This window comes from Eupeodes corollae, chromosome 3, assembly GCF_945859685.1.
Source record: "Eupeodes corollae chromosome 3, idEupCoro1.1, whole genome shotgun sequence".
NCBI classification, from domain to species: Eukaryota; Metazoa; Arthropoda; class Insecta; order Diptera; family Syrphidae; genus Eupeodes; species Eupeodes corollae.
This window is the reverse complement of record NC_079149.1, coordinates 78,433,925-78,502,377: the sequence shown is the minus strand read 5'-3', so window position 1 is coordinate 78,502,377 and position 68,453 is coordinate 78,433,925. Positions and strand designations below refer to the sequence as shown.

Below are 68,453 nucleotides of genomic sequence, written 5' to 3'. Positions count from 1 at the left end.
GATTTGAAAGAAAAGTTAGAAAAGTAGTATTATGAACATTTTTAAATAAGCTATTGACTTAAATGTTGAATTGATAATATAGTATTTGTTTGGCAGAGGTGGAAAATTGGTGGAGGTTCTTTTCTTAATAAATGGTTGTTGGTTATCCAGGTATGTCCAAGTCTCAATCTAGTAAAACACTTGTTCATTTTTGAGGATGTGGTTGTTGGATAAATGGCAGGTTCGCCTTCTTTGTTAACTTCCGAGTAGTGGTGAATATGGTGAGTACAATATTCTTCCGCTTACGCTGCCAGTATGCATCTATCATTCTTTGGAGGTCCTTTTTGGGTAGTCGGTGTGGCTCGACCGCTTTGTTGGGGCATACAGAAATAGCTTTAGCTTCTATGTCTGCGGTTTCATTTCCCGAAATTTTGACATGCCCTGGGATCCAGACTAATCTTAATTTTTGACCCTGCGATTGGTGTTCGGTGTTTTATGTTTTTTTATGGCAGATAATGTGAAAAGGCTGTCAGTGAGGAATGATGTTTTTTTGTTTGTTGTTTTGGCGATCATTGTTGCCCTTGACCATCAATGCATTGCGAATCAATTTGTAACCTCGGAACTGGAGTGGCACTTTAACCCCCCTGCCTCCCCACATATGAATGGATGCTGTGAGAGACTCATAAAATCAATTAAGATAGCCCTATACGCGGTAAGCAATGTTAACCGTTACAAACCTAATGATGAGCTTTTCCGTAGCTTTTTAATGGAAGTCGAGGACGTGATAAATTCCCGCAAGCTTACATACTTATCCATTGATAGTGAACAGTCGGAAGCCCTAACTCCAAACCATTTTCTTCGACAATTACCTGGAGGGATGGTTCCACGTACTAATGTCTCAGCTCCACGCAAGACACTTTTGGAAGCGCTGGATCGTCGAATACTTACCCACCCTAACTAGAGCAGAAAAACGGAATCAACCGGCCAAACCGCTTACAGTTGGAGACTTAGTTTTGGTGATTGACGAAAGAAGTCCACGCAACCAGTGGCAAAAGGGAAGAGTTGTTGAAGTATTCCCAGGTAAGGACAACCAAGTCCGCAGTGCTTCAGTACAAACTATGACCAGCATATACGAAAGACCAGCAATAAAACTGGCTAAGTTAGAAGTGTGCAATGAAGAGGGTACATTTAGCAAATGTACCGAGGGGGAGAATGTAAGAAAATAACCCACACAAAGCCACTTAAAACTCTTTGCCTGGCTGCTGCCATTCTTTGCCAATCTGAATAAGCCATTTTTGTATTTTATGTTGGCACAACATGCCGGGACCAAGAAACAGCCATATTGTCTTTCGATATTTTTCGGACGAGAAGACAACACCGGCACATACATTCAGACGGATAAAGAAATTGATTAATATTTTAAGTTGTAAAATTAAACGAAAATTTAAGCCAACTAAAATAAAATAAAGTTTGTTTGAGCTTAAAATTGCTAAGGGTTCAGCAGAGAAAATTGAAAAATAAGCTGGAAGTTTCTCGGTAAAGCAAGATACTCCGTGTTTGTCAACGACAGCGTATCCTACCTTCACTTGACTTGGAACCATCGGTGTAGAGTGCGTTCCATGTGTTTGTAGGATAAGTCTGCATAAGGTTTAGGAAAAGTTGCATATACTTTTCTTTAGAGGTATAGTCTTTCGGATATATAGATAGATGGGTGTAGATGGTATCCAATGTGAGTTTCCATAATTATGTCACTGATGTCATTATAGGCAATTAAAAAAGGACCACCGAAAAAGGAGATCCTTGTGTTATACCATTGTTCAAGGTATACAGACCGGAATAAAAATTATTTACATATTTTAGTTCTGAAAAATCGGTTTGTTAGAAATGATTTAACAAAACTGTACATTTTTGGACCAATATTCCAACTGATTATGTGATAGCCTAACTTAAAATATTTTTTAATAGTTTTGGCTGAGAAGGTTTCGAGCAATGTTTCAGCTTTTCTTCCAGTCCTTATAAGAATTTAGTAAAATTGTATGAAACTTAGAAATTTTGAAGAAAGTGATTATCGATTTTAAAAATGTATGATTTAATATTTTTTAAGTTAATTTTAAAAAGTGGTATCTCAGAAACCTAAAGTAATTGAATGATTTTGGAGTCGGTAGCCTTCTAAAAAATATAATTTCATTGTCTAAAACTTTGCAGATCAGTGGAATTAAAGCAAGATGTAATGTGGCCTAAAAAAGTCGTTCTAATTGCTTAAAAACGTTCCATGCTTCAATACAAATACTTACTTGAAAGCGTAATTACTCTATTTTCAAGATATAACTTTTTACTTGCGACACATAAAAACTACCTAAATGGAAAGTTTTGCATTCTTAAAAAATATCCAACTTGAGATTTTAATCAAACATGTTATTACGATGATATAGAAAAAAGTGGGTCCCCAAATTCCGTCTGTCTGTCTGTTAATCCTCTCCTCTACAGCCTAAATCATTGGGTCGATTATTATAAAAATAACATGGACTCAAATGCGTTCAAAGGCTTTTTCAAATTCAATTGAAACGATTGACACGTGGTTTTTGCAGGACATTGCAGATGCTACGAATTCGTCGATGTGTAGGAGTGAATCTATAGTACTGCGTCTGTTTTTGAAAGCAACTTGGTTAAGATTAATGAGATTTTCGGTTTCAATAAACCAAAGAAGCCGTTTAGAGAAAATTTTTTCTAGGAGTTTGCTTGTGCAAGATAAGAGTGAAATTGGTCTATAGCTATTGGTATCAGATGGTTGATTTTTCGGTTTCGGTATTGGAATGTTAGTGGAGATATTCCAAGATTGTGGAAGGATTCCTTGATCGTAAATATTATTAAATAACTCCAAAATACGTTTTTCGACAATAAAAGGTGCATTTTTTAACATCGGGTAAGAAATACGGTCGAATCCAGGTATTTTACACCTTTAACCAAGCTTAAATTACATTCTAATACAAGAAAGTTAAAAGATTGTTCAAGTAATTTCGGTGGTGGAAGTAATTTGGAGGTCGTAAAGTTGTAGCTTAGAGCTAAACGTTTCGCATTATAAAATTGGGTCGAAAAATTATTATCGTTAGAATAGGTGGACCAGCGATTTGCAAAGTGTTCGGCTATTGCTTTTGAATCTGTTAGAGTTACTGAATCTGTTTGGATTATTTTTATTGAGTGGGGTGTGTAGTTGCCTGTAAACGTTCTTACATCTGACCAGATTTTTTTTTATCGATGTATGTGGGTTCAGTTTTGAAGTAAATTGTTTAAAACTTTCGATTTTTGATCCTTTGTCTTGTCTTCGAAATAAGGCTTTAGCTTTACGATAGTTGATAAGATTAGTATTTTTAAGGTACCTCTTTAAAATTGTCCATAGGTGTTGTTTATTCTTACGCAAGGAAGCGATTTCGGCATTCCACCAAGGGACTATATTTTTCACGTGTTTGTTTTTTGATTGTGGGATGGCAACATTTGCTGCGAGCCGTAAACATTTGGTGATTTAAGTTTTTAGATATTGGCTTTGCATTTGAAAATTCTTCGGCTTTAATTTGGAAAAGGTCCCAGTCAGCGCGGTCTGTTAAGAATTTTGGGGAAGGAAGGGAGTTGCTATTTAAATTTAATTTGAGAATAACTGTGGTAATTAATGGGAAATGGTCACTACCGTGTAGAAAGTTGAGTCTGTGCCATGTGGTGTTAGGTGTTAGTTATGGGGATGCAAGAGCTTCAAATCTACATGTGTAAAGGTGTTATGGGTTGAGAAGTTTGTAGGACTGCCATCGTTTAGGAGGGATAGGTTTGAAAATTTTGCCTCTTTTATTTGCTAGTGGGGAGCCCCAAAGAGGGCTCCATTGAAATCGCCTGTTATTAATAAGGGAGCGTTGAGCGAGGAGATAATGTCAACTAAATTTGCGGTTGAGAATTGTTGTGAAGGGTGAATGTAAATTGAGAGAATGGTGAGTTTAATTGAGATTACATGTAACACATGTTTCACTTCGAGTACACCTGTTTTTGGTGTGGCACAGAAGTTGGCATTTCTTACAGCGCATCGGATTTGGGAAAAATTCTTCCACTTTAAGGTTGTACCATTCTACATTGACAGATGTGGGAGGGCGGAAGAGATCAAATGTAAAGTACTACACCGGTCTAAATTTTTGTCGTCTTTTTTTATAATTTGTTTAAATTTATGGATTCCACCTTGGTCCTTCATCTCATCTATGATTTCATTTTCTGGAAGGTTATTTAAGCATGGGGCAAATACAGTACATTTAGATGAATTCAACTGATTATGGAGCGAAATTGAAACGGCACAAAGATTGGCAAGTGATTTTTTTGAGAGGAAAATGTTGGCCAAGTGTTGAGATTTAACTAAAATTAGTAGGTTTCCATCAGGAAGTTGAGTTTTAGACTCATAAGCTGTATTTATGCCATCTATAGCTTTTTTATAAAAAAACACTGATAGAGGTAAGGGGTTTTTGTGGGTCTGAGGAAGATATGATTATGAATTTGGGATTTTTAAGGTAAAGGGCGGAAGGAAATTCGAAATTGGGAGTTATTGATAGATAGATAGATATATTTATTTGTTATAAGCTTAGCTTTTAGAAATTGATTGGCAATATGTAAATATTACAGTATTTCATAAGGTAAGTGCAATATAATTTTAATTCATCTAACAGAACAATAAGGTAAGATATGAAGCAACAATTATAAATAAAATAAAAAAATAATTACTTTTATTACTTAAACTGAAACCTGGATTTATCATTCGTTAAGGATAAAAGCTATTAAGTTAAGCGAGTTTCTAACATATTTATATATATTCAGTGCAACGTTTTGATCTTCAACTTTCATTATACTATTCATGTCAGTTAAGTTCATAGGGGATAGGAAGTGGTTTCTCACTGCATTAAAAATTGGGAAAAGGAAATGTTTAATTGTATCATCTTCATATGTATTATACAATGTGCAAATGTTCATTGGGTCAAATATATGTCTATCACCGTGTAAAACTATTCTGTGGAAATATCTGTTCGCGCGCCTAATTTGCGCTAAGACTTTATGCACGTATGGTTTGCAGGATGAATTCAGGTACGGAGACGGTTTATATTCTGGTTCTTGTATGTTCGCTAAATAAGGAGCATAATAGCAGCAAGAAGTTGAGTTAGATTCCTTCCTGAAATCTTCATTTATAATGCTTCTCTTCTTGTCTTCAAGAGGCATTCAACAGTTTTTCCCAGAAATGCAAAGCTCTTTTCGCTATCTCGTAATCTAATGGAAGTGTACCAGTTTCTAAGCGAACCACATTGCTTTGTGTGTTTTTAGCTAGACCAAGCAACTTCTTTAAAACTGTAGTTTGAATAACTTCAATTTTGTCTCCAGCTTCCAGACCCCATATCTCCGCACAGTATAGTAAAGTCGATTTAATTGTTGAATTATAAACTTTGATTCTTCCTTCCCAGTTTTCCATGTAAGGGCTCCTCATAGCTTTTTCGGTTACTGCTGCTGCTGCTCTTGCCTTGGTTTTGAAGACATTCATGGTTTCATTCCAAGATCCAGTTCGACTCAAGGTTATTCCCAGATATTCAAAGCTATCTACAACTTCAATTGAGTCTTCTTTATATGCAAATCTTGTTGTGGCTGCAAGGGAAAAAAATGAAGGATTAGCATATTTTTCATGCTGTTCTATTTGGGAAATGATAATCAAAATATACACTAATACTAGTGTCGTTCTCCACTTCCATTCTTCGGACGATTCAGTTTCCAAAACAGAAGAGTTCTGCTCTTCTTGATCAGTCAGTCCAACGGAATGGTTTCAGAAGACTTCTGGGCTCTTCCGAAGGTTTTCTGGACGACCAAGGGAAAGTCACCTGCAAAATAAAAGAATTTTTATGTGGCAAAACCATTAAGCAAAAATACAAAATACTTAGCTTCGGCTTGGGAGGTTCCTTCTTTCCGTGCTGGAGCTGTCCGTCTGGGTGGTTTGTTTTTTTTTGCATCCTTCTTCCTGGTTTCTATGTTTTTATGTTTTTTGTTATGTTTTTTGTCCGGTATTTACTCGGGAATAAACATTAATATAACGCGCGAATATGATAAACGTGTTGCAATTTGTAAATAAATAATTTATAATTTTGGTTCTGTCAAAGTTAAATGAATAAGTTGACAGATGACAGCTCACTTCGTATCCCACTGTAGCAAGGGATATTTTTGCTTATCCAAGACACGACCCAGGATAGAAGTAGGGGGGTTGTTATTTACTGGCCAGATTTGAATATTTACGAGAAACACCGTTGCGCTTCTCAGCCGATAGTGCGGGCCAATAGTAATAAAGAATCGTTACATAATAATGATGAGGTGATGGGCTAGGTGGAAAGGTTAATAGATCGCACGGTAGATCGACAGTTTTTACCATATTCATCGGTGCGATCAGTAATAGGCCAAAGCTAGCAAATCACTAGTCAAGTGAAAGGTAGTGAGGGCGGTCATTGTGCTGCATGGAACTTATTAACGAATAGTTTGTGCCGGTTCAACAATTAAAAAATCGAAATTGTGTTCGTTGTTACAAAAACCGAAGAATAGCATATTTGTTTTATTTGTCTTACTAAAAGCGCGTAAAGGTGAGTGCGTAAAGAATGCAAAATTAGTGAAAGTTAGTGATTTTTTTGTTTTTGATAAAATTAGGGTGAATTTTTGGGTTGACGCTATCAACGTAGAACCGAAAGACGAAACACGGTCGGCCGCATAAATTGGTGCCTAACTGTTGGAGGAGGGCCAAAAAAAGCCCCGAAGTTAAATCTGACCCGTGTAGCACCCGGGTCCACAAGTAACCCTATCTTATTAAGAAATCATATTGGTAGTGTAGTGAATAATTGGGCAGCTCAAATAAGCCTTTTCGAGCACTTTGAGCGCCCCGAATATTCACCCGCGCTGCGGATTTTTGCCTCCGCCGAAAAAGAATTTAGTATACGCACGCAGACAAAAGATTCATTATTGCTCAAGAAAACAGAAGTGCTGTCCGATAGTCCGTAGTGAAGCCCTGGCGTTTTACATATCACCGGCAGGCAGGACGCACCAGAGCACGCATGGAAGAACGACGTTTTTGTTTGATCATCTCCATTACCATGGCTACTTATTTAAATAATTATAATTAATTCATTTATTTATTCAAAACTTTACTTATTTATTACCTTTTTTTATTATATTCTTCAATTATTTACTTAATATTCAATCCTTATTCCTTTCTTTTTTGTTGTTATATTGTTTTTTTTTTTTTTTGTTTGATAGTAATTCTCACTGTGGTTTTGTTTTCTTAAACTCAGTTCAGAATTTTTTTTTGTCTCAATTGAATTCTTAATTCAACTTGCCATAGGGAGTGTTTGTTAACGTGGGGTAGGTTTCAACAATTCAAAGCAGCGCGACGGCGACGACGTCGACGACAGCGCGCGCTTAACGCAACATTTTGCTCATCCCCTCGTATACACCCGCATAAGAGCTCTGTGTAGGTAGGAACGGCGGATCGTAAGTCAAGCCCTGGATTGGGCAATAGTAAGACCCCCACTTTATTGAACCGACTCTTAGGTAGAGGTTGAGATATATATTTCATTCTTTTTTTAATTAGAGTAAATTTATTAGCATTAAAATTATTTCTAGTTAAGTTTGTTTTCTTTGTTAGTACAATTTTCTTAGAGTCAACTATTCTGTTTTTTTTGAAGAAATAAATTGAATGTAAATCCCAAATCAATCCTAGAATGTCTATTCAGCTTCGATTCTGTCCTTTTTTTGCTTATGTCTGAGATCTTTGTTATCATGAAGTGGTGAGTCAATTGGAAGGAGGTGCGGTAAGGTAAGCGGGTTTTCGAAAAGGGGTAGTATGTGCGTCCACCACTGACTTGTCTCCAGATTTGGGGAATCCGAGATTCCGGCCGAATGGATTCCAGGCTGGGAGGGAACAGGCCAAACCGTGACGTCATCAACGGCGTCTGAGGAAAGCGAACCAGTGGTGGTGGTGTATCACTATTTTTGAAATCTAGTATACTATAAAGGCATGATCTATGTTTTTGAAAAGAGGTGAGGTCCAGCTACGGTGGCAAGACCCCCCCATCCGACGAGTATAGCTGAGCAACGCAAGCATGCCGCAGCTACCGAAGCGGACATTCCTTCCCTTCCCCGATTCCGCCCAAGTCCTTCTCCTGAAGATTCCTTCCTCGCCCGTCCCTCTCCTACCCATACCCTCCCTGTTGCCTCGTTTCAATCTTTCCGGGCATGATGATATTTTTATTTTTGCAAAGTTTACTATCTTCGATTTTTCAGTATTTAATGTCATATCTTTTGATGTAAAATATTTTTTAAGTGATTTCAGAGTTTTTCTTAAATGAAGCTCAGATTGAGCGAAGACAGCAATATCGTCGGCATATGCTATCAGGATAACATTTGTTGTTTCCGAAATGTCTATTCCTGTAAGGCCCTCGATTCTTAAGAATTCTTCCAAATCATTTATATATAAGTTAAATAGGAGGGCTATTGATGGATCACCCTGTAGAACACCCTTTGTGACATTCGCTTCTTCTGTTAGGCCACTTGTTGTCTTAATAGCAATTTTGGTTTTCACATATATATTTTGAAATGCATGTATACTTGATCCAATGGATCTAAGGTGGGTCCATAGCTTATCGTGATTCACACTATCGAATGCCTCTTTAAGGTCAACAAAAACTACAAAGTTTTGGGAGTTTTTGTAGTATGTGAATTAGTTTTAGTTTTTTTTTTGGCGGGTCAGAATGCTGATTAAACTCAGCGAACCGATTGTCCGAGAGAACACTTGGCCCTGAGGCCATTTCACTCTTCTATACCACTAATTAAGTAATTGGCACTCACTTACTTGATCGAAAAAAAAATGTATGAAAGGAAGGAAGTAGGGAGAGCGCGGAAGGAAAAAAATCACTTACAACTTCGGCAGAGCAGAAATAACACAATCGAATTCGATATTGACGGCTCGAAGTATAGTCGGTGACTGAGCTGCGAATTGACTTTGGATTTTCTTTAGAGCCCTGTAAGCTTGTTCTTTCGTTTCTCAGCGGAAGGCAACAATGCGTGGTGGCCAATGGATACTCGTCCACATTTCTCAATGTTTAGAGTGGATGCCATAGGGATCTATCCTTGGACCAATCCTCTTCTCACTTTAAATAATTGACTTACCACAAGTTGCTAAACATTGTTTGATTCATATTTATGCTAACGATGTGCAGCTCCCGATAAGTCGACATTTTGGGGCTAAAAACGATGCCGTAGCTTTAATGAACGAGGATCTGCTCCGCATTTCACAGTTTTCAAAAAAAGAACGATCTCCGCCTTAACACTCTCTCTCTCGCAAAAACTTTGACCTATCGGGTCGGGTGTTGAAACTTGACGACGAAACCATTGAATATGTTAGCACTGCTAGAAACTTAGGAGTAGTATTCAATCGCACTCTCACTTGGGATGACCACCTTAATAGTGCCATTGGTAAAGTCTATAGAAGTCTCCGCCTTCTTCAAGTCACTCGAAATTTCATCCCTACCAAAACTAAACTGCTACTTACTAAGGCTCTTTTACTTATACGTTATGATCACATATCCATTTTTGCGGTGCGGATTCCTGGTTGTAGCTTAATAAACTTTCGCTCTCTGAGTTACCTGCATGAAATTATCCAAACAAAACAACCTGATTATCTATACGGTAAGCTGAATTTCCCTCACTCAACAAGGTCCTTTTTTTAATATTACCCCAATATAATTTTCTAAATACTGAGCATCAATTTTTTATTCACATTGTACGCCTTTCGAACTCTGCCCATCGCTATGAGAAGAACAAGAAGCATAAGTAGATTTAAATTTTTACTTTTCAACTATTTGGCAAATAATTCATGTTAAATTTCCTTTCTTTTATATAAATATGTAAATAGATGTGAAATTTCCTTTCCTTTATATAAATATGTTAATAGAAGCCTTAGGTATATAATTTTTATTCAAATTCTGAAATAAACGTAAAGGCTTGCAACACTTTATAAGACTCATGTCCTACCTTGTAAGCGATTTTCGAAATAAATAAAATACAAATGCCAATCTAATTGGAAATTGAATCTGTGGGTATAATAGGGATTCGCAGTAATATACATTTTCAACTCGAAAGTTGCCATTTAGAATTATGGCTTCGATAACATTTTTCATTATTTTTTTAATTACTAATCGTCTGCCATTGAAGGAACCGTGGTGGGTTCAAATTACGAAACAAAATAACCGAAGATCCAATCTAGTAAATCTGAGTTTAAAAACTTAGTTGGATAGTTTACAGTTCGGGTAGCATCACAAACTGTATCAATAGATTTGTATGACACCAAATCTCTTGGTAACAAATGTTGTATCTTGAGGTTTAATTCGTTGACATCCACATTTTTTGCTGCTAAAATTGCTCTTTCTACCGGCCACTCATGATGTGTATATTGTCTGTTTATATGGGGAAATATCTGGTCAATGAGAGCTTCTTGTGAATATATAATCGTGCAGAAATCGACCGATACTTGTATGCATCCAGTTTCATCTGTAGTAACTTTTCCGTCATCTATATCTAACAGTTATTTTGAGAACGTTTCAGCGAATGGATCTTGAAGCATTTGAACACGAAATCACCTGAAAAGAGTAACAGAGTGCCGCCAAATAGTCTGTCGTTGTTTTTTATTTATTTCAATGTCCTGTTCTATCCTTCAAGCGAATGTTTTGTGTGCCATAATGCATTCATCCCAGATGATAATTTTACACTGTGGCCATGGATGATTGTTTTTTTTTATATTGCACACCGCGTCTGGGTTATTTTGAATATTTAGTGGCAGCTTCCTGTTTTACCTCCATCCAATTAAGTTGCCGTATTTTCAGAAGATGAAACAGCCAATGCGATACCATTATTTGATCGTATTTTAGCAAAATAAGGAATGTTTTGCCAGTTCCACCGGCTGCGTCCAAAAATAAGAATCCATCTTGTCCTGCCGAATTTGCGAGTACGATGTTGTCATAAATGGTTCTTTGTTCTTCATTCACGAGTGGGACATTGCCTTGTGGGATATTGTATTGTAGTACACGATTCAATTCAGAGTCTATTAAATAAGATGCATTTCGATTTGGTGAATGCATACCGAAATGACTGAGTAATAAGTTGGCAATGATAATGCAAAGATCCTCAATAGCAACCAATGCTTCATTGTGCAATGTGCATAGCATCACTGAAAACTATCGTAAGATCGTCAATTAAACCATAGCACTTAGGAATATAAAAAATAGATAAAAACCTATTCTCAGGCCTACCGAGTGTATATGAAAAATTTCATTGAGATTTGTTAAGCCGCTTCAGAGGAGTATGGCAATTAACACTATGTTGCCCTCAGCAACGTCTAATATACTGTAATACTGTAGCCCCTGAATGAGTTGGACCTTCATGCCTGTGCCATCTAAAATTTGTGTTCACGGGTACTGCCTCTCTTGGAATTCTGATAAATAAAATATGAGTTTTATTGCCTTTGAGGACTTAAATTCCTGGGAATTAAGCTTTTTATTAATTTATTCGATTTCATTCTTTCATTAAGTTTGCTTTTCCTTTATTTTATTTACTTATTATTTCATACAATAATTTTTTTTCTAATATTAATTCCTCTTGTCTCTTGTATGTCTTGTGTCTTTTGAGATGTCGCTTAAAATGGGAGATTCAGGTTAATTATAAAATGGCTTCTTTTCCGGTCATGTTTGTGTGTGCTGCCACCAATGGGTGAACCCTGAAAACTCAAGCCAACAGTTTTGAGGATTTTCATGGTCTACAATCACTACGACACCTCCTTCTTGAATCTGTTTTATCGGTGAATACCATTTCGTTCGTCTCGTCAAATTGGGAAGGTATTCGTTGGCCCAGCGCTTCCAAAACCGGTTCGCAAACTGTTCACCAATCAACTAATTTTTTTCGCAATGGTATGCCGTCATCACAAAGTTCTCCTGACATTTTGTTACCATTAGAAGATCCTAGTAGAAAATGGTTAGGCGTTAATGCCTCTTCATTTTCGTTTGCTTGAGGAACGTATGTAAGGGGCCTGGCATTCACAACTCTCTCTACCTCAGCTAACATAGTCGAAAGTAATTCATCAGTAGGTTTTCTCCTCGGTATATTGCAAATTAATGTTTTCTTTACTGACCTAACCAGCCTCTCCCAACTTCCCCCATGTTGGTAATGCAGGTTTATGTAGTAAAGTTGTCCCCCACATGCTCAACATTATTCTGCTGTATAGCCTCTCTGAGCTCATTACTCGCTCCACGGAAATTCGTCCCGTTATCACTAAAGATTTCCAAAGGACACCCTCTTCGATGATAATATTACTCGCACAGAGGATTGGTTGAGAGGTGTATATGCAGTAAAGTTGTCCCCCACATGCTCAACATTAATCTGCTGTATAGCCTCTCAGAGCTCCCGTCCCGTTATCACTAAAGATTTCCAAAGGATACCCTCTTCGATGATAATAGTACTCGCACAGAGGATTGATTGAGAGTTGTAAGTCACAAGGCCCTAGTTCTCAACGGACTGTTTGTATCTTTCGTTCACAACAAAAATATTTTAAGTCAATATCTTCATTTATTTCACGAGACATCGAGAATCAAAGATCAATCTTTACCAATTTTGCGTACTATTTTTCATAAATTTTAATTTTCATGGAAAAACTGACAGTTGGATCCAAACAGGTGAGAGTTTTTCTCACTATCTATTCAAGATCCATTCAAGGTTTAGGAAATAAATATTTATAATGTGAATATTTATCTCAATACAACAATTATATATCCGCTTCATAAAAAAGGAGACTTCGAAGATCCAGCTAATTATAGAGGTATATCGTTTTTGAACACAACCACCAAACTATTCTCATCCGTTCTCTATGAAAGGCTTACTCATTGGGTGGAAAAGAATCATATTTTGCATGAGTTCCAAGCTGGCTTCAGGAGAGGCTATTCGACTGTTGACCAAATATTTTCGTTGTTAAGCTTATATGCTAGAGATATCATCAAAAATGATAAATGTATTGAAAGCTATGTACCATAACAATACTGCTCGTATCTGGGATGGAAAATGTCTTTCCGAAGATTTCGAAACAACAGTAGGAGTAAAGCAAGGGTGCGTTCTTAGCACACTACTGTTTATCTTATACATAAATGATATCACAGATGCTGTTAAAGGTGGAATTAAGCTCCGTCAGACGAAAATTCCAGGGTTATTATTTGCAGATGACATCGTTTTCCTCGCAGTGACAGTTGAAGGCATGCAGCTTATGATCAACAGATTAGGAAGTTATTGTAAGAGTTGGAATCTACCTGTCAACATGGTAAAATCTAAAATGATGATCTTAAGAAGTGGCGGAGGAAGTTATTCACGGCAGGAGAAGTGGGCGTTTAACAGACAGCAAATAGAAATCGTAAAGGAGTATAAATATCTGGGAGTGTTGATTTCATCGAATTCCAATATGAAAAACATCTTTAAGGTAAACTAGCAGATGCAAAACGTGTTATCTGCTCTGTTTGGAGCAGCTGCATAAATAAGAAGAGTGCACATACATACATCAAAGCAAGTGATATTTCGTGCAACTGCAGCAACCATTTTTCTATATGGAGCACAAGAATTAGGTTACCGACCGTTTGAAACAGTGGAGAAATTTCTACGTTACTTTATTAAAAGGTTTGTTAGAATACCCGCTTGTTCCCAAACTATATGATTCATTTGGAGACTGGTATTCTGCCTATGTTTTTGGATACTCTTAAGCTTCATTTCAACTACATAATACGAGTATTAGCAATGCATGAGCAGAGAACACCAAAAATAGTACTTATGCACTTATTGTCGATTGAAGGAGGATGTGTCCAATAGTGGAAGAAACTGGTATCCGAATGTGGAGTAAACCTGGTATTTACAGTTGAAGAGCAAGTGGAATCGCTAAACCCAAAATTTGATGAATTGGTAAAGAAGAAAGGCAACCGAATGTACCATAAATTTATCGAAGAAGCGCAGAATTCGCAGTACAGGTTGTATTATTGCAAATTGGACCACTATTTAAATGAAAGAACATACTTTTTAGCTAACCATTTTACGGAATTAATAAGTACAATCTTTCGATTAAGGGGTGAATTATTGAACGTCAATTTCATACCACACCGACCAGAGTTACCAATTATATGTACCTTATGCAACCGTTATGAAAGAGAAGATGTGTTTCATTTTATGGCAGTCTGTCCCGTTTTAAAGAAATTTCGAGTGCAGTATTTTGGAGTGCAGTCATGTGAATTAGAGAAAGTGCTACAAATTTTAAATGGATCATGTGGCTGGGAAGCACTTTTTAATTTCACTAGAAAAGCATTAAAATATCGAACTTGCACTGTAAACGAACATTTTTGAAACAAGAAAGAAAAATATGTATATAATCAAAATTTAAATAAGAATTTAAAGTATGTATGTCAGTCTGGTCTGGTAGACGACTTTGATGACAAACAAATAGACTTTTTATTAAAATAAGCAAAAAATGTTTGAACTTATTATTATTTTTATAAACTTAAACTTAACTAATCTCAATAAAATTTCCTTCATACGAATTGATCCCATTAGTATCATCATTTTTGTTTAAAACTTAGTCTAAAAAATTAAATGAATATTATTTAACAAAAAGTGTTCGTTCTTTAATTTGCTGAAAGTTTTGTTTGGCGACAACTAGAAGTGCTCTTTTTATGACTACTGATTTTAAATTAATATATGGCCTCGGCTAAAATTCAAAATCTGGCCTTTTTTGACTTTAGAAAAGTTATTTTTCACCAGCTGGTCTTATTACACTGAAACAAAGTGGAATAAAGCCAATTTATTCGTATCTCAATTTCAAAAGTATGGTTTGCCATAAAAGCAAAGAAACTTTACTTGTATACGTTCAACCTCGCACCTACCCCAAGTCCTATAGTGTTCATACATACCTCAATGTAAAAATAAGTTGCTTTTTATCAAAGTTTTTATAATATATGACGATTGTTATGTTTCTGAAAAAGTTTTAATTTAAAAAAATTATCACTTTCATTTCTAGTTGGAAATCTTTTGTCCGATATTGTATATTAATTTAATTAATTAAAGCATTTGTTTATGTTGTTGAAAAAAAATTACTAATATAATGTCAGTGATACATTATATTAGTTAAACACCATAACTTAATTCTGATTCCGGATGAGTATAAATCATTATGTGAAGGCAAAAAAAAGGTATTGAAAAAACAAAGTTTTTGCAACAAGAGGTTTATTTTGATATATCGAGCCCTTCCCGCCAATTTATCGTAAGCGACAAAATAAATTTTATTGTAAAGCCTAGTACTCTGCTGATGCGAAACGAAATTTCCCATACAAAAATGACATGACGAAATCATAAACGAAAAATTTCGCTGTGCTTTTCGTTTTTCAGTACGCTGCTGAACAACGAAATGTGTCATTTTAGTGGATAGCTGTACTAGATTTTTTAGTACAATTCTCCACTCTTTTCGTTCTCAATTTAATTGCCCGGTATATTAATTGCTTGCGAAATTTTGACGTTTAATTTATTTATTGGAAAAAATTGTTTACAAATCAAAATTGAAAATTGTTTACTCGTGACTTTCGGTGTTTTTGTTTTTTGTTTTCCACAGCTGACAGAACTCTACACAAATATTTTTCCGTTGTGGTTTTCGTTTTAATTTCGCTCTACACTTGGAGACCACCGAAAAATTTCGTTTCGCATCAGCAGCGTACTAGGCTTAAACGACAAATCAGTATTGGAAATTATTATAGTTATGCTTAAAGCCTAGTACATACTTCCTCGTGAAGTGAACGTTCGCCAGTGGAGAAAGTAAACTTTTTACATTGCTCACTGGTACACACTTGTGATTACACGATGTGAACATGCGGAAACCAAATGTCAAAGCTTCACCAACAGTTCCCGTACATTTTGCACGTGAATTGCCCGTGAACGAAAACTCTCCACTTTGTTCTCCACTCAGCTTCACGAGCAAGTTCACGGGTGAACCAAAAACTGAAATGTGTATGGGTTCACGAGATGGTTCACAAGTATGTACTAGGCTTAAGTTAGCAAATGACAATAGCCTTCATCAAGCAAAAAAGTTAACAGTTCCTCTTTAAGCCTAGTACATACTTGTGAACCATCTCGTGAACCCATACAAATTTCAGTTTTTGGTTCACCCGTGAACTTGCTCGTGAAGCTGAGTGGAGAACAAAGTGGAGAGTTTTCGTTCACGGGCAATTCACGTGCAAAATGTACGGGAACTGTTGGTGAAGCTGAAGTCAAATTTTCACAACGTGTACTCACAAGTGTGTACCAGTGAGCAATGACAAAAGTTCACTTTCTCCACTGGCGAACGTTCACTTCACGAGGAAGTATGTACTAGGCTTTAAAACAGAACTATGTGCTGAGCGAGTATGACGTTTATTATTATAATTGATAATTTGTATTACTTCAAATTTCCGAAATTATTATAAATAGCAATAAAACGCATACAACATAATAAAACGCGAAATAAATAGTTATTTTCGCGCAAAATTTTAAACAACCTATTGTTAAGGGTTTAACAATTTGCTAAATATTTGGCAATTTACTAAGGGAGTCCAAAATTTTAAATCTTTCTTTCTGTTAACTAATAAATTGCCTAAGAACTGACTGTTCATGAAAATAAACAATTCCCATCTGTTGACTGTACCATTCCATCCAATGCTCTTTTAAAAATAATCCTACAGATGTAGCAAATTGCTAAAAGTTAAAGTAGTCATTCACTGTAAACTGAAATTATATTTTTTTATTAGTTCATTAATTCAAATAAACAGATTCGACTCTGCCCAGGTTAAATTATTATTGTTGCTGGTGGGACGCCAGATTTCGAATAAAATATTTTAAATAAGACATATGAGATTTGAAGTGATTCCTCGCCTTTATGTTGTAAGATTATATTGCTCAAATGTAGATGTCGCTTATTTTAGTACTTTGATTCTCCGCTTGTCTATTCGTTTTCACCTCGAGACAATTTTACTGTAAACTCGAACTAAGGAGACGATAGAACAGAACAGACGAGAGAAAATTGCAAAATTGATCGAAAGTGGCGTGCGAACCGTCGCTTGTGCAAATTAGCGTCTTCATTTTCACTTAATTAATACAAAACAACTAAAAACTGTGCATTTACTGCTTACTTAATACCAATTTATTAACATTTATAACAAAGTAATTAAGTGAAAAGTGATTTTCTGCAAGAAAAATGTAAAAGTTGGGTCAATTTATACAACTACTCCACCATTTTGTTTTCAATTTCCCACCCTTAATAATTATTTTTTTTATGTGCAGACTGTAATTGCAGATTGCACTCTTTTTGTGTTTCTGTCTGTTGTAAAGAAGAAAGATAAATAAAGCGAAGCATTGAAAGCGATTTAGATATCTTCAGTGTTTATTAAAGAATATTTTAAACGTTTGCACAATAATTAAAAAATGAAGTACGTTTTTTGTACGATTATAAAATAGAACAAGTGTGTGGATTTTATTTTCATATTCCTTGTGTAATTGTTGTGTACCTCGTATTGTAATGAAGAAAAATGTATCTATTGTGAATCAATCATATTAGTGTTTGCTGTCGCCGTTTGTCACGTACACCTTTTAAAATAGAGTTTTAACTTGCAACAAATTTTGCTGGAACTAATGGTAAGTTTGTACAATGTACTTTTGTGCATTGAAACTAAAACATCTATACAAAATATAAAAATACTATAAACCTACATGCTAACAATACTTTAATGTCATAAGTGTTAATTTAAAATCAAGTTTACTATTTCCCAAACAAATTCTGAAGGGGAAATGCGCTGCAAGTAGACCAAATGGCAGAACGAAAAAAAAAAAACGATAAACGAGTTTTCCCCTATTTTTGTGGACGGTATGAAGAAGGAAGAGCATCTGCTCCTTTTTTGGGTACTTAAGCACTTGATTGAAATTGTTAAATTTCCTTTTTTCCTGTAATATATTTACGATTACGGTTCTTTTTGATGATGATATGTAATTATTCTTTTGCGCCAGTACTGACTTGAATGTATTAGTAAATGGATTGCATTTAGGAATAGTTCACAATAAACAATTAAAATTGCGCGACAATTTATGGGGGAAAATGTAGGAAAATAGATAAATGATGGATAATTAGATTTGTGAAACAAAATTTGTCTACTTATTTTTTTCTAGTTAACACACTTAGAACAAATGATATATTAATCGCCAACATTTCAAATACAATATAAACTGATTATTGTAGTAGGTAACAAATATTGAGTTTTAAAGACACTCGGTAATAAAATCTCAAATTTGTACGCCATACACACCGCATTCGTTTAATTTTGTTTGTAAAGAAAAAACAAAAGTTTTGGATAGGAACACCAATCTCCCAATTACAAATATCATCAGATTTTCAAAACCTCTACTACATGGCTTAATTTGAAGCACTTATAGTACATGTCTACAAATGTACCATATTATTTATGTACATATATGTATTTACCTTACTTTTTTTCTCATTATGTTTTCATTAATCAAATTAAAAAACAATACTAATGCATACTTACCTAATGCATTTATAGTGAGTAGTATTTCCGAATTTTCTTGTGTAAAATTCTTCGGATTTTAAAATGCGTTGTCAATCATTTAGGTAGGTAATTTAACTACCTACATAGGTATGTATCTATGTTTCAAAACATACAGAAAACAGGATGTTTGTACCGGCATGGTTATGGTATAAAGTTGAAAGTTTGGTATTGCATTGACACTACGCTTTGTTATAGTTCTGATAAATTTATTTACAACAATAGAAGATCAATACTTTGGTAAACTTACGGATAAGAATTCATCATTTGTTACTTTGGTAAATTTACGGATAAGAATGTTTACATTTTTGGCTTCTTAATCGAATTATGCATGTCGAAAAAGCTTTGTCCGAAGAACATACCTACTATAAACAATTTAATATTTTGTACATAGGTACATATGTGAAAACACCATAACGAAAATAATATATTATATTAACGTACCTATTTGTATTTTTTTCGTGGACTTGTCGGTGCAATAATGCACATCTTCGTTTTATTGTGACTTAAAGTTCATTGCGTTTTGTCTTTCTAAATGAAATGCTTTGGTGTATGAATGTCAACAAAAATAAATAAACAACGCAAGTTCAAGCTACCTACATAAAAATTACAATTTTCTAAACTTTTGGGAGCAAATTTATAGTGATTTTAAGCGGGTACTTTTACCTTAATTGATCTTTCTCATTTTATTTTTTTATAAATAAAATTATTTTTATTTTAGAATAAAAAAAACATTCAAAATTTGTTGATTTTACGCGTTTATAATAACAGAGTAATTCATCTTATGTTTATTGCATTTATCAATTAAAAAAGTACAATACAATTATCACATGACATCCATACGCACATCTACTTTGCGAAAAAATACTACCTACAGAAACCCTAGAAAGTTTCTTTTCTTTAACAATTTGACGTCATCAAATCGTTTCTATAATCCCTTTTTGAAGTGTCAAAAAGTTTTGAAAGTTAACAGTTTGTTTACAATCAATTGTTTTTTGGGACAACAAATTTTTGTTTTTCCATATAAAATAAAATCTTTGTTATTAAACAAAAAAATAATAATTATTTGATTTATGTATGTCAATTATTTAACAACATATGCGTCCAAGAGGGGACGGGTTGATAAGAAATAAACGTCTATATTTTTAAGCCAACTACCTAACTGTAAAAATTTAAAAATATACGTGCGTAAAGAAAAATTGGTTCGCTTCGTTTTTCATTTCACAATTATGTAAAATTAAGAAAACAAAATATTTAATTTGGATAGGTATGTAGGTAGTTTAATTCAATAACATATGTATATACATACATATATAGTCAGTCACAAAAGTCAACATCTATGAAAAATTGTATATCAATGGTTTTAGCCAAAATTCAAATATATTTGAATATTGTTGGGAGGCTTGTTTTTATTGATGGTACTATGGATCGCTTTCAATATCTGGAAACAGCTTCATCTACCACCGCAGTCTCCAGATCTCAATAGAGCACATCTGTGATGAACTGGAACAGAGGGTTTCCAAATTTAGGATAACAGTTCAAAATTCACTGAGGGCTCTTGCAAATGCTTGGCCTTCAATAACCCCTGACGTCACCAAAAATTTAGTTCAGTCTATGCCTCGAAGACTTAAAGCTGTCCGGGACTCACAAGGTGGTCCAACAAAATATTAAATTGAATTTATTTAATTTTTAGTTAATTTAATTTTGTTCATAAGTAGACTTTCCTGTATCATTTTTTTATTTTTCTCGTTTTTTCTTTCATTTTGTCTAATAAAATGACTAATTTTGTTAAATAATTGTTTTTAAACAATAAATAGGTACTCCTTTTTAAATTAATACAATTAATGATTTTTTAACTTAAAGCGGCAATTTAGCACTTTTTAGCACTATAACTTTTGTGACTGAGTGTAGTTCTAACTAATTCCAACAATTTTTTACAATGACACTTGTACAATTTGTTGATATAACAATAATAATTGACCACAGTACAAAAATATCACTGAAAGAAAAATACAACTACAAAAGGAGGCAATAGCTTGTATAAAAATTAAATATACCTATAGTTTGAAAAATAATAAGATTGGTCAGCAGAACTTAGCAACTATGGTCTGCAGTACTTAACCACACTGGAATATTATATTTGTTTTTGAGGACTTTTATTATCAGATTTTGATTCTGAATTTCAGAGTTAATTGAGTTAAAAAAGATTTCAAATTGTTTTAGTGGGAGGAAGACTTGAAAAAAGTGTCTTTTTTGTACTTAGAAGTAAAAATAAACATAAACTTCCTTGACTTACAAATACCTATACAAGAAGCTACAAAATTGGTAATCGATTATAGAAACAACCCTTCTATTAAGTAAATTTAGTTATTTATATATTTCAAACTATAATTTATGTGTTGACGTGCTAAAAAAAATAATGTTAAATTGAGTTGATTTCTTTTTTTTTTTTAATTCATTAATTCTTAAAACTATTCTAAAGCTAGACAAAAATGTATAAATGAACCCAATTAACCATAACTTACAACTAACTTACTGGTCCCATAAGGACACTCTTAGTTAAAGTTAATTACTCTTATTGCTAACCGATTGACAGTTGATAGAATTTGTCAATTGAAGTAAATATCGATTTTACAAAAATAAATCGATAAAATATGCTATTGTGAATGCCACTTGTTTTTAAATCGTAAATCACAGGTTTTTGTTTATTTAACTTGAAAAAGGGGAACGTGCAAAGAAAATCAATAATATTAATTGATTGTTGGGGTCAACACTAGCATTTTAGATTCTTGTCACTTTTCTAGAGGAATAGCTATTGCTTTGGAACAAAATATTTTGGGGCGTTCAACGTTCTCTTTCATGAACTGGACTTATCTGCACAACTTTTTGTTTGGTACTATAAAACGAATAAATCTCATTATTTAATGCATTTGAGCCATATTTATTGTTCTCACTTTCTCTTATAACTGCAATTCCCGTGTGGCTAATTATAGCCAAGCAGCCAAAGATCCAAATGTATCCGTGTAATTTTAAATTTATCGTGTCACTTTTCTTAATCGATGAAAAACCAAACCAATATTAATTGAGACTTAAAAAGGCAAGTACCGGGAAACGATGTGTTAAGGAAAATACACCAACTTGTAATCAAGATTTCATCTAAAGAAAGTTTCCCGATTAATGGAACTTAAGAACGTCTGAAGCCATTTACGAATTGATTGGAACTTACCATTATGGTTGTAGGACTGGGAAATCTACCACCGACCAAATCACCACCTTACGCCAAATCATGAAGCAGACTCAAGAATACAATATCACATCTTCATCTATTTCAAAGCAGCCAATGTCAATTTCAACATGGATGAGCTTTTCTTTGAAAAGTCGAGTTTTGATATCCTATATAAGATGCTCACTGCTCCGTCAAAATTAGAAGACAATCAAGAGACAGCTTCAAATCCATGAGAGAATTACGACAAGACGACTCGCTGTCATTTAGCTGTTTCAATATTGTTTTTGAGAAAGTGGTGCTTTACTGCACGGTAAATACAAATGGCATTATGTTTCAAAAATATAAACAGTATCTTGGATATACAGATTATGAGAACAACAAAACGAGTAGTAACGGGAGCATTAACATTAGCGAGTCTGAAGCGAACAAAATGGGTATTGTCATTAATGAAGAATAAACGAAGTACCTAAATGCTGTCAACGAAAATTGGTTAACGTTTAAAATTGGAGACTGTATGCTAGAGATCGATTAAGCTGGCGGAATCTATTACTTAAGGCAACAAAACAAAATAGCCGACGACAAACCAGGTTAAATCCTCGACAATTATATTTAACGGTTATTTTTCACCGAATTTTGTGTTTTCCTTATCGAAAGACCATTTTAGAGTATAAATTTTACATATGAAAATGTAACACAGTTTCTCGCAAGGATTGCAAATATTTGAGGATCTTTACTTGATATTTTTCTATTTATGGGTACTTGAATTTTAGAGTTTCTTCTACAGGGTCCGGCAAAAAGATCTCCTATATTTTAAAAGGCAATGACAAATAAATAAACAATTTAACAGACATTTTTTTTAAATTCTTTAAATTGGAACCAGACTTCTTTGTTGTTCCTAGTAAACTGATTTAAGTTTGGTTGGAGGAAGATCTCAATCATGTGACAGTAGCGATCCGCATTCACTGTAACATAAGGGTCACACCATTATGATTACTATCTATCTACACCCGGAATACCATTTTATCTATAAATAGCTTTACATATAAACGTCTAAAAATACGGGAGGTTTTTTTTTTGCCAGACCCTGTGTAGGTATATTAATTAAAAATTTAAAAACATTTGTTTTTTGCTTGTTTAATAACAAATACATACAGTAAGAGCTTTATGATCGGACATGTTTCATAGGCGGGCGATATCTGATGATCTTGAATTGAAATTCCCTACATTTTATATTGCCTAAAGAACACTCCCTTACGCGCACTTAGACCTCAATTTGGTAAATTACACCGCAATTTGATAAAGCTAATTCTTTTAACCGGACAATCAGCAAGCCTTTCTCGATGCATAGTTTGTGAAAAATAATGATAAAAGAACAAACATTGCACAGGGAACTATAAAATTGCATTTGTGCAGTGTATGGTGTTACAAACATCATGACAAAACATCAGCAGCAGCTGTGAAAATCACGAAATTCTAGAGGTACCTATAATATGAAATAACAGTCATACAAGAGGTGTTATTCTTCTTTAACTCTGACCTAAGCATTGAGCAAAGGATTGAGTTCGAACTAAATAAAAACTCCAAAAATAAAATTTGAATTCCATAAATTTGGTCAATTTATTCTGAGTTCTATAGTGCCTTTCTAGATAACTTTTATTTAACAAGAATCCATAAATTACGTTTAATTTGATACAAAGAGATTGATAAACAAATGTACAATTCTGTACTCTTAAGTTTTTCGATTTTTTGAACACAACTTAAATATAAATTTCCAATGTGAACTCTTGAGCTTGTGATAAATTATTGTAAATTAATTTATATTTTATGATAAAATAAATATAAGCAAGCTGTTTTTATACAAAAAAGCTATGTATTGGTATGTTATGACCATATTGACACAAAGGACGAAAACTAACCTTAGGAACGGAAAATGTAAAGATACAAATCATACAATCATGCAAGGACTTAACAAAGTTGAACTGTCGAAAAAACATTTCATTATTTTTTAAATTCATCCTTTTCCATTTTTGCACTTTTTAGATTTTTGTAAAAGTATACACAGTTGGAAATTGGCAGATATTTTCTAAATTTTGCATCTGCGCAGATGATTAATCGTATTTATTATATATGACCTTGAATAAATTGTAAGCAATTGTTTAAAACAACTACATCTAGCTGAAGTGCAACTGATATTTTCTGAATAAATCCAAGGCAATTGAAATTTGTATTAAAACCATAGAAATATAAATAACAAACAAACCACTTGCTTTTATAATAATCTGCTCCCTAAAATTTGAAGATTTTCACGATTTTACTTCTTTGTTGCTGCAAGCACCAATACTGACAAGACACCTATATCTCCTGAAGTTAACATTTAAAATATTAAACACCTCATTTTCTAATGGACATTCGTCGAATATTGTTAAATTATTTACTCGAAGATGTATGCATATGCGAAAGTTTCAAATGTTACACGAAACTCCGCAAAGGTCATTGTTCCAAGTCCCAAGGGAATTCAGACATGATATTTCTATATTTTTATCGTATCTTAGATACTAGTTTGAAAATAAGTTATATTTATATCATGGAGGCATGTTTGTGTTAATTTTACATAACCTAGCTTTGAAAAAAGCAACACAAATGAGTTGTGCGATAAAAGAATTGGACATCTGCGATCATCTATAGGAACATACAATTCGTTCTAGGATACTTCGGGTTTCAAAAAAAATGTTCTTTGTTTCAAGAAAGAGCAGAGAAGCAGAGAACTCGTCTTAACTAGACACCAAATAGTAAACGGCCCATGCTTACCTATTCCTACCCCTGTTCATTCACTACCTGGAGAAATATATGGCACAGAAAAAACGGCTGCAACAGTTCGTGCCGTATGCCACTTATAAGAAAAAAAGAAAAATAATACTGAAATAAGGTCGATGAAATTTGTTCATGACTGAACCGAAAACAGGATTCAGAAGGGTCGAATCTAGACTCAATTCAACGGAAGTAAGCCCATGAACAAGCTAGGTATACGCTTGCATGTATTCACAAGCCCGTATCATGTACCTAAAAAAAAAATAAAGTTTGGTAACGGCGAAAATTTGGTTGCCGACATTGAAATATGCATGGACACCTTAACACAGGACATTATTGCCTGCCAGTCGGCTTGGCGTGCATTAAGAAATAATAGGGGAACTATACCGTGAAACCACCTTTCATTCAGACTTCCATATGTGATACATAATTACGCTTTTACTTGTACATAAGAGTGTAATGTGTGTGATTCTGTATTAGTAAGGATTGCCAGGAGTTCTTTTCGTACATAAATGAATAGTTCTACATCTGCCATAAGGGATGAAAAAATGGGGTTCGATGTATGCTTCTAGTTTTGCTGAGTTCATTCTAAGTAATTTAATCGCAGGATACACACTTCGTGGAATCTGTCAATTATTTTTGGTTTTGTGTGATCTGTTTTCGTGTTTTTGTTTGTAATTCGTAGACGCAAGCTCAAATGGCCGTTCAAAACATTGTGATAATCAACTGTGATATTCTGTTATAAAATATAATTAAAGTTTTTAATTGTGCATTGTGCAATATTACAAAAAAGAAATAAACTATCGCCGTTTCTCTTTTATTTAATGTAATATCGTCGGTCGTGTTGAATTAAATTTGAATGAGCATAAATGTTTTTACAAAACGCATATACACATTTTTGTGATTTAATAAACTCTTGTTTTTATCGAAAGTGGAATACAAATAAATATCTGCAATTGCATTAAAACTAATTGGAATACAAATATAACGCTTGGATTTGAGATATGTTGCATGGCACATAAGTTTCATGGTATGTAAAACTTTAACTTCATACTTTGTATTATCAGTTGAAAGTCAAAGAACCTAGGTGAAAAGTGTTTCAAAAATACTTGACATAAAATACATTAAATGCACCTTGTATAAATATTCCAGTCTTAGCTGCCTATATGTATATATTATTTAAAAAATAGTTTTCTATTTTACATTACATTACATACTACTAAGCACATAAATGTACAGAGTAGAGACACAGCACCTTGAGCGACTAAGACTATATAAGGTGATAACAACAGAAGACATTAATATAAGACAAAATGACAGAGGAGAAAGAACAACAAACAGAAAGAACACATGACGCGGTACGTTTCGAGATGGTCCCCCATCTATCTACTAACCGCGCTCACTGATGTTTGATTTCGGTGATCGATGGGAACCGAAGCTTTATCAGTGACTAGGCCGTTGCCCTTTTCTATTTTACTGACCGTAGATTAAGTACATCATGTAATTGAAATGTTATTTACTGTCTGTTACTATTTGTTGTGCAAAGAGCTGTTTTGTTTTGAAAAGTATGTTGTATTATTTTGAGTTATGGTAGCTTTTGTCCTTGGGGAAAAAGTGTCGTATTAAGCATATTTACAAGAACTGTTTTTATTTCAAGAACTGAACCCTGGGTTTAAGAATCGAGATGGTTGACATTATCTGAAGCTGAGCAAATTAAAAAATCATCACTAGAGTTGAAGACAAACTTATATTATCTTGCGCCTATGTTATTGCTTGGAATGTGTGAAGAGTTTAAGCTTTAAGAAAAATGATGTGATTATAATAGTCTTTTCAAACCTTACAAACCTTGCGCTGTATAAGCTCTTTAACGGTATTTTTCACGTCAACTGATATTGTTTTACTAACCTTGTATTACGGAAGAAATGACACCAAAAGGAAAACAAACTTCCTTGAAAATTGGAAAATTGGGCAGCAACGAAACCATCAGAAAAAATGGCATCACCCTCGAAGTAATGACTGAAATGGCTATTCAGCCGTGTACAAAGAGTTATACATCAGTGAAAAAATAGAAATGAAAGACCTTCCTGGAATAAGGTGGAACTTCATATTTTTGTTTTGTCAGTTAACCGCGGGCGGAAGCAGATTTAAAGTTAAAGGTTTAGATTTAAGAATGTATGTATGACAAAAGGAAATGAAGAATTTTCTTATAAGCATACTGAAGCTACTGTAAAGCATGGAGGTTGGTTGATCATGTCCTGAGGATGTGTTGCAAGTTCTGGTGATCGGAACTAAAATTTTGAGGAAGGTAAAATTAATCAAATGGCTAATATCAATATTTTGAAATAAAATTTGTGGTCCAGTGTGAGTAAAGTCGGAATACAAGACAATTTCATCTTCTACCATTACAGTTACCCAAGGCACAGATCTTGTACAGCAAGGTCGTTTTTATTGTATAACTGGCCTTAGGTGCTTAAAACACAGAAAAAGTCACCTGACCTCAATGCAATTGAGCACATAATATATGAACTGGTTCGTCGAGTTGCTCAAAAGAACTTTAAATACATTAGAAACTTAAGACGGCCCTTCAAGAGGAATGGCAAAAAATAAGTCCTAAAGTGTACTCGTATTAAAAACTTGTCTCTTCAATACCTCGATGTCTTGAGAAGGCGATCAAATGTGTGAGATGTTTAATTATAGAGTTGTTTTTGTTTTTAATATTATTTTGCTATTTAATGGCTTAAACTGTAATTTTGACTTTTTTAAAGTAAAAATGTGTTTAAATGTCATATAAAATGTTTGTAATGTTATAAACTCTACATTCATATACTTGGATAAAATGGATTGCGAACATTTATATTTCATGTGTCTAATTAGTCGTGGGAGCCACTGTAAGCATATGATATTATATTAATTCAACGTGTAATAAAATAAAAATTAAATAGTTGCCAAATCCTAGTATATAAGATAAAATAATATGGCCTTAAAAGTGTTAAGTCAATGAAACATTGTGTAAATTCATAAACGCATCACTGCAGATATGATTTGTGATCATTCCTATAACACGTTCATAAATGCAAATAATTGGCATCACTTAAAATGTCAAATGTTAATTTCTACAAAGTTCTACAAACTGATGCGCAAATATAAACAAAAAAGCATCAAGAATTTTCTTGATAAGTTTTTGATGCCCACGCGATTTAAAGCAAAAATTGGCGGAAAAAGAAATTAAATTTTTTTTAACAAATTCTAAATTGTTTATAAGTAAATTTATTTGATGAATTTCACAGCGCACAGATTAAACTATTAATAGAAACCAGATTTAGGTATGAAGGTGAATTTATTGGCGGCGGAAAATCAAAGTATTGTGGAGAAAAGTTCTTATTTACTTACTTAAGGTGGCGCTACAGTCCAGTGTGACCTAGGGCCTCACCCAACAAACTCCTTCTCCTTCTAGCTCGGTCCCTGGCTAGATGTCTCCTGAATCGCGCTCCAAGTTGGTTGAGGTCACTTTCCACTTATGCGCGCCACCTGATCCGCGGTCTTCCTCTACTGCGCTGCCTGTGGGTGTAGATTCGAAGACTTTCCGGGACGGAGCATTGGTTTCCATGCGCTCTACGTGACCCAGCCATCTTAGTAGTTGGACTTTTGAGGAAAAGTTCTAGAGGAGATAAAATGTGTGGCTCCAGACTTTGTCAATCACATCACATCGTAATCAGCTGAGCAACGATCAGCATCTCAAAAAGGCAGTAATGCCTAATCACTACGTTTGTGAAGTTATCCATATAATATTTGTGAAATGTATTGAATTAAATAAGAATTAAAATATTATGATTATGGTAATAATTAATCTAACGTTTTGAGTCACTTTCATAAAAATACAATTTTTGGGAGATGGTTTCTTGTAGAAATTTAATCGCTCGAAAACAAAGTTTTTCATTGCAGTCACATATTGGTATAGGATGTTTTTCATAAGACGTAAAATTAAAAACTATTCTTGTGTCTTATACTTGTATTGTACCAACATATAAATTCGAATATGATCATACTTGCACCTCCCCTTACTTTCACCCTCTTTAAATGTGTAAGGGCACAAAATATTTGAGAAAATTTTTAGGGAACTATAGAAAGTAACGTATTTGACCTCTTTCAGAACATTTTTAGTGGAAGCTTGGAGCGACCGATATTATGCCTATAATTCCCAAATGATTCAAGCACTTTAGGCCGATATCTTCCCAGCAACACATAAGCTATAGGTATAAAAGCGATGGTTTTCTTCGACAAAACCTTTTAGAATGTTGGAGAAACAAAATTCATCGCAAGAATAGTTTTAGTGATTTTCATTTTTGTCTTGCCTCTGTAACAAAGAAAGATGCGTTTCCCTCGTCAAAAAGAATATAGCTCGTCATTTACCTGCAAACTCAACACGGGCGTTGCTGCCAACATATTCATTACTTGTAACGGATCCACTTAATTTTTTTTTCAAAACATACGTTTTGAGCTACAGTTTCCCTATCATTACAATTGTAGCTACAAATAGGCTACACATTTCATTTTAACAAATTCAATTATTAACAATATTTTACATTGAATCTCTCAAAACCTAGAATTCACTGCGGAACATTGTATCCAACCTCTTTTTATTTGATTTATAACATGAAACTAAAAAAGTACAAAATAATACCTATATTTGTTATCAACTAAACTTTTATTTGAATAGGTACAAAAATTTAAATTGTTATTTGATTTTAATTAAACAAGTACCCGTAGCATGATGGTAAGTGGGTTGGACTGTCATGCCAGAGGTCTTTGGTTCGATCTCGGCCTATCAGTGACGAAGCGTGAATAATTTCAATAGTAAGTCGAAGAAAAGTTTGTTACCAATAATTTAAATTTCAAAAGTTTCTTGATTTTTTTTCGTGCAATGATGTCTTCGCTTCGCATAAAGCAGCCTAAAAGTTAAGTGTTTAAGAAAAACTTTGCTATACCCTTGTCATTTTATTAAATGTAACAATGAGCTTAACGCACAAAAAAAGTAGTTTCGAAAGAAACGTATTTGGCAGATGCATATATAATATCCTAAATAAATATATTAGTAGTTATTTCAAAAGAAAATAAAAACATCACAATTCAGCATGCATATTTGTTACCAAAGTGGCAACCTTTGATACATGAGTCCAGAGCAGGGATACATACAAATTCAGGAAATAAGTCGGTGAGTTGCGTGTTGTCTTCTTGTATACATTTTGTTTCCTTCCAATAAAATGGTTTCATTAAGCAGAAAGCAGAAGAAGCAGCGTTTTTTAACATTCCATGGGAAGTTATTGTAATCAGTCCGATTCATCGAATTTCGAAAATTTGAGTGTTTTTTTTTAACCCAAAATAACCAATTCAATTTACGTTTTTCGTCACCTCGAATATTTAACGAAAACAAAAAATGGTTACATCTCTGAAATAATTGTATGCAACGAAGAATAACGTTTTAACGTTAACGATATATGAACTGGTACGTCGAGTTGCTCAAAAGAACTTTAAATACATTAGAAACTTAAGACGGCTCTTCAAGAGGAATGGCAAAAAATAAGTCCTGAAGTATACTCGTATTAAAAACTTGTCTCTTCAATACTTCGATGCCTTGAGAAAGCGATCAAATGTGTGAGATGTTTAATTGTAGAGTTGTTTTTGTTTTTAATATTATTTTGCTATTTAATGGCTTAAACTGTAATTTTGACTTTTTTAAAGTAAAAATGTGCTAAAATGTTATATAAAATGTTTATAATGTTATAAACTCTAGATTCATATACTTGGATAAAATGCATTGCGAACATTTATATTTCATGTGTCTAATTAGTCATGGTAGCAACTGTAAGCATATGACATTATTTTAATTCAACGTGTAATAAAATAAAAATGAAATAGTTGCCAAATATATACATACAATATATATAAAATAATATGGCCTTAAAAGTGTTAAGTCAATAAATTCATGTAAATTCATAAACGCATTACTGCAGATATGATTTGCTATAACACGTTTATAAACGCAAATAATTGGCATCACTTAAAATGTCAACTGTTCAAACTGATGCGCAAATATAAACAAAAAAGCATCAAGAATTTTCTTGATAAGTTTTTGATGCCGACGCGATTTGAAGCAAAAATTGGTGGAAAAAGAAATTAAAATTTTTTTAACAAATTCTAAATTGTTTATAAATAAATTTATTTGATGAATTTACCAGCGCACAAATTAAATTATTAATAGAAACTAGATATGAAGGTGAATTTATTGGCGGCAAAAAATCAAAGTCAGTATTGTGGAGAAAGGTTCTTACTTACTTACTTAAGGTGGCGCTACAGTCCTGTGTGACCTGGGTCCTCACCCAACAAATTCCTCCTTCTAGCTCGGACCCTAGCTAGATGTCTCCAGAATCGCGCTCCAAGTCGGTTTAGGTCACTTTCCACTTGTGCGCGCCACCTGATCCGCGGTTTTTTTCTACTGCGCTGCCTGTGGGTGTAGATTCGAAGACTTTCCGGGACGGAGCATTGGTTTCCATGCGCTCTACGTGACACAGCCATCTTAGTAGTTGGACTTTAGAGGAAAAGTTCTAGAGGAGATAAAATGTTTGGCTCCAGACTTTGTAAATCAGCATCACATCGTTATCAGCTGAGCAACGATCAGCATCTCAAAAAGGCAGTAATGCCTAATCACTACGTTTGTGAAGTTATCCATATAATATTTGTCAAATGTATTGTATTAAATAAGAATTAAAATATTATGATTATGGTAATAATTAATCTAACGTTTTGAGTCACTTTCATAAAAATACAACTTTTGGGAGATGGTTTCTTGTAGAAGTTTAATCGCTCGAAAACAAAAGTTTTTCATTGCAGTCACATATTGGTATAGGATGTTTTTCATAAGACGTAAAGTTAAAAACTATTCTTGTATCTTATACTTGTATTGTACCAACATATAAATTCGAGTATGATCATACTTGCACCTCCTCTTACTTTCCCCCTCTTTAAATGTGCATGGGCACAAAATATTTGAGAGAATTTTTAGGGAACTATAGAAATTAATGTATTTGACCTCTTTCAGAATATTTTTAGTGGAAACTGTGAACGACCAATATTATGCCTAAATGCCAAATGATTCAAGCACTTTAGGCCGATATCTTCACAGCAACACATAAGCTATATAACAGTGATGGTTTTCTTCGACTAATAATAACTAATAAGTTTTAGAATGTTGGAGGAATAAAATTCATCGCAAGAATAGTTTAAGTGATTTTCATTTCCTTGCTGCCAACATATTCACTGCCTGTACCGGATCCAAAAAAAATAATTACGAAGATGGCAAACCTGCATGTGTTTTACTCTTCAAAATGTGTTTATTCACATTTTTGTATTTGTTATTTGTTAGATAGAACAAACAACTCATTTTTTTTTTCAAAACATACGTTTTGAGCTACAGTCTACCTATTATTACAATTTTAGCCACAAATAGGCTACATATTTCATTTTAACAAATTCAATTGTTAACAATATTTTACATTGAGTCTATCAAAATCTAGAATTCACTGCGGAACATTTTATCGAAGCTATTTTTATTTGATTTATAACATAAAACTAAAAAAGTACAAAATAATATATTTGTTATCAACTTAACTTTTATTTGAATAGGTACAAAAATTTAAATTTTTATTTGATTTTAATTAAACAAGTATGGCCTTGGGTTCGATCAGTGGGGAGGCGTGAATAATTTTAAATAGTAAGTCAAAGAAAAGTTTGTTACCAACAATTTAATTTTCAAAAGTTTTTTCATTTTTTTTTCGTGCAATGCATGTCTTCGCTTCGCATCAAGCCTAAAAGTTAAGTGTTTAAGAAAAACTTTGCTATACCCTTGTCATTTTATTAAATGTAACAATAAGTTTACCGCACAAAAAAAGTGGTTTCGAAAGAAACTTATTTGGCAGATGCATATATAATATCCTGAATAAATATATTAGTAGTTATTTCAAAAGAAAATAAAAACATAACAATTCAGAAATGTTTTGTTAAAAATAATAAATAAATTAAAATATAAAAACATTTTTCATTTTATATACAAGAAATATTTGTATATTTCAATGAGCTTATTAAATTTTAAATATGCCTAATGCTATTAGATTTAATATGCATGCATATTTGTTGCCAAAGTGGCAACCTTTGATGCATGAGTCCAGAGCAGGGATACATACAAATTCATGAAATAAGTCGGTGAGTTGCGTGTTGTCTTCTTGTATACATTTTGTTTCCTTCGAATAAAATACCTCAATCTGTTATATACATTTTGGTTCATTTCATAAGACGAAGGATAGCGTATTTTCCTTTTATTAAACTCACCTCAAACAAACACCCAAGTTTGCAGAAGCAAATCTGCAGATGAGCACTGCGTAACTTTGTAGTGTGCTGCGCAATACGTACGATTAATCCGCTCCGAGCGAAAAGAATAAGAGATACAAACAAATTCACCAAAAAAAAGACGAAAAACATCGTCTTATTTCATTCCATAAAAATTTGTGTATTGAACAGAAAAATATCAAGAGCATTGAATAGTACAAGTAAAAAGAAGAAAGGATGTTATGTCCGCAGAGAAATTTTATAAGACGTCATATTTGGGGTTATCTTGTTGTAGCCAAAAATACTCCATTTAACAAGATGGGAATCTCAGACTGATATTTCGGTTTGCCTACAAGCTACTGAGGACAAATGTGAGAAAGTGTGCATAAAATGATGCAAAAACCAAACACATTCTCGCATTTAATTCTCAAGCTCATCAAATTGCTTCATTTGACAGTTTCATGCGCGTTTAAAAACGAAACAATCCTAATCAACAGAATCTGAAGTGCTGACATGGTCTTAAATTGGAAGATTTGTATAGCTTTTTTAATTTCAATCAATATTAACTTAAATCAAATTGACAAAATACATAATGATTTATTAGTGCTGTATTTTATTTCTATGCTTACGCAAACCTCTTTAAAGTATTCACACATAGAATATAATTTGTAGACCTGAGGTGGTCTGGAAACTAATTAACTAATTATACATTTAATACATTAAACTATAAACAATAATTGAAGCGTAGAAAGGTAAGTAAAAAACGTCATATTAACTTGAAACAATTTTGATTACTAAAAATCAAACTCAAAACTATTCTGTAATTCGGAAATTGTTTAATCTATTTTGGTGGTTAAGATGTTCCTGAATTGAAATTTTAGTCTTAAAAATAATCACATAAGCTATTTTAATTGAAAAAAAAATCCTGTAAAAGTATCTGATATTTGTTTAATTTTAAACAATCTTTGGAATTACGAAATTTGTAGCAAATGAAAATTTTTAGACGTCTTACAATGTGAATAATTAAATATATTATGAGATAATTGGCTACTATTGATTCTAAATTTGTAAACAATATCCGCAGTATGAATACTACCGATAAAAGTAAAAGTAGAATCTTACCACGGATATTATTATTATTATTTATCAACAGGTAATTAAAATTACATGGTAATACTTAATTTAACGAGCCTAGCTGCGGAGACTATTGTCTCTTATTTAAGTTTTAATTTAAATTAAAATGTTTGCTTTTATAAGAAAATTTGATATTTTTGGAACTAGGGTTTTGGAGAATTTAATAAATAAATTTATTTTTAAATACATTTTTGATTATGGGTTGCAATGCAGGGCAGTGATCTAGGGTGTGATTCCGGTCCAACCTGGTATTGCAATTTGTACAAAGTGTACCACGGATAGGTTTTTGACATTTATACCAGTCTCGAATGGATTTTTTGTTATTTCGTTCTCAAATGTTGGTACGATTGATATTTCATTTGTATCTCGAAGGCTGTGTTCGTTGAGTAGTTGTGCATTTGACATCATGCGTTTTTATTGGGGAAAAAATCTGTTACTGTTGATATACTTTGTTTTGTGAATAAAAATAGACTAACTGGGCTTATTTTGCAAGAAAAAACAATAGAAAAGATAATAAAGTTTTGGTATGTTTCCACCAAAAGTTTATCTCAGTTTAGATTACATAAATCTTTTCGCTCTTTCCACCGCACAAGAAGATTTAAAAATTATTAAGTTTGACAGCACTTTCTAAAATGCAAATGGTGTTTCGATGTTTCTTATGAAGTGGAAGTGAGATAGTTTGATTTGTGTTAAATAATGAATAACTGAATAGTTCAGCACCATGTAAGAATATGCTATCTACTCCATGTGCAAATTTTTTCTATTTGATTAAAACAAGACTATATTTTTTGTACACAAACTGCAAATAAATAGACCATAATGCATTATCTGTAAAACTAACTCCTCCACACAGGATTTTTTTCACAAATTCGAGTCGAATCAAGCTCATTTCAAATCGATTCAGGTTTGTAAAGAATTGAGGTGAGCTTCAAGCTCTTTTCAACACCACTTCTTAATGAAGTAGTCTACGAACAAATCTGCTTTTTGAAGTTTTTATTTAATGTCAAATTGTTTGGTAAAAACTTTAAAATCGACCGGCAAGATGTTTTCTTTCCATTTCTTCTTGAGAATTGTCTATTTGTTTATTAGTTTTAGTTATTTTTTTTTGCTGAAGTTAATTTTGTATTTTTACAAAAATTTCTTGTTGTGTTTTTTTGTATTATTATTCTGATTGTTGTATCAATTTTAAAATACAAAAATCTGGCTACTGCCAATGGATTTTCTTGGGAATTTTCTACTTTAGGTACTATTTATAGAACGCCAAAAAAACACGGATAACATAACAACACATTCATAGTTGTGAGGAAACTTCTAACACTTTATTTTTGCAGATCGTAAAAATAACAGGTTGACCAATCAGGGCCACCGAAATTAAATAGTTTTATCGTCTGATACCCTACTAAATACTACAAAATTTTCCGTTGTTTTTTAAGAATATTATTTTTCTTAAGTTTAATATGTTGAAGGTGGCTCGAATTTTAATAACATTTGCAACTGTTTTAAGATTTATGTTTACGCCATTTTTTTGTTTTACCATCTGCAGCAAGTCCGGTTTGGTCTTGGTGGCTAATCAAGTCGATTCTAGCTTTTCAAAAACTTCTAAGGCCTATTGGTCTTAAAATTATAGATAAGAAATTAAATTTCACTTGAAACACTAAAATTATTGATTTTAACTATCCAGTACTTGAAAACGCTCATAAACAACGATTATATTGTCGTTGTACCTATTCAGTTGACCCGAAAAAAACTTCCTTACGTATGAAATACTTGACAAGTTGGCGAAAACAAGACTCGTAGTAAGAGAGTAAATAGAATCGAAAGATGTCCCAAAAAACCATGAATATTTGTAAAAAATGTAAAAAGTATGTTTGTGCTGCTTATTCAGTTGAAGCGGAGTGTATAACATTTGTATTTTTATCAAAATTAAAAAGTATGCAAATATTTGTTTGGTCGTGTTTGCATTATTTTACGCAACCTTTCTCACAAATAGTCTTCCGTTGCTTGTAGGCAAACCGAAATGTCAGATTAGATCTATGTAATTGACTGATTTTGGTTGAAGTTATGGATGACACAAAAACTCTTCCGACTGATGTCAAACTCTTATTCTTGCTAGATGAACATGCCCATACAAATAGCTCAGCTTATCTGCTGATTCCCTTAAACTCCGATCAATGTGGGTTAGGTTAAGTAAGTGGACTGATGGATTCTGCCCCAAGGCGGGGTCGGGGGTGGTGTTAATTACGATGCTACTACTACTACACTACTGATGGTGAGCTGCTGGGTCTGCTTGATTTTCATCAAGTTTTTCCTATTCTTTCCAGTTCATCAGCGTTTTCATTTAATGACTTTACAGTACTTCTGATCGTTTAACTTTGACAGTGTAAGTGTTTTTTTCTGCTTTTTGAACTTAAAAATAATTAACTTCATGAAATATGCATATATTATTCGTAAATTGTGACAACTATTCATTCATTAATAAACGGAGTATTATAGAGATAATTTGTCTGCTTACTCTTTGCAAGATCATATAGTATTCTAAAAGAATTTGATTTTGATTAAATTTTTAAATCTTGTTCCTTAAGTAGAGTGTGAGTTTTTATTGATTTGAGTGTAGTTTTAGACTCGAAACTTAGATTAACTGTGCATATTAGCTTTGTTGCTTAAAATGAAAATAGAGTCCTTGGCTTCATTAAGAGATTTGGTCGCGATTTCCGTGTTCCTTGTGTTCTCAAGCTACTACTACTTTTTGTTTCATTTGTGAGGCCAATTTTTGAATATGCCTTAGTAATGTAGGCAACTTTTTATTCCATACACAAAATGAAAATTGAAGCGATTCAGAGAATATTTTTGCGTTCTGTTCCCTTCCCTGGTTTAGTGGAAATATTCTGGTCCCTTTCCTTGACCCTTACTCACTCTTATATCTCCCTTCGTGGACAAACAGCAATAATAAATGAAAAAATATCATCAGCTTTGGTTCTATTCGTGTCAACTTTAATTTAACTTTATTTGCAGTTTTAGTCGATCGAGTATACGACTCTAAAGACCTTTAAATACAATTTTTAACAGATCGAACCATTGGGCCTCTTAGTCAATCAATTGAAATATTCAATACATTTTATTTTCCTGTAAATTTCTTATGACAATTTTCAGAATTTCAAATTCAAAACAAAGTCTTATAATAATTTAGTTTAAATTAGGTGTTAAGTAGTTGCTAAGCATGTTTTCATAAGAATTGTTCACTTAAGCCTTTAACGAATTGAAATAAATAAATAAGTGAACAACATTTCGACCAGGAAATCATGAATCCCTAGCTTTTTCGCATAAAAACATGAGGAATTCTTTCTCTTCCTCGGTTCATACGCTCTATGTCAATGACACTCCATTCGTTAGCCCTTTAGAGAAAGCTAATTTTGTCGCCAATTCAACGCTGCCAAGGAGTGTTATGACTCCGCCTGTACTTGATTCTATAGAACTAATCTTTTTTCGCACTCGTACTATGGCAGGAGATCGTAACACACATAAATCCGCTGTTCCGGATGGTATCCCCGCTATTTTTGTTAGGAGTTGTTCTTCAACGCTAACAAAACCACAGCTTTTTCATCTGTAATACTCCTCAGGTCTCATTCCGAGCGGATGGAAAACAGTATTTGTCCAGCCCATCAGACAAAATAGACGAATCTTCTTCACCCTCTAATAAATGACCGATTGCAATGCGATGGAAACGCGTGATTATTTATCAGCTGAAAAAATATCTCAAATATCGAAAGCTTCTTAATGACCCACAGTACAGCTTTCGCATCAATAGGTCCACTGGTGATCTCATGGTTCATCACACCGAACAGTGAAGCAAATCTTTATATATAAGATCTCGAAAATGTATGCTTTCGGGTTTCACGGAACCCTCCTTCATTGAATTAGTAATTACCGTTCGGATCGTTCAATTATAAGTAGTATTGGGTGGGTTCAAGTCTGAAAATCACAAATCTCCTGTCTAATCCTCCTCTACATGAAAAGGGTAGTAATATTCCCTTGGTGTGAGCTTATTGTAAAAAAAAGTAATTAAAAAGCTTTGACTTTATTTCGATATCAGAATTTGCGTTTATTGCCGCTAGCAGCGTTCGTTACTACCAAGACCTAAGCTTGGAAGAATCTTATGAATTTGGGAAGTCTTAATGAGCTAGCCAGTCCAAGGGTTTCTGAATAGAAAGTTGCGCTACACAACACCGGTATCCATCTTGATGCCATAATTGTGTTAATTCGTTTGTTAATTAGCCACTCGTCTCTACTTGGAAACACGGTTGTGAATGGCTTATAGTACTCTTAACAGGGTTACGTAGTTAGAGCATATATTGTTACCTTTGTATTCCTGTAGAATCAGTGCCTAGCCAATGGGGACTTGGCTTAGCCGCAATGCCGTATTAGCTGCTGCTGATTACTTGATAAATCCAAGAGTTTTAAGTTAATTATTGCTCCTAGGTCCTTAATGAGTCTGATTCTCATGACCCCTGGATTCGAATGCATACTATTATTTGTACCTTGATCATGATTTTAAGGTTGGTATTGTGCAAGTGATTCGAGCCCATACATCCATCTCGTTCCAATTGTATTCATAATTGAATTACAATTTAAACACAAATTCTTTCCTACTATACAATCAAAAAGATCTTAAGTCTTACAGATACACATGTATTAAAAATTATTTTTAAAAACTAAGAAATATCTAACTAACAATGCCCTTAACTACAAGAACGATTTGGACTTTTCATTTAATATAATTTTAACAAAAAAGACCAATTGAATTTTCGTCATTTGGCGCACACCAAAAAGATTATGACTGCCTTCAAAATATTTTTTGTTTAAAAAAGATCGTAATTGTAAGGAAGTAAGGATCAACGAAGAGATATTGATCGGCTTAAGTTCTGTAACCCAAAATGGGAGGGTTAAATAGTATTTGGTTAATCATTCTACATCACTTATGTGCAGATGAAAAAAGAAAACTCGACATTCTCAAGAACAAATCAATGAGTATTTCTGGAATTTCTGAAGGCAACTGCTTTCTCCAAGATTTCATAAATTCACTGAATTAAGTTCTTGTAATAAGGTGATAATATAAAATTTGTAAGTTTATAACAATTTACTTTCTGAAATTAAAATATATACATATGTATATTCGATTTTTTTATGAATTAAAACAAAATGTAATTAAGAAAAATTTGATGCCTGATTTTATAATTGTTTTCAAACATATAAGTTTTAAATATTCAAAACTCTAAATTATGCATACAAATATGCTCGTGTTTTATTTTGAAAAACAAAATATCACCCTACCATGGATGTTTGACACAAACCTTCCGTGTTCTTTATGTTACTGATATATTTATAGTTTAAACAAACATTTTTTCTTAAACATTATATTTTACTGTCTTCAAGTCAACTAAAGACCGTAAGTAAGAGTTTTTAAAAAACCCAAATATACATAACATAAGATTGTCAATTTGCTTCATTTGGCAATAAAAGTGAATAAAATTCACGATATTATTCTCCTAACAAATTTTCTTTTCTCTTTTTTCTTTTTGCTTATAGAATTGTAAATTAACTGGATATTTCATAGCAACAAAAGAAAAATAAACTTAAAACAAAATGGCACTAACTGGAGGAACAGATCCAAAAATAGCCCGCATTATGGTCTTTAGACCAACCTGGGAGGAGTTTAAAGATTTCCCGAAATATGTAGCTTACATGGAGTCTCAGGGTGCACACAAAGCTGGACTGGCCAAAGTATATATTATTTTATAAAGAAACAGGAACAAAGCTAGAAAGATTCGTTAATGTATTTTTTAGGTTGTACCTCCCCCCGAGTGGGTACCAAGAAAAAGTGGCTATGAAGATTTGGATGCACTAAATATAACAATACCCGCTCCCATTTGTCAGGTTGTAACTGGAAAACAGGGTCTATATCAGCAAATAAATATTCAAAAGAAACCGCTCACTGTTAAACAATTTGCTGAATTGGCCAACACCGAGCGTTATCAACCACCAAAACACTTTGATTTTGAAGATCTTGAAAGAAAATATTGGAAAAACATAACATATGTTGCACCAATTTATGGTGCAGATGTAAGTGGAAGTATTACGGATCCAGAAATGAATGTAAGGCAAAAAATATTTAATTTTTGGCGTTATGTATAATGTTTTTAAACACTAGAGCTGGAATATAAACCGTTTGGGAACAATATTGGATTTTGTAAATGAAGACTATGGTATCCAAATCGATGGTGTAAACACAGCGTACCTGTATTTTGGAATGTGGAAAACAACATTTGCATGGCACACCGAAGATATGGACTTGTATTCTATAAATTATTTACATTTCGGTGCACCTAAAACGTGGTACGTTGTACCGCCTGAATATGGTCGAAAACTGGAAAAAGTTGCCAATAGTTACTTTCCTGCAAGCTATCAAAACTGCAATGCATACTTACGACATAAAATGACTTTAATAAGTCCACAGATTCTCAAACAACATGAAGTTCCAGTCAGTAAGGTACAAGGAATTATCTTAATATCATTCAAACACGCAATAAGTGTTGAAAATTTTTTCCAGATAACACAAGAAGCTGGTGAAATAATGATAACATTCCCGTTTGGCTATCATGCTGGTTTCAATCATGGATTCAATTGTGCCGAGTCGACAAACTTTGCAATGGAGCGTTGGATTGAATATGGAAAACGTGCCGTTCAGTGTACCTGCAGGTAAATATACTTATCAGCAAGTATAAACACCTGTGCTTCTTTGTTCTTTATCTTTTTATTTTGCCTAGTAATGATATGGTGAAAATATCAATGGACACATTTGTAAAACGTTTTCAACCGGATCGGTATCAAGCATGGCTTGAAGGAACTGATATTGGTCAGCATCCTGAAGATCCACCTAATGCATTAACGGTCGCTCCACCTCCAACACAATTAGATGTTCTATGCAATAAGAAGTAAGTCATGCAAACATTTTGCCTTGTGTCTGTCTTTGTTAAAAAATTGTTTTTCTTATTTATCACACACATGACAAACCCCATAGAAATGGGGATGTTCCTGTACGATTATTCCAAAGAATGAAAAAACATTGTAATCCAACAAAGAAGAAATCGTTTAAAGAACGCAACCCTGACCTTGATCTCGATGAAATTCAATCAAATCCAAATATACCAGACGACGTGAAAGCTGTTTTAAAAGAAAGTGTTTTAACATTGGACATGGATGAGGACGAAGAAGTACCTGCAATAATAGAACCCGCTAATATAAGTAGCATTAGTCCGGCCGTATTGAAGACTAAAAAGGAATTACTTGATTATATTGACGATGGATCCGGTAAGGCAGATTATATTCGATTTAAGATACATCTCACATTCATTTGGGTTTCCTTTGACTTACGAATACTTACGGTCTTAGTAGTTAATTAACCCTTAGATATAAAATGTATGTACTAATTTTCTTTTTGGTTAAATACAGCACGTCATTTTCATGACGTTATACATAACACAAGTCATGAAAATGCTTATTTTGTACTAAAATATTTTTAAGTTTAAATAATAAGATCAGGCTTACCAGGTTTTTAATTTATTTTAAGCATAATTTTTTGAATGAATACAATTATGAGTTGGCTTGACTATGATATAGAATATATTGAAACCTTCATAAAGCGAAAAACCTGTTGTAAAAGTGATAATTTACAATAGTATATTAAAGAGAAAGAGAGTACTGAATTTCCAGTTACTGCTGGTCATTATTGTCTTGAAACTTTTAAAGTCGACACAAAAAATGTAAAATAACATATATATATAATTTATAAAAATAAAGCGATCAAGCTCGAAGAAAAATTTGAAACATGCACAAGACTATATGTATTTCAAACATAAGGCAGATACCATCAACCACATAACTAACATTTAAAAAATACATCTGATCCAAGAAAAGAATATATGTTTTTTCGAGAACTTCCATTCATTTGCCTCATGTATTTCTTATTTGTTAAGTAACCAAAACATTTGAGTTAAAAGTTCAAACTCAATATTGTATCCCAAATCCTTCTCAAACACGAATTAAAAAAAGATTGGTAGTTAAACAATTTAAAGTTCACCTAACTAACAATCTCGGATTAAGTGAAAAATCCACTTAAGACTTGACATAAGTAAATATATACATGTATGTATGCGTATGTACTTGACATTTTTTAGACATAAAATACAAAATTCTTTCAAGTTTTCATTATTAACAAACGCTTCAGTTATTAAATTTTGGCTTTCCTGTATATAATTATATTTCCATTTGATTTTAAGGTGATGGTGGGATTGTTTTGTCGAAATGTTCACCTTTCCTAAAACGATCCCGGTTATTGACTTAAATTAAAATTAATTTACAACACATTACAAAAATACCACATCTCTTTGTTTATGTATAAGTTTTTGTTTTCATTTATTGACCTGTGTTGTTTTTATTTTCTTTTTTTTTCGTTTTAGAATTTGACGATGATGAGGACGCATTTAAAAAACGTAAGCAAAAACGAAAGTCTGATGCTGAATACGACGACGATTGGTACGAAAGTAAACGCCGTTCAACTTCTCGTGGTAAAGGACGAAGTCCTAAAGGAAAAGAATCTCCAGCCGAGAGTACAGTAAAAATTAAAAAGGAACGTCTGTCCACGGAGAAAATAGAAAAAATTTCTAAACAAAAATCGCCTCGAAAGACACCCACTAGAAAAAAGAAGGAGAACAATGGTACGTGAAGTATGCTAACAGCAACTTCTGCAAGAACAATCATTCTATCAGTATCTCCTTCTCTAGATTCTTCATCTAGCTCCGTACCATCATCTCCAGCAACAACCCCTAAACCAGCCGATACAGAGGTTCTACGTAAATTAAACGAACATTTGATGAAAAATCTTAGCCCTACATTTCAATTCACTAATCATCCCATTAAATTTGAGGGAAAAATCCCGATAGTTAAAAAATCTCCATCATCTGAAAATATTTATCAGTCAAACGATTTGTTTCAGCAACAATTAAAAGTAGAATCTTCTTCGGCAATGTCGTCGCCTTCATCTTCGGTTTCAGTTTGTGTAAATTTAAACAAAACGTCTCCTCCAAAAAACACAGTTGATTCGGCTGCATCTGCTGCAGTGGCTGCAGCTGCTTACACGAACAATTCTAGTCAACACAATACTTTAAATACAACGATTGTGTACAAAGCCATCGGAGGTGGAACAACAACATTATCACCAATAGCCATGAAAACTACTGCTTCGAATAATATAATAACAACAACAGATGGTACAGCTCTATGTATCAAAAATGAAGTCATTGATAGCGAAGGAAGTGTTGATGCCGAATCGGAAATTATAAATACTAGTCAAAGTGGTGGTACAGGAGCGTCATCAGGTAAGCACTTTTCGTCCTAAATTATTTCAATAATAATTTAAAATTTGTAGTTATTTAATTTTTAATTTGTTTATTTCTGTTTTTTTTTTTTGTTTTAATGTTTCGTTTTTATGTTTTATTTAAGAAAAACATTTTTGTTTTGTTATAACTTTGTAAGAGTTCTCATACATTTCATTGTTTACATATTTATTTTTTTTTTCGTTTTGATTTGTTTTTATATGGTTCTAAAAAAAAAAACTAATTTTGTCGCAAAAATTTTGCACAATTTTATCTGCTTCAATTGAGACAAATTTCTTCATTTGCATTCTTCAATGCATTGACGAAATTTGATTGGTTATAAATTTTAAATAATAATTAAAGATAATTTATACATAAATGCATAAAGTTTACAAACATAACTAAAACCAAAGGATTAATTGAATAAGTTTGGTGAAAAGAATAAACTAGCTTGTTTTGTGTATACTAATACGTTTTTATTGGCTATTGGATTCAATTTCTAGTGTAGTTATGTCTTTGGGTTTTGATTTATTAATTATAATTAACATTATATTTATTGTTTAAATTATTTTCTCGGCTGGTGTGAAATCATTTAAAAATAAATTATTTTTTAACTTTGGGTTATACAATTGGTTTCAAGAGTGGTTTCCTACGAGAAATTACTGACCCTTGTTTTTATTAAATTGAACTACATATTATATTGTGAATAGTTGTTAAATAATACAAATAGGCCTTAGGAATTGTAGTCATTTAAAATTAACATTTTTTATAACACTACTTTTTTTTAAACAGATCTTCGACATTTACTCAAAACTTTTATTCTCGAAGACTAAATCCAATAGGCCGGTTAATAAAATCTAGCGCCTATAGATCTTAGAATAGGTTGACTAACTTTTGTTTGTCTTGCGTCATTAGAGCTGCTACATGACGTTTCTACAATCTTTCTCACTGGATGTTCATAAATGTCAGTAGAATCAGAAATTAAATGGATATCCAAAATATCAAAGGAGAACAATGGGATCAACTTTTTTAATTTCAAAGAGCACATTCGTTTCCTTTTTCGCAACTTAATTCTTTCTTAAGAAGATTTGTTTTTAATCAGAATTTTAATTTTGCCACATTCCACATAGCAGCTTCTTCTTTTCTTAAAATACATAAATTTAATTGCTAGTTACCAATACAAAATTATTTTTTTTTTTTCAATTTATATTTTATTTGAATCTCCCGGTGATTAAATGAAAAAATATAGATGCACTGTGACGTGTCTAAAGCAGGGTTAAATTAGGAAGACTTTTATGACCACTCTTACCGTCTTGCAAAGACTTGAGATTTTAAGCGCAGAAATTTCATTATTTTATCAATTGTTTTTGCTCTGTACAAATGTGTGTATATTTAAATATTAACATTAGAGGAATGAAAAATTTATCTTGCAATCAAGTTTAAAGTTTCGTTTTGTATTGAAATACTACAGTAAGAAATCGAGACCTTGCAATTAATATTGTAGAGAATTTACCGCTCTTTTCTTTTATAATCAAATTTGAATTACTGTTTTAGATGTATTACAACGCAAAGAATGGTCTTATCGAAACAACAAATATTCGCCTTCATTGTAGACGTTTATAATTTGTTTTAATAGTTATTTAAACAGTTACTTTTATTGAGTGAAGGTGGATAGAATTTTTATAAATAAGCATTTGTGTTCGTCAGAGGAAAAGTGATAGACACAAACATTAAAAAAGTATAATTGCCGAAGATTCACATACATTATTTTCAAACTTAAAAGTTTTCTTTTTTTCTTATAACATAACTTAACCATAGATGGCAAAAAATGTATAACAGTTATGAAAGTTCAAATTTTTATTTTGTTCTTGTCATATTAGTAATCGGAAACTTTAAACTGCTGATAGTTAATCGGTTTCAGTATTGCATTTTGATGATGGATGACAAAACATGATCAGTTAACAACCAAGCCCAACCTAAATTGTTTTTTGTACAATTTCAGTTAATTTTAATCAACACTAATCTAATAAGTTCACCTTCTGATTCGGCGAAATTTCGTTCTGAGTGGGTAAATTCCAGAACAGTCAGACATAAACTAAGGCATTGGTCTTTATGGGAAGGGTTAAGTAGTAATTTTCTCCTAAGCTTTAATTCCACTGTTTCACACAATCGCTCTTTTCTTAGCAGCGGTAACTGAACAAACTATTCGCTTTTAAATTTATTTTCACCTTAGTTGGAATAGTTTCCTAAACATGTAGATATTACCTTTGATATAAGCTTTAATTTATGCTTTCTCTTCTATTATCCTAAAATGATTAAATGGTTACATTGAAAACAAACGGGGGTGGTTTGGTTGGTTATTTTGAAGTTAACCAAAACAAGAATAATTATTTCAGAGTGATTTCACTTTATTATCAAAACATTTAACGGGACAATGTGTGAACTCGCTCAAAGAATGAGTTTATAAGAAGATTTACAAAATAGCTAAATACTAAACTGATACGAGGAGTTAGGATACTGGAATTATATTCACTTATTTTATGAATAATAAGGGCGCTATTTAAATGAGACGTTTATAATTCAAAAAAAGTTTATTTTATTTTGTTAGTAGTAATAAACCGAAAGGCCTTTTGCGCCTTATTTTATTAAATAAGTCCAAACATGAAGAACTAACTAACACTTACGATAAAAGTTTGATATTGTTCTTGTTAATATTATATATTGTATCGTTCACCAGTTAAACTCCATAAAGTATTTTTCATTTAGAGAAATGAAAGAGCAAAAAACAATTTAAACAACTTGTATGTATACACATTTTAACATCTTATTTCGAGAATTAAATTAACCCATAAAGTATGAAGTTGAACTTGTGAACAATAAATATAATTTAAAATATTGTGTGCACTTTTATTTTTTGGTTTAACCTACCCAAACATTACATTCACCAATTAATTGTAATTCTCTTCGTAGTACACCGAACGCATCAAAAAAGCTTCTACTACAATAGCTACAATGTCAATAGTTCAAGAGATAAAACATATCAAAATTGCAGATGCAATTCAAATAATTATTCAAGATACAATGCTTATTATTATCCAAAATACAATACATGTGATCCGAGATATAATGCAAATTCAAATTCGGTATATAATGAACTAAAATTGAGATACCACATCAAGAATTAATATCCTTCATTAAATAAATTATAAAATTCTTCGATATTAAATAAAAAAAAGAAAGGAAATTTGCCAAAACAACAAAAAATACAAGCTAGCTTCTTCCATTATTAATATAATTTTTTGTGTTAATTTTATTATTTTTTTTATTTCTAAAATTTATATTTTTTATATGATTTATCAATTCAATTTTTTTTTTAGTTCTATACTTTCTATAATTTTTTACACATTTATATTGAAAATGATAATGATACTGTTTATTGGCTTAACAAAATAAAATAGTCAGAAGTAGATTATACATTTAGTTTTGTTTTTGTTATAAATTGAATTTTAATTCCTAACTCCAATGTATGTGTATATTATCTTTCTTAACCGAAACCAAAAAAAAAAGATGTTTACATGGTCACCACTGATAATAATACAACGTACATCATAAATCAACATCCATCGCACCAAATTACATCAATGCCTACTGCAATAGGAAAAATTGAATGTACGGACGATGTAAACAATGACAACAATTCAGCATCAATGAACAGTGCTTCATCAAATTACACAACAAAAATGCTGTACAATCTTAAACAGAAACGAAAACGAAAGCTGCGCAACGAACCCGACGAACAATCGGAATACTTGGAGAAAATGTCTGTCCGCGGGTTGGATATTCAGAAATATGAGCATATTGTTGACGGAGTTGCTTATTGTGCAGTGTGTGCTAAAAAAGAGATCTTCAAAACATTTAAAAACAAATACAGTTTTCAAAGGCATGCTTACCTATTCCACGAAGGTGACAATCGTAAAATTTTTGCTTGTCCTGTATGTAGTAAGGAGTTTTCGCGACCGGATAAAATGAAAATGCATAAAAAAGACAAACACAGCGAAATTGTTGATATGGAAGAGCAAATGAAGGCAGCTGCAGAGGAAGAGAAACCACCTGTAGTAGTCAAAACGCCTGTTCGAAGAAAGCGAGTTACTAAAGCTCAAAAACTACTGCAGCAACAACAACAACAAATGGAAGAAGAAGAAGAGCAGCAACAGATGCAAGGTGATAGCCCCACAATAGGAACAATAATTGAAACGAAATCAGAAAACAATAATAACAGCAACCAAAGTTTAAACAATTGTACATCTCATCAGATGCAAACAATTGATTTGAGTAGCATGATTTTACCTAGTCAACTTCAAATAAGTACAGCCGAACTTCTACAACACCACCAGCAGCAACAACAGCAACAGCAGCAGCAACAATTGCAAAACACAACGATTCTTTACAATCAAATTGATTTAAATAATGCTTTGCTGCAAAATCAATTACATGCAAATAATATCATAATCCAAGGCCCAATTGGCACATCAAACGGTTCTCTCCTTCCAGTTCAAACAATTCAAACTCATGACGGTAGTATATTCCACCACCAGCCATCGTCTCAGCAGCAACATATTCAAATAAAAAATGAGCTGCAAACGATGACAAGCGTGCCTTTAAGCACCACACCCACTACAACACTTTCATCGTCTTCATCATCTAATTCAAATCACAATCAGCACATTCACCAACAACACCATCAACAACATAATATTCAACAACACCACCAGCAACATCAAATGGATATGACTTCCTTAACAAAACTCGAAAATGTATCCTATCTGCCAACTTCGAATGAAAATCATGTCATTGGAACTGTACAAAGTTATCAAATTATTACTCCTGATGGATTACACGCCTATCATCCCAAGCTAATAAATTCAAATGAAATCGAACTATGTCCGTTTACATCAACGGCAGGAGGCAGTTACACATTTAGCAATACATCGAGTCAAAGTAATAACAATAATAATAGCAACAACACCGACCATTCCCAATTTATGGATATAAAGAATGAATTGCTGATAAAAAGCGATCAGTTCATGGATACATCTGGAATGTATCATTTACCATTTTCACCTAGCTCCATGATTAATGCTGTTAGTGAAGTGAATAATTCATCTTTATTGGAAACCAAAGAAATTAGGTAAACCAGAATCTATTTGATATACATTGCATTGTAGAATTAGTAAGTTTTTTTTTAGAAGTAGTCAAATTAGGTTATAAGTTTGAGTTATTTGATTTAACTTTAATTTGTTTGATTTATAATTTAGTGTTTAGTTTTCACTGGATTTAAATATAATTTTACATGCGTTTATTGTTGAAGCAAAGTTTTTTTTAACTTCGATTACATCAATAGAATATGATATCTATTTGATTTAATCTAAATTGATGGTAAATTTTTGGTATAATGACAAAAGAAAGTACCAAATCCCTTCATTGTATGCTAGAATGTATTTGAATTTACTGTCTTCATACCTCATATTTTGTTGAAACTTATACTCTTGTACACAATGTAAGGCTCCTAAGCTATTAACTGAGCACGATATTGTAGCTGTAATAGATAGTTTAAATTAAATAAGCTCTTTATTTCATATGTATTGTACTCTCTTTCCGTTGTTTAAAATGTTAATAGTTTAAAATTTAGTTACGTAAATTTCAACAGTGTTTTGAACTTCTACTACAACTACATTACTAGAATTTTAATAGTTAATGTCCTTCATAGAGATACAAGATTTGCCCTTTATATACAAACAACGTAAAATGATAAAACTTGCCTCGTTTTTGTGGGAATTAGATCTTACGTATTTTTTAAATATGCTTTTCAAAAACAATAATACATATATAAACAATTCGTGACACAAATGTCCCCACTTAAATATCTTTCCAATAAATCAATAAAATCTTAAATTTAAAACAAAACTAAATTCGCACGAGAGATTTATAACTGATTTGCAGAATTTCCAAGGAAAACTCTTGTTCTTTATTTAAGTTCTGTATTTCAAAATGTATATATATTTAAATCCAGTGAATAAATCAATTATGAATATAGTTCATAAGCACTTCCATTAATGTATTTATTTAAGTTGTTATTGATGTATTCTCTAGCTTTTTTTTCTACCGTAGTAAATTGTTTCATTTAGATTTTCAATTATGATTTTAGATAAAGAATCATATTTTAATTACTTCGCTTCCCATTAAATTCATGTAATAAAAAAATATTTTTTATTGTTAACATAAATTAATTTTTTTTATTAATTTAGAAATAAGCACTCTTACAAGAAAAAACATTTTCAAATCTCGAGGCTTAAGAGAAAATTTCTTCCATAAAATATGAGTCTATTAAAAATGTTATTATTCATATAATTATTATATTTATTTAATATACTATGCATACATATGTATATGTAAGAGTCTATTTTGAATATCTAGCTTCAAGCTACCGCTTTCAAGTTTAAAAACGGTTTTAAAACTAGGCGATCCAAATTATTTGAAAATTGCGATTTAAAAAATATAGATAGCGCAGAGGGGTTAAAAATGCACTTAAATTTTATTTAGAATTTTTTATTAGAATTTTGTAGGAGTCTGTTTTAAATACATAAAAATACTTAAATAAAAAGTGGATGAGTTTATTAAAAATATATTCCAGGAAGCGAAAATTTATTCGTAATAACTAAAAAATGCTCCGAGTTTTATCACAGTTAGAGTCTTGAATATGATTTATTAAATAAAACTTAAAACATCTCATAGAAGCTTACTGGAGTTTTTGTTTGAATATACAACCTCATAATATTTTCAAAATAGACCCTTATGAGTAATGTATGCATAATTCTGTTATTGAACGTTTCGAAATGATCATACTTACTAAAATCTAACATAGTTTTGTATTGCACTATTATCTTGATAGAAAATATATTGATTTTCTAAATAAACACAACATTTTAGTATGAAATTGCATGTATTACAAAATACCCCGTATGCCTGTATCAAAAACGTATGTATTGGTAGAATATATTAACTTCAAAACTTGCAAATGGATGGAGTTTTAAATTCGAACAATTTTCAAATTCACTCTTATAAATCACAACATAACAATAATCAGAAAATTAGCCTGAAGAAAAGAAGTTTTTTAAACTAATGTCGAACTTTTTATAAACAAAATATTATTATGCATGAATATTCTTTCTCTGCATGTTTATTTAAAATTTACTTAGAAATTATATATTTAATATAACAAACACTTGCAAAATACATTTTAATTTATTTTCGTATTTGATCAAATTTGAATATGAATCTGACATTTTACAACCAAAAAATGTACATATATTTTATGTATTATTGAAATTGTGAATATAAATTATATGTCAATGAAATTTGATCAAATATTGATGATATGCATAATTCAATTTTACACATACAATACCCACATCGTTTGAGAAATTGAAAAATAAAAATACCTCGAGTTTTTTCGTTTTAAACTTTTAAACATGTACTATTAAAAAACGACCCATACATTTTGTAATATGGTCTTAAGTCAAAAAGCTTAATGTACTTTGCCCTGTACCAATTTGTATGTGTTGGACAGTTAATCAGAACATCAATAAGGCATTTATTTATACAATTAAATTAGTATTTCAATGTTCAACAAAGTTTTGCTTCAATTTTCGGCCGATTTAAATATTAATTTTTGTTACAAAAAAAAAAAAAAAACATTTATCATGTACAATGAAGTTCTTCTATAAAGAAATCTTCATTTGCTGGAATAGTTTTTAGGTTTGCCTCATAACATCGATCATAAATTGATCACCAAAACAAATTCTATTAATGGATGGCTGTATCTTGGGCGATTGATTTCGTTCAGCACATAGGACTGAATAGAGTTAACATAATAATCGTATTTGTAATTTAGTACAGTTTTAGTAATCTTATATATTCTAAAAAAAATTAATTTCAAGATGATATTATTCATACTGATTCTGAAATATGTTTGATTATTAAGTAATTATTCAAAATGATTTGAATTGTTTGCATTTTTATTTGTTATACGAGTAAAGAATTCGTTTTTATTTTTGTTTTGCACAAAATTGTAGATTTGTTTTAATGTACAGCTAATTACTTGAAAATAAATCATGTAAAATTGGTAAAAAAGTAATTTTTTTTAGTAAATTATCTGATTCAATTATTTTTTTTATTTATGTTTATTTAATTATTTTATAAAAAATACTATTCCAGCTACGATATAACGGAAGCGGTGTTATTAGCTCTCTGAGACTCAAATGAGTAAGAAAACAAGATTGGAATTATAGCATGAAAAAATAAATTTAATGTGCTTCATTGGTCCCCAAGTAAAACATAAAACGACCAAAATGAATACCTACCTAAAACTGATATTTTTTATATTATGTTAACCCAAAAATATAAAACAGAACTGAGGTATGTGGATTTTAATTTCTTTTTAACACCAAACACATTTTTGCATGGTCGGTTATATTTTTTTTCTTATCATTAACAATTCGTATAAATATTAAATGCATAAAATAGTTGATTGACTAATAAAATACTTAAACTAGTGGATTTTACATTTAACATGGATTTTCATTTCGTTATAACTAGTAAAGGAGAAAGAAGAAAAATAAAGTGCAAAATTTTTGTGATTATATTTAATTTTATTTAAATTTTTTAATCAATTGTTTTAGTTCTGTAACATTTATGTGTTTTATTTATTTGTATATTATTTAAAGGTTTTAAATTGAAGCATAAGTATTATTTCAAATATATATGTCTGATAATAATTTCACAATTACTTGCAAAAATTTATATCCTAATATCAGAAAATCAGTTTTAAACACGTGGATACATACAAGAGACCAGAAGTATGGAAACATATATATAATATACATACATATTATTGACTCGAAAAATGTTTTAGCCGGAAAAAATCATTTTACTTTTCCCTACTATGAGAGAATGATTAATATTTCATAAATGCAATTTCTAAGAAAAAAATTAAATTTAGCTACATTCAAGACAAAAATATTTATTTGTTGTTGTTTGTTTGCAGGCTGTCCGAAATCTTATATCTATTTTAAAGTTAAATTTAGTTGTGGCGAAACTCAATAATGGTTTTTAATATTCCGGGCGAACAAAAATGGTTTTGGATCATATATTTTCCGGGTTAAACTACTCATATATTCGATTACTTCATAATATTAATACAGTTTAAAATGTCATTTTTCAAAAGGGTCTTATATTCGATTATAACATTTTGCTTCAGTTTATTTGGTTTCATATTTTGAATACAAATAATGAATGTTTAACTAAAATTGAATCGTTCGCATTCTCAAGATTGGAATAAACAAACCCACGTATATAAGCCTTTCATAATTTTCATTCAAATTACATTTTTTATAAGCAAATCATTTTAAAAAAAGGTATTTTCACATTTAAAATAAAGTTCGAAGCTTAAAATATATAATTCAGGCTACAAATAAGTGGTTTTGAATTGAAATGGTTTTTCTATTTTATTATGCTTGTAAGATCTTAAAAATACATATTTAAAAAAATTTCATCAATAAATTAATTTAACTTATTTTTTTGCAATTTTTCTTTTCTTTTCGTTTCTTTTTTTTTTAAATAGGCCTAAAAAACGCAAAACATCAGCTGCCGCTAAGCATTAGTTCGAAGCACCAAGAACTACACTTAAGTTTTGTCAGTAAATTTACAGATTTTTTTAAATCCTATGGAACAGATCATAAAGTCAATGTTGAAAACATAGATATTAAGTCAACTGAAATTGGTCAAAAGTGTTTAAATAATGTCAACAAATCTGGAGCTAAAGAACTATCGAGAACAAGTATTTTAAGACTCTTTCGAATACCAAAGGTACCAAAGGATCCAATTAATCAAAAAAATCAAAAAGAACAACATTATCCAAAGATAACCCCTGCGGCTACCACAATTATTGAAAATATTCCATCACCCATCGTCACACCAGTACAGCAAAATAGTGCACTTATGGATCAAAAAGTTTTTCCAACATTAAACGAGAATAAAATACATTCGTCCAATAAGACCGAACCCAATTGGAACGGGAATAACAAAATACCCAAGCAAACTGGCATGCCCGTCGATTTAAGCCAATTCCCTTTGCCATTGACTGATGTGAGTCAATAAAACAATCTTCAAAATTCAAAATAAAAAGCGATGCTGTTCCTATGGTTGCTTTTATAAAAATATTCCCAACTATTTAAAACAATGCCCAAAGCAATAATACTAACAGTTTTGACAGTTATATTTGTAAGAGTTATTCTGTGTAGCAAATTAATGATTAAGTAAGCTATAACTTTGACCATTTAACTTTAAAAAATTGCACAATACCAAGCAATTTTGGATTGCTTTGATCTCAAAACATTTATAGGTACTCGCGAAGCAAAATGTTTCGGAAGATGTAAGTGCTATGGTAATGTTAAAATTGTAATTCAAATACTTAATAATGATGGACTAGATTATTAATAATTATAAACCCTGTTTCAATGTTCAATGAATATTTTATCTGAAAATAACGTGTTTTTTTTCTGTTTTTCGTTTTTGTCAATAATCATATTAATAATTTTAAACTGTTTATCTGTATGTATATTTATTCAGTAAAAAATTGTTTTTAATTTGACACTCATTTAACCTTGCACGCAATGAGTTAAGCAGTGGTTTTAAATGCATCAGAAATAATTCATGCTAACTGAATTCGATTGTCAATACATATAGTCTTTTCCTCTGGGTAGCTCTTTAGATTGAGTGATATTAAAGTTTTAAACATCACAGGCCAAGTGATTTACCATTGCAACTTAGGCTTTTAGCATAAATGGGGGCAAGTAAAAAGTTGACCGCAAACATATTTTTCGATTTAACTAAAGAAAGAAATTTCAAAACAATTTTTCTGTACAACATTTTTCCCTATTTGGAAATCGAAAACAATATTGAACTTTATGATTGTTTCGATTATTCGTGATTTCTTTAAATAATGTTCCAAATTTTGATTCATTTCCCTATTTGCAACTTAATATTGGATGTCTCAATTCTAACTCTATGTATGTTATTTAAAAAATAAATTATATTTGTTAACATTTATATAAAGCCTCATTTAACCAAAGACATTTTTCTTAAGTACACACAAAAATCATGTTTGTGTTTTAAATTCTATTCTACTCTTTGTTCTCAGTTTAGAGAACGATTCCGGTTATAGCAAAACAATATGATCCCTCGTTTAAATCTTCGTTTTAATACGTATTGTTTAAATAATTATTCTACAGTTTTGGCCTATTTGTTCGTTCAGGTTAGTTGTATAGTAATAAACATTCAATTTTAGAAATTTTATTTGAAAGAAAAATATAAATTTTACTGTCAAAAAAAGAACGGTTGCTGCATTTGTATACATATTTTAACACTTCAGAGAAACATTGTAATATATACTTGAATATTTTGTAAAAAAAAATCGATTGAAATTATCCTAAAAGTTGGGAAATTCGTTCCTTACTGAGTTAATTATATAATTATATTTGAAAATAAGGTGAATTTTGAATGATGTGATGTAGTAGTTTTAAAGAGTAGTATGTTTGAAATATTGATAAAATAAGTACAACTCGACATTTTACCTTTTACGGAATACAAAACTGACGAGCTATTTAAGTGCATAAAAAGTAAATTGTATTTAATCTATTGAGTATACAATTTAATCTTAAAATTTACGAATCTATTATATAAGTTATTTATTTATTAATTAATAATAAAAACTCACATACTTGAAAAGAAAAATTATGTAGGTAATTAACATAAGTTTGTTTAAGCAACAAAAAAAAAAAAAAAAACAAATCTTGACATAATTTAATAACTAATGTTAACTATCTAAGTAAGCCATTTGTTTCGATATATATACATAGAATTTATATCTATTATTTTATTTGCCTCTATAATCTATATCTTTTCAATACGCAATTTCAATTTTATTTAGTATAATTTATTTAAAATTTATTCTTAAATTTAAGTCATAAGGTGGAAAAACTCATTGAATGCAATTTTAATAACATATAATATAAAAACTATTTAGTAATGTTTGATCTTTCCGAAATTACCTAAATGTATTTAATAATGAAATTCAATAATCAAACAAATTGTAAAAACAAAAAAATAGTATTAAAAATAAATGAAAACAAAAATTTCATAAATTTTATAACATTTTGTTTTATTTATTTTTGTACAAATATGATTCTTAAGCATAATTAAAGTATATATTTATATACCTCCCGAGAACTTTAATAAATAAATTGGTTCGTAATCTCCGGAAGAACCAGGTCTCAGTTAAGTCGAGCCCTTTGGATAAAAATATAATAAACAAATGTTTATTGTGCGATAATTAGTAAAAAAAAATAAAGAAAGTGTGAACCTAGTCAAATTCGTTTTAAGTCATTTATAAATTGAATAACTAGATTTTGCAAAATTTATTGATGGAATTGCTCATGTCACTTTCCACGACATCAACCGCACAGGGTTCCCCACTTTAATCCATAATTTCCAATTTGAAGCAGAAAAAAAGTTCTCGCCTTTTTTTCAAGCTACAAATTCTAGCGTAATTTCCTCGAGCCTTTGTACAAGACTTCCTCTAGTTGAGTGTTTCCCAATCTTTTTTCTTAAACAAACTTTTACAAAATTCTCATATTTCCTTAGGGGGATGTTAAGCCCAAAGGAAGTTGTCTCTTGATTATCAATAACAATTTATTTGTTATCACATTCAGCCCAATTCTAAATGGCAATTCCCGGGGAAATATTTCCCTTTTCCCTACTCTCTCATTCTAAATAAAAAATTCCCGGGGATTTTGTTCCCTTTTCAATTTCCCTTATTCTAAACAAGTTCGAAAATGGGAAAAAAAGTAGCTCTTCTAAATGTCGAAAAAAGGGAAAATACGAATTCATTTGGCGCTAGTTTGTTCCCGACAATTGAATTAAAATGTAAGTTTTTCTTTTTTTTGCAATAATAATTGATAACATTTCAAATATGTTAAGGTCAAAAAAAAAAATAGTTGCTCCTCCAAAACGTTTAAGACTTCGGCAAGCGCTTTGCTAAAACTAGGTTGGGCCAGTCCAACATTGTAGTCTTTTCCCACCCCCGTTTGGTATCCTCCTTCAGCGAAGAAACGCAAACAAGCACTCAATTTTGTTATTGATGGAATCGCAAAACTTTTTTTAGCTGGATCACAGGACATAGAGAGAATATCCAGCAAATACTTGAAGGCAACCTTGTTACCTCTATAATACTTTTGAAACCTAAGATTCAAGTTGCTTAATGCAACTAGAAAAACAAATTTAGAATAAATCTTTATGAACTTACAAGTACTTACAACCATTGAGGCAACTCCAGAGGGTTCGAACTGTTCCTCAAGGATCTTCTAACAACCCTTGGGCTTTGATGTTCTTCTAACTCCTCTTCAAACAAGATTCTTGCTGCAATACTGACCATTTTTTAATGTAATTTACTTATATATGAATAAATATCAATTTCAAAAAGTTTGTTTTCTTTTTTTGTACACATATGTACATTCGTGTGTGAAATACTTCGGAACAGCTGTTTCGAACATACTAAATTTTCGTTTCCGAGTTCGAAGGGAAAAACTGTCTCCCGGGGAATTCGGAATAGAAGAATTTTACTCTCGGGAGATCAAGTCTCCCGGGGAATTGTTTTCCCCGGGAATATTAAAAATTGGGCTGATTACCGTTGGCGAATTGAGAACCGTTGACTCGACTTAAATGTCATTACTTTTTCGAAGTTTGGTCTCACTTTATTGTCGTCATCGAATGTTCGTTGATTTATACTTCGAGCTATTTTTTGTCGAACGTTCCTATTGTGTGAGAAAAGGTCGAAGCCTATGTAAAAGAAATGTCGGAAAATAAAACATTGTAATTTCATATGTATGTACGAGTATATTTAATTTTTTTTATTTATAAAATAATATGAATCAATGCATTTTTATTCAGCTGAAAGAGAATTAATATAAATCAATACGAAAATTAAGTCGACCTGATATGTGTAGCTAGAGGTGTTGGAAAGTCTGGTTTTAAAAAAAAAAAAAACAATATTGGGACCAATTTCCTACGACCCTCAACTCATTGGGCCACCTACTCGCAATGAAAAAGAAAAATTAATTAAAAATTATTGAACGACGAAATAATAATATAAATACTACCAAGGATCATTGAACGTTCTCCTCTTTGGTACCACGTTTCAAGAACTGACTTAAGATTAGTGCAGTTCCATACAAAGGAATCATGGGTCGATCCAGGATATCTTGCGTCAACATAACGAATACACATTTTATGGTCACACGCCTTGCATTAAAAACCAAAAGCTACTCTCAAGGAAAAAACTTACTATCATTGCGTTTAAACTGTAATATCCTTTTCTATTAAGATACTGATGACGCAATTCAACCGGAGCAACGATTCCATTATGGGTTCCGTCATCACATCCAATTACTGCATTTTGTTTTTCATCGGATGACATGTTGAGACTGATCCAGGTTGGACATAATTTGTCTTCAATTGCACACACAACTTCTTTTAATACTAAGGAATTCAAGGATTGTAACAGGCCTAAGTCAATTCCTACGTTGCTTTGATAACTTCCACTAGCAAAAAATCTAAGGGCACATGCTAATTTTAGTATAGCAGGGATTGAAGAGGTGCTTGCATTTTTAAATTGTTTAATACGAAAACAAACGCTTCCTTATTCAGTCGAGAGCATGATCTGAAACTTAAGGAATTAATTAGAATCAAAAGAACTTCCAGCACAAAATATTCTTTCTACTTGCAGATGCTTAGGGAGTTCCAATACATTAGAGTTGTCTCGAATATTCTTGCGCAGTCGAAGTATTTTTACTTTGTTTCTGTTATTTTTGTTTTCTCCAAAATACAAATCTAAGTTGCTTATCATTGTGGTTTATTTTGTAATTTTATTAAATATGAAAATTGTCAGTTAATGAACACAACATTGTTTTTGAAATTTCATAAGTTGACGTTTATTTATGTCTGTTTTTTTTCTGTGGTAGCAATGAATTTCGAACTCGAATTGTAAAGTTCGCCAACCGTAGTAAGTCGAATGTGATAGTTCGCTAATGAAAACATCTCACGTCGAACGTTCGATTCGTCAACCATAATAGGGGTACAGAATTCGTTTAATGCTAACGGAAACAATACTTATACATAATACTGTATATATATAATAATAATATGGACAAAATTACGTTAAGAACCAGGGCCTAGTGACCTACAACTCTCAACCATTCCTGTGTGCGAGTACTGGGGGGTTATTATAAAAAACGATAATCGTTTTTAATACGGAGTATTTGTGAAATTGCGATTACACAAAACGATTGCAGAAGCGCGTATTTGTAAAATTGCGATTACGAGAAACGAGAATCGTAAAAATAACGATACTCGTATTTTTATTTACGAGTACCTTCAAGCACTTTTGGTGTGTTGTACCAATGAAACACAAGATGTAATAAATTACAAATTAAAATATTTATTTTTCGGAATATAACAAAAACTGAACCACTCTGGACATCGAAGTTTTATTGAATGTCTATAATTATAAAATCGGCAGCTGCAGTCTGAGACAAAATCGTTGGTCACAATATTTGAATTTTGCTTTCAACCGATTGCAGAGCCTCCTGTGAGTGAGCGGTGACTTTGAGTTTAGTCATCAGAGTTGTCACATAGATGTCAGGACCGCCACATCGCTCCCCCTCTAGTACCGAAGGGACGATAGAATTTATGTGTCAAATACAAATTGAACTTTTTGTTGTTTATCAAATTTTGTTTTGTGTTGAGAAAATTTCTTTAAGATTGGAAGATATTTTGTTGAATTATTAGATGGTGGTTCCATTCGTGTTTGATGACCAATACTTGATGATGATGGTGTTTGTTGTTCTTCTCTGGCGCAGTTTTCGGGAAAAATGTGTGCTGGTTTTAAACGTTCTGTCGAGATATTTAAAATTCTTCCATTTGCGTTGATAGTGAAGAGACGGTCATTGATTCGTTTTAAAACTGGATGAGGGCCAGTGTATGGTTGTTCGAGTGGCTTCTTCACCGCATCGCATCGAAGGAAAACGTGTGAACATTTTTGAAGATCAGGTGGGATGAACAACTTCAAGTTCGTGTGGTGATTTGATGTCGCAGATGCACGAAACTTGCGCATGACTTCACGATGCTTTTGGACGAATACCTGTGGGTCAGAAACAATGTCTTGGTCAACGAAAAACTCACCAGGAATCGTCAGATTCGTTCCGTAAAGCATTTCGGCTGCGGACGCTTTGATGTCTTCTTTGTACGTTGTTCGAAGACCTAATAGCACTGTTGGAAGCGCTTGTATCCAGTTGGTTTCCTCATGGCACATGAGCGCGGACTTCAAGGAACGATGCCATCGTTCGACTAGTCCGGTTGAGGCAGGATGGTAAGGTGAAGTTCGTATCCTCGTTGTTCCAATCATCTTCATCAGTGCTGAGAAGAGGGCCGACTCAAATTGGGTGCCTTGGTCGGTTGTGATAGTAGTTGGTGAACCAAATCGAGCAACCCAATGGTTGTAGAACGCTGTTGCGACTGTCTCTGCACTCATGTCCTGTAGGGGTATGGCTTCCGGCCATCTGCTGAATCGGTCGATCATCGTTAGGCAGTATCGGTTTCCTTGGCACAGTGGAAGAACAATCAGGTCGATGTGTACGTGTGTGAAACGTTGGTCTGGAACGTTGATTGACTCAGGTGAAAGCTTAGTGTGTCGGCTCACTTTCGATCGTTGGCATTGGATGCAAGTGCGAGACCATTCCAGTGCATCTTTTTTTATGTTCGGCCAAATGTACTTTTCTCTGAGTTGTCGACTGGTTGATCTTCCGCTGGGATGAGACAAGTTGTGTATGGATTCGAAAGCTTTTCGACGCAGAGTGGATGGTATGTAGGGTCGAATTGCGTTGTCCGAAATGTCACAGTAGATTTTAACACCAGGTTCCAAGGTCAATTTGGTCAGTTTGAGGGAAGTGTTCCCAAACCTTAGAAGTTCGCGTAGTTCGGGGTCGAGCAGTTGTGAAAGATGCAATTCCCGTTGATCGAGCTGCGAAGGCATTGATATGGCATTCACTCGTGATAACGCATCAGCTACGGTATTGTCTTGTCCGGGGAGGTAAATTATATCGGTAGTGAATTGTGATATAAAATCCAATTGTCTCAATCGACGTTGAGGAGCTTTGTCTGAGCGTTGTTGAAAAGCGTAGGTTAATAGGTTGTGATCAGTCTGCACTACGAAGCGACGACCATCCAGTATGTGCTTGAAGAATTGTATGGCAAGGTAGACGGCAAGTAACTCCCGATCATAAGTACTATACCGAGTCTGAGCACTTGAAAGCTTCGAGGAAAAGAATCCAATGGGTTTGTTCTGGTCGGAATCTTTTTGCTCTAGCTTGGCACCGATTGCGGTGTCTGAAGCATCCGTTGTGAGTACCAGTGATGCATTTTGGTTGAGGTGTGTAAGCAGAGTTGTCTCTTTGATGCTGTTTTTGCACTCTTGGAAAGCCTTTTCAGCAAGAGGGTTCCAAGGAACAGGCCGTTTGTCGTTCTTCTTTGAATCCTTGACGAGTCCATTCAATGGTGCTTGCATGTGGGCGCAGTTTGGTATGTAGCGACGATAATAATTAATGATTCCCAGGAAGCGACGTAGTTCGGCTATGGTGTTTGGCTTTGGATAGTTGGAAATGGCGTCAATTCGATCTTCTGGTGGCTTGCAACCAAATTTGTTGATGGTGTGTCCAAGATATATGACCTCAGACTTCGCAAATTGGCATTTTGATATGTTTATTACCAAACCATACTCTTGGAGACGTTGCAAGACTTGACTGACGTGCTGTTTGTGCTCTTCTTCTGAGTTTGAGGCGATCAGAATATCGTCTATGTAACAGAAAACGAAGTCCAAGTTGCGAAGAACCATATCCATAAACCTTTGGAATGTTTGAGTCGCATTCTTCAGTCCAAATGGCATTACCACAAACTCAAACAATCCAAAAGGAGTTGTGATCGCTGTCTTTTCGATATCTTCAGGTGCCATTGGAATCTGGTAGTACGCCTTGTCCATGTCCAAAATTGAGAAAAAAGATTTGTTGTGCAGATTTTCGGTGAAGTCCATGATGTGTGGTATCGGGTATCTATCGGGCTGAGTTTGTGCATTTAAGCGGCGATAATCACCACAACATCTCCATCCGCCGGTTTTCTTCTCTACGAGATGGATGGGACTAGCCCAAGGACTACTGGATACGCGACAATATCCTTTTTTTACGAAGTTCTCAATGTCGGTTTTGGCCTGTTTCAACTTTTCTCCAGAGAGTCGTCTCGGACGTTCGGCGTTTGGCTGACCTGTGGTTGTTATATGGTGTTGCATCGTAGTGGCCTTCGGTTTGGAACTGTTATTGTTGGCAAGGATGAATTGGTTCACCAGACTAATGTAGGTATCAGGTCCATTAATGGAAAGTAGTCTGGTGACGTCGGTCGACTCAATTCTCCCAAGCGCCGTCAGTGTTGTTGTCCTGTCGATGATGCGTTTAGCCTTAAGATCGATCAAGAGGCCATAGTGTGCCAGTAAATCTGCTCCAATGATTGCTGTTTTGACGTCTGCAATTATGAAGGGCCAAGTGATGGCTCTCCGAAGACCGATGTTGAGCGTGAGGGTTTTGTTGCCGTAAGTATGTATTGGCGAGTTGTTAGCCGCGAGAAGTGTTGTTTCTCCTCTCTGGTTTGAGCAATCATTGGAGCGAGGCAAAACGCATATTGTGGAGCCAGAGTCGAGCAAGAACTTTTGATGGGTTTCCTTATCAAAAATGAAAAGGCGGCTTTCCTTGCAAATCTGTGGGCTGTTGTCAACCGCCTTGGGTGACAACAGACTTGCTAGTTTTTTTGGGGGAAACTGCAAGGTTTGTCACACCTCCTCGCTTCTTCGCCGTACTTACTGTGGTAGAAGCATACTCCTTTTGACGAGGCCTTCCTGTCTCTAGAAAACGATCTGGTTCTAGACTTGCCTCTAGATCTGTTTCGGTCGGCTTTTAGGCTTTGTACCATCGTAGTCAAGTTAGCCAACGTAGCTTCCACCTCAGTCAGGCGTTGGTCAAGAGTTAAGTTGTTTTGGCACTCATCGACATTCGCAGCGAAGACCTGGTTTGATGTTGTTGCTGACATGTTGTCCATTATCTTGTCTGCTATCTCTGATAAGGTGACGAGGTCAATGTTTAGGTTGGCAGACAAAATTCCACGGACATGATTTGGCATCCTCGACATCCAAATTGTGGAGAGCATGTCATCGGGCACATTTTCTCCTGCCAGCCTTCTCATCTCTCTCAAGAGACTTGACGGACGCTTGTCGCCGAGTTCGAGTGACGTCATTAGTTTGTTCAGTTGCCGCTCTTTGGACTCAGTAATCAGTTGTCTCTTAAAAGCCAGATATTTGTCGACGGCTGGTGGTGTCTGCACCAGATCTGAAACCTCATTTAAAATCTCAGGGTCCAGGGCAGCGATGATAGCATTGAATTTGCTGTTATCTGAAGAGATCCTATTGTTGTGGAATTGCGCCTCAATTTGCACGAACCACAAGGCTGGGTTTATCTTCCAAAATGGTGGAATCTTGAGGTTCTTCAATGCTGCGATTTCTGCTATCACTGGTGCCCGTGCAGCAGCGTTTGCTGCTTGGCCAGCTGCTTCAGGATCCTGATCCACCATGTCCTCGTAAATTAAAAAGAGAAAAAAGGAAAGGCAAATAAATTGTAGACTTGTGCTTAATTATGACGAGATCACGTCGGGGTCACCACTTTGGTGTGTTGTACCAATGAAACACAAGATGTAATAAATTACAAATTAAAATATTTATTTTTCGGAATATAACAAAAACTGAACCACTCTGGACATCGAAGTTTTATTGAATGTCTATAATTATAAAATCGGCAGCTGCAGTCTGAGACAAAATCGTTGGTCACAATATTTGAATTTTGCTTTCAACCGATTGCAGAGCCTCCTGTGAGTGAGCGGTGACTTTGAGTTTAGTCATCAGAGTTGTCACATAGATGTCAGGACCGCCACACACTCGTTCAGCTTTTGTTTTGGTGGGTTACTGTCAAGTGTCAAGCATTATTATGTTTTGTTTTTTTTTTTTTGGTGTGGTTTTCATTTTGATGAGGGAGAACAAATGTAAGTTAAATAATAAATATAATGGTGAAAAACATAAAAATAAGATATTTCTAATATTCAGGCACACATTTTGACATTTGTAAATAGGTGTGAAGTAAGTTGCGTTTAAAAAAAATATCAATTTTCATTTTTGGCTGGCAACATGTTCTTGATTCCATTTTCGTTTCCCATAATCGCTCTACGCCATGAGTTTCGTTTTTCTGGGTTTCGTTTTTTCTGCCGTTCGTTTCGTATTTCATAATAAGGGCCCTGTTGTCAGGGATGGAGGGGACCTTCAGTTTTAAGCCGAATCCGAACGGCTAATTTGAGAAAGCATTCTTCATGACAAGAATTACTCTTGGAGAATTTGTGAATTCCTCGCAAGACGCAGTACCCATGAAAAAAACTTTACATAGCAAGGATCAAACCCAAAACCTCTGGCATGACAGTCCAACGCACTGTTTGTTTTTTAATTCATTCTTAAACCTATCTTAGAGCTAGACAAAAATTCATAAAACTAGCCTAATTATCCATAACTCACAACTAACTAACTGGTCATACGGACACTCTTAGTTAAAATATGATAGGTACTAATGCCTTTCGGCCCTAAGATCTATTTTACTGTAATTAATTTTATTTATTTTTGTTTGTTAGAAAATTAAAAAAAAAAAAAAAACTTATAATATCTTTTATATTTTTATTTAAAAACTACTTAAAATTAGGTCCTTAAATAAAACTTAAAACTAACTTAAACTACTTATTCTATTTATAAACTACTTAAAACTAGAACAACCACAGCAGCAAATCTAACTATCTAACATTTGTTGTTTTTCATTTTTTCTTTTTATTTTTTTTTCTTATTCCATGTGGAACTGCCAATCTATCCTGTATCAGACCGCATTTGTCTAAAAAGAGGAATGCCTCTGGTGGAATGAAGCCGCTCAAGCGTGCACTCTCAAAATACTCGTCGTTCGGATAGAACTCCCCGAAAATTAAATTGTTGGTCGAAGAAATATGAAGCTCTTGCAATGTGACTTCGAACGAGATTTATCACGAAATGGTCAAGTTTGTTGATTCGAGCCCCCTTGTATTGGACCTCATTGGAATAGTAATGCACGTAAGAAGATTCGATATAAGCGAAGGATCCTCTGGCCCTGGTCAGAGCAGCATTTATATGTCTGTCGAAATATAAATACTGATCTAACCAGATACCGAGGTACTTCACTATACTTTTGCTCGCTAATGGCTGTCCGTGAAGATCAACGACGACCATCTTGAACCGATTCTTGCATGTATCCTTCGAGCTTCTTTATTTTCATTTTCCAGTCGTCGCAATATCGCTGAATCTTGTCGAAAGCACGCTGCAAGGGAACTCTAATAACCTCAACCTTTCGGGCCTTTGTGTACGCAATTAGATCGTCGGCGTACGCAATTGCCTTTGTAAGACTACCTATCAGATCGCTGCGCTGGTATAAATGCTGAAGAGAATCGGCCAATTCACCGCTCCCTGTTGAAGACCAGTTTTAATTGAGAATGTTGTAGTAGAAGTTACATTGCTACTTTTGACAACAAACTTTCTACCGTTAAGCATATCATAAAGTATATACAACAATGGCTTGCTTATGCCAAGCCTGCTCAGTTTAAGGTAAAGGCCCTCTAACCATACGGTGTTAAAGGCCTTTTCCAAATTCAACCAGAACAGCACCTATTCATTGTTGTTTTGATTTATTCCATTGGATATCAGAAACGAGTTTAGACGCAGCAATAGAATTGTGTCATGACTCGCCTTAAACCCGAACTGTTTATCCGGAATTATTTTGTTGTCCGCAGCCCACTTAGTCAGATGATCTTTTCAAAAACTTTGCTGATGCTCGGAAGAAGACTTGTCGACTGAAGATTTGACGGGTTGGAGTTGACCTTTCCCTTTTCGGGAGAGGATGAACCACAGTGGTCTTCCAATGCACTGGGTAATATGCATTATTGAAGAGTGTGGTGTAAATGTCAATTACCTCCATCGGGAAATGTCTTAGTACAACGTTGGATATACCATCGACACCTGCTGACTTTTTGTTTTTTTTTTTTATTGAGTTGAAGATGAGCTGAAGCTCAACCTTCGTCAATAACAAGAGTCCAACGCACTAACCATCATGCCACGGTGTTTAATATAATAGTTTTATAGATTTATTATTTAATTTATAGACTTTAGAAAAGTAAAATTACTTTTATGTATATTAATACATTCGCATTATAGTTTGATCTACTAAATTAATGGTACAATTGTTGCTGTAATTTTTTACTTGTACGACTTAAACTAAAATTTATGGAAATAAAAAATTTCTATGACTGGTGAGTGTCCGAAGGTTTATTAAAGCAAGTCTTTGACAGGAAGGGGAAGTGTATGTTCATGTGACCATTGAAGAAAACGAAGGCAAAAACGCCTTCTTCGAATTGCTTCAAGTCTTATTATACAAACGAAGGAGAAAGGTGACCACGCTACAGACCTATATTTAAGTATAGGTATTATAAATTAAACTAAGAGTACTTTAGCTTCTCACGGAAATCACGACCGAATCCCTTTATGATTCCTATTAGCTTTTTTCTTATTTAAAGTCAACTTGAGATCAAGAATAACACCTAAACATTTAAAACGAGACAATTCGTATTGCAGCATTTCCTAAATATTAACAAGTCTTCTTGCAAAAGTAAACAGTCAGAAGTTGAGGGACGCCAGAATTTACGAAAAATTGATTCGAATACTGTTATACGAAATAAACATTATACATTCAATTTTTTAAATACGGTTAGATCTAATTTAAAAGTTGTTAAAACCTTGATTTTTTAGCTTTAAAATGGGTTGGGTTCGAAATCCCGGTTTTTATATTTATTTTTATTTTAACATACAAGCTTTTGACTCATATTGTTATTTAGTTTAATGCACAAATTTTGTAAAGAAAATAAAAATTGGTTTGTCGGGATTTGAGGCAATTTTAAAAAGAGGGATTGCAATTGATCGGGTTCTTGAATAAGCGGGATTTCAATATATCGGTGTTTTAGAAGACGGCATTTTAAAACTTTTTTTTCTGGATTTTTTGAAAACGGGATTTTAAAAATCGGGATTCCGATACGCTTCACTTTAAAATAAATGCAATGATTTGTAATTTTGACCAAGTTGATGTTTATGTTTGATTTGAGAACAATTAAGTGGTGATTCTCATCGGCTTTGTTGATCTTTTTGATGATTAAATGAAAACAATTTTCATCTGATTTTTCCCAACGTTTCGACGGTGATTGCCGTCTTCTTCAGGGGATGTCTTTATTCACATAAATGATAAGAGTGTTTATTTAATACCTATGAATATTATGTAAAGCGTTCAAGTATGACTTACATTGATTTAAATATTACAAAAACATTAAAACAAAAAACAATTTAAACAATTAAAACAAATAAAATTTAAAGCGCTTCCGACTTTGAAGACTTGTCACTGTTAAATGTAAACTGTTGAATTGTTTGTGTCTGAAACTAAGGAACAGTAAACGGCGGATATGTTTTGAGTGTCTTGTTTGCGGTTCATATTATTTTTGTTATTTATTATGTGAAGTGTTTCTAATGTATAGCGTTTGGATGTATGTTTCTCCGTTGCAAGAATTTGGACTCCTTCAAAGTCTGGTTGATGTCCTGTTTCGATTTACATTTAACAGTGACAAGTCTTCAAAGTCGGAAGCGCTTTAAATTTTATTTGTTTTAATTGTTTAAATTGTTTTTTGTTTTAATGTTTTTGTAATATTTAAATCAATGTAAGTCATACTTGAACGCTTTACATAATATTCATATGTATTAAATAAACACTCTTATCATTTATGTGAATAAAGACATCCCCTGAAGAAGACGGCAATCACCGTCGAAACGTTGGGAAAAATCAGATGAAAATTGTTTTCATTTAATCATCAAAAAGATCAACAAAGCCGATGAGAATCACCACTTAATTGTTCTCAAATCAAACTTAAAATAAATGTATTGTAATAAATTAGGTGGGGCAACAGTTGAGAATTATGGCCTAGTGCTTACAACTCTAATCACACAAAACTCTAAAAATTTGGGTGGTCTTTTTCAACAAAATGGTGTAGCAAACTTTATGGGGAGACACCTCGATCTCATATTCTCATCTGATTGCGATAACTGTGTTGTCTCCGCGAGCCCTCACCTTCTCTCAACCTTGGATCGCTATCATTCTCCACTTAAACTCTCCGTCCCCATTGAATTTAAAAACAACTTTTTTGAAATGGAGAATTACTGTTATGATTTTCGTAGGGCTGATTTCTCCAAACTCAACATCTTCTTAGCTCAACCGACTTTAAATTAAGTTTCATCCACTCAACAGTAGAGTCCCTTGCAAATTGGTTTTATTTGATTCTCTCATACTGTATTGAAGAATCAGTACCGTTCTCTCGTAACAAAGATTTCACCTCTGTTCCCCCTTGGTACAACAGAGAGCTCCGTAGCCTAAGAAATACCCGTAACAAGCT

The 68,453-nt window shown here is 33.0% G+C and overlaps 1 protein-coding gene across 3 annotated transcripts; it reads left to right on the top strand.

Moving 5' to 3' along the window:
- Positions 1-17,097: 17,097 nt before the first annotated feature.
- Positions 17,098-53,509, top strand: LOC129952927 (myb-like protein U). Of its 3 annotated transcripts, XR_008782419.1 has the most exons (12): positions 17,098-17,751; positions 39,805-39,999; positions 40,063-40,371; positions 40,427-40,765; positions 40,826-40,974; positions 41,043-41,210; positions 41,297-41,586; positions 42,735-42,992; positions 43,059-43,652; positions 47,217-48,837; positions 51,924-52,124; positions 53,329-53,461. XR_008782419.1 is itself a non-coding variant. In XM_056065900.1 (11 exons), exons 2-11 carry the CDS (start codon positions 39,862-39,864, stop codon positions 53,366-53,368), a joined length of 3,873 nt encoding a protein of 1,290 aa, XP_055921875.1. In that variant the 5' UTR covers positions 17,098-17,751; positions 39,805-39,861; the 3' UTR covers positions 53,369-53,509. The 3 variants fall into 3 exon arrangements, 2 of the variants coding, with proteins under 2 accessions (XP_055921875.1, XP_055921874.1); XM_056065900.1 differs by lacking the exon at positions 51,924-52,124 and having other exon boundaries at positions 41,330-41,586; positions 53,329-53,509; XM_056065899.1 differs by lacking the exon at positions 51,924-52,124 and having other exon boundaries at positions 53,329-53,509.
- Positions 53,510-68,453: the final 14,944 nt, after the last annotated feature.

What these genes read in the sequence shown, in the direction of transcription:
- LOC129952927 (XM_056065899.1), top strand. Translation starts at nt 39,862, where the DNA reads ATGGCACTAACTGGAGGAACAGATCCAAAAATAGCCCGCATTATGGTC. An exon ending in GCCGTTCAGTGTACCTGCAG is followed by an intron (nt 40,975 to 41,042) that starts GTAAATATACTT and finishes TATTTTGCCTAG; the next exon opens with TAATGATATGGTGAAAATAT. An exon ending in TGGTACAGGAGCGTCATCAG is followed by an intron (nt 43,653 to 47,216) that starts GTAAGCACTTTT and finishes CAAAAAAAAAAG; the next exon opens with ATGTTTACATGGTCACCACT.